General features: G+C 47.8%; 3 long non-coding RNA genes across 5 annotated transcripts; 1 reads left to right on the top strand and 2 right to left on the bottom strand.

The window, feature by feature from the left end:
• Positions 1 to 41,893: 41,893 nt before the first annotated feature.
• Positions 41,894 to 44,406, bottom strand: LOC122705488. The gene is made up of 3 exons (XR_006344112.1): positions 44,208 to 44,406; positions 43,820 to 43,893; positions 41,894 to 43,079 (listed from the first exon to the last, which is right to left on the bottom strand). It is a non-coding gene; the product is annotated as an uncharacterized LOC122705488 (long non-coding RNA).
• A 5,263-nt stretch (positions 44,407 to 49,669) lies between these two features.
• On the bottom strand, positions 49,670 to 53,449 carry LOC122705490. The gene is made up of 3 exons (XR_006344116.1): positions 53,389 to 53,449; positions 50,084 to 50,264; positions 49,670 to 49,828 (listed from the first exon to the last, which is right to left on the bottom strand). It is a non-coding gene; the product is annotated as an uncharacterized LOC122705490 (long non-coding RNA).
• Positions 53,450 to 64,815: 11,366 nt separating this feature from the next.
• Positions 64,816 to 67,537, top strand: LOC122705489. 3 transcript variants are annotated; one of them, XR_006344115.1, is made up of 3 exons: positions 64,816 to 65,004; positions 65,245 to 65,391; positions 66,549 to 67,537. It is a non-coding gene; the product is annotated as an uncharacterized LOC122705489 (long non-coding RNA). The 3 variants fall into 3 exon arrangements; XR_006344114.1 differs by having other exon boundaries at positions 65,242 to 65,391; XR_006344113.1 differs by lacking the exon at positions 64,816 to 65,004 and having other exon boundaries at positions 65,012 to 65,391.
• Positions 67,538 to 71,855: the final 4,318 nt, after the last annotated feature.

The following is a 71,855-nucleotide window of genomic DNA, read 5'->3' as shown; positions in this document are numbered from 1 at the left end:
CAGTTTGTTTTTTGAAAAGTCTCATAAATTTCCAAGAAACTTCTCCAGACAACTGTCACGAGGCTGCACCTGCCAAACAAACACAAACAGAGCTCTCCTCCACCAGATTAGTTACTTAATTAAGAAGAGAAAGAGACAAGGCACATAATGTGGAGATAATTACCCGTCTTGCCAAGTCTCCGAGTGTAGCGTGGCACACGCCGGCAAATTGCAGCACTGCCGCTAATGCATATTCATCCAAAGTTGTAACTGCTGTGAACATTTTCCACACAGACAGCAATATGTTCAACCAACAATCTGAGCTCCCTCTCGGATTCCAGCATCTTCCCACACCCTTCCCCTTCCTTCCCGGGCTCCTTCCTTGTCTCTCTGTGAAGGAATTTGCTAAACAAAGCAAATAGCAAACAAGTTACAAGCAAATGTGATCAAAACCCTCTCCAGGGATGCTGCTGGGAACAATCAATTCTGGACCCCAAAATGAAGTGTTTGGATTTTTTTCCCCTAACCTATTGACTCATTTAATTTAATCTCATGTAATTGAATGACAAGGATTTATTGAGGGTTTGTGTGCCCACCAAGTGCTATAGAGGCACAAAGATGAGTATGAGGAGGTCTCAGCCTAGGAGACTCACAGTCCATGGAGAGAGGAGCTCTCCTCTGTGAACTAGGAGGGTGGGTATTTTGTTAATCCTACTTGACAGATGAAAACACAAGACCAAAGAGATTAACCCTACTGCTAAAACAACATAGTAACTAAATAGGTGATATGGACCTTGAACCAATATTATATGGTTGTGTTTAGTCGCTCAATTGTGTTTGACTTTTTGCAACCCTTTGTACTGTAGCCCACCAGGTTCCTCTGTCCATGGGATTTTTCAGGCAAGAATACTGGAGTGGGTTGCCATTTCCTCCTCCAGGGGATCTTCCTAACCCAGGCTTTGGAGTTATGTCTCCTGAATTGCAGGAGGATTCTTTACCCATCTTATCTGTATTATCCGACTCCAAATCCTATGTACAAAGCAAACAAGGGGAAATTCTGCCTTGGAGACAAAGGAGGACAGAATAAAAATCAGAGCCGGGGAAGGCCCAGGAGATGGCAGGGGGAGGGGGTGTGTCTGCTCCCAGCTTTGTCACTTACTAATTCTACTACCTCTGTCAAATCACTGAACTGCAAAGTTACCAGTTTTCTCATAAATAAAATATAGATGGGACTTCCCTGGTGGTTCAGTGGTTAAGAATCTGCCTTGCAACGCAGAGAACTAAGATCCCACATTTTGGGGAGCAGCTAAGCCAGAAAGAAAGACAGTGAGATCAAAGAAATAGAAATACTGGTAAGACTAAGTAAAATCAGAATCCTAAAACTGCTCTCTGGGATAGTGCCTGGATAGTGCTTGAAAGGACAAGCAGAGCAAAATCGAAGAACATGAAGAGAGAGGCAGGAAGTGAGATGGGAGCCTCATGCAGGAGATGTTATTTGAGTGTGGCTTAATATATAGCAAGACGTTCTCAGAAAGAAACGGAAGCCAGGACATTTCAGGACATTCAGATAAATGCATGGAGAACATTCAGGAGAGAGAGTCAGAACCTGGGATGGGGTGAAGAAGGAGATCAGGAGGAAAGCTTAGGAAGCCCCAGGTGCTATGTGGCCTTGAATGCCAGGGTGAGACATACACACAAAGGCATTTGGAATATAGTTTGAAAAGTGGTGCTAAGTTTAACAATTGGCAGTCAGGCCTTTGAAGAAGAAAGTCCATGAGGAATCCAATACATCCAGAGAAGAAAGAATTTGGCCTGTTTCCAGAACATGCTCAAGTGGTAGGGAAATTGACAATGTTTGACAATGTCGTCAATTTTGTTTGAAAGTACATCCTTATCTGATATTCTGCTGTCTCTACTCAACCTTCTTCATCCTAGGCCACCCAAGAGAGCCCATGAGAAACCATATGCAATGTAGTTTTTAAAATGAATAGATTAACTCACTTCAAAGAAACTCTAAATTGCCTTTATCATTTCAGGTTAGGCCCTGAGGACCTCAAAGGATATTTAACGGAAGACTATAGTTGGCCTCTCTGGCATAATCTAAAAAGCTCAAGACATAATATTTACTAACCTTGCCTCTCTTTTACCCTATGGTATTACCTCTTTAAACCAAGGATAACAAACAGGCTTCAACTGGGATGCCAGATCCAATTCACGGGAGCTGCCTGGAGTACAGGGTGGTGAAGCACTGTGAGGACACTTCCGATTCAGAGGGAAACCGTGCCATGATTGATTAGTGATGCCTGTCAAGGACATGGTAGGGAGGCATGGCTACTTAGATATTTGCATCCCTGGCAGTTGTCCCTGGGCTTTGGGCTAGTTTAAGCCTTCATGGAGTCTTGGATTATTTCTCCCCGTTCTGAAAGGAGTAGAGAGCAGGCAAGAGCAACAGAAGCTACCAGATACTGAACTCTTAGAGTTTTAGAATGCAGGGGAAATGGTTTTCTTCTCTGATTGCCCTTCCATGTCTAAGGATGAGGAACAGTCTATTACAGCGGTTCTCAATCTGGGATGGGGTAAAGAGGGGGATCAGGAGGGAAGGTTAGGTTGGGGCCAGATGCTATGGAGCCTTGAATGCCAGATTATTCCCTATGCATCAGAATAACCCAAGAACTTTTGAAACAATGCAGTGGCCCCACAGAGATTTGGTTTCAGTTGGTCCAGGGTGGGTTCAGGTGTCAGCATTATTCAAAGCTCCCCAGGTGATTCTGATGTGCAGTCACGGTGGACACCTTTGTGCCAACTGTAAGCCCAACTGAGGAAGCAGCATGACTTAGGCCCTGACTTGGGCCCCACCAGGAATTTTCTGTTCCTTGGGACTTCCCTGGTGGTCCAGCGGTTAAGAATCTGCCCTGCAATGCAGGGAAAGTGAGGTCCATCCCTGTTTGGGGAACTAAGACCCCTCACGATGTAGAGCAACTAAGCCCCTGTGCTGTAACTACTGAGGCCACATACCACATCTCAAGAGTCACAGCACAAGATCCCGCCTGACACAATTAAGACTTGATGCAGACAAATAATAAATTTTTTTTTAAGTTCCTGTTCCTTGAAGACCTGGTGAAGGTTCCAGTCCTCTCCTGGGAGGTGCAGGAAGCTCAGTTGGTGACATGAGGCCAAGACACAAGGATATGAGACTTGTGGGGAGACAACTCATTCTGTCGGTATTAGATTCCACAGAGACGGGTTTGAGCCAGGCCTGGGGTCAATGGGCAGACTTTGGATAGATGGACTAACATGCACAGCATGAAGTATGGGGTCACAGAACATGGACAGCAACTGGAACAAGCTGGAGCAGAGGCTCTAGAGGGGAACAAGGGGGAGGAAACCACAGTTGTCCTGGGACCAGGGCCACGTGGCCTGAGAAGAGCTTGCTGAGAACTGAGGTCATGAACCTGCCAGGTCCTGCCAGGTGTGAGCGCTATCCAGACTTTTCTGCCTGCCAAGTCTTTCTTCTGGGAGCCCCACCTCTAGCCAGCTTCTGGCCCCAGGTACTGCTTTCTCCGTTTGTATTTCCTATTGAAACGAGTTACTCGAAACCAAATTTTCCTTCTGGCCACAATGTCTTTCAATATAGTCTAATTCCAAAACTAGACTTTCAGAGCGGACTTAAAGAGCCTGCCCGTGAGAGTTCACTGGGGCCTCCCTCCTTCCAGATGGAACAGTGGGCTCCCTCAGCTGGCGTCTCTCTGCCTGAGCCCCAAGAATCCTCCCCACCAGCGTGCACTCCAGGGACTGCCAAGAGCCTGTTGTTTCAACTTGGCACCTGCCCATGTTGCTTCTCTTGTCCCTTCCTGTCTCCCACCTGTTCACAGGGACTTCTAAATTAGTCATCTGTTGTCAAGGAAACGTTCTGCTTCCTCTGAGGTGTGAAGCCTGAGGGACTCAGTTATGGGGGAGGGAAAAGTGATTTACCGGGGCTGGCGTGCTGCCTACATTCATCAATACCTGGGTGGCAAAGGCTAGAATTCTCTGGAAAGGTGTGGTCCTCCTACTCCCAGCATTAGCATCAATGGAAAGGTTTGTTAAGACGCAGATTCCTGGCCCCACTCTGACTTCCTAAGTCACCACCTCTGACAGTGGGTCTCGGAACTGCTTATGGTGCCAAGAGACTCATGGTGGGAGCAGAGTCTGGAGGTCAGAAAAGAGCATCTCCGGCTTGGCCAGTGTGCAAAAAGCTTTGGGAGGACTGTGGCATTTCCTCGGACTTGACCACATTCGGCTGTTTCTAATAATTATGTCTTTATCACTTGATATTTGTAGAACTCTGTGTGTGTGTCCCAGAGCTGAACGCAGAGATGGAGAGGAAGAGACTCAAGGATTAAATAATAGAAAAAACCAGAACTGTGCTTAGGAATATTTCCTTTGTGCCCTGTTAAGCAACTTCCTAATTCCTAGCAAATCCTATGAGCTCTCCCAGCGAAAAGTGCATTCCCAACTTGTTCAAGAAAACTCAGCATTTAATTAGATCTCCATTTCTGATTGAAACAGAACTAAAAGAACAGCAAAGGTCAGAACCCTTTTGTGCTGGAATCAGAGACGCACAGCTTTGCCTGCTCCCCAGAGATCCATAGAAACGATTCCCCATGGTCAGAGAGGCCAGAGGCTCCCTCTCTATTTATGTATCTGGTGACCATTGCCACTCAGCCCTGTGACATACTAGAATCTGCTTTGAAAGCTGTAAAGCCCTATTCAAGTATGGGAGATGATTGTTACAGGTGTTTGCTCTCCCCACTAGCACTGCTCATGCATCTGCTCCAGGTCAGCAGCTTTGCCGTGCTGAAATAGGAGGGAAGCGGGTAGGGCACAACCTTTGAAAGAATGACATAGCCCAAGGACATGACATGAACTGGAACCAAACAGGTCCAAAATGGCCGACAAGTCCACTTCCCCTAGAACTTGAACTTCAGTATACACTCACTGTAACACATCAACAAGCTAAATGACACACCCAGAGGTGCCACAACAGTTTCAAGTGAAGTGAAATTGTTAGTCTCTCAGCTGTGTCCAACTCTTCTGTGACCCCATGGACTATAGCCTGCCAGGCTCCTCTGTGCATGGAATTCTCCAGAGAAGAATGCTGGAGTGAGTGGCCATTCCCTTCTCCAGGAGGTCTTCCTGACCCAGGGATCGAACCCGGGTCTCCCCACAGATACTTTATCGTCTGAGCCACCAGGGAAACCCTGTGGTCGCCCATAAAGACCGCAAAGTAGGTGGTGGCTCAATTCGCAGAAATCTCTACCCCTTCCCCAAAATAACTGGAAATAATTCTCCCACTCATTAGCCTATGAAATTACTCAGCCCATAAAAACTAACCACACCGTCATTTGGGACCTCTTACCTTCTGAGAGGGCCCACACTCTGTGGAGTATGTTTCTCTCTAAATAAATCCATTTCTTACCTATCACTCTGTCTCTCATTGAATTCTTTCTGTGATGAGACATCAAGAACCTGAGCTTAAGTCCTGAGACCAGGTATGTGATGTCAGCTGAAAGATCGTGGGTTCAATCCCAACCTGAGTTACACGCTTTCAGTACATCATCTCATCCCATATTCTCATCCCTATTTCACTGATGAGACAACGGAAACATAAATGACTTGCCCAAGTCATACAGTTAGTGAGAGACAGGGTTCTGCGTGCTTCTAAGAGAAACCCCCTTTCCATTACCCATCATCCATCCCTGCAGTCTTTTCTTTCTTTAATTGAAGCCAGGATCCTCTGCACTGATACTGACATTGAGTCTGACTCTCACAGCATCCAAGGGGGCAGCAACACTTTCAAACCAACTCATTTTAATTTCTTCTGATGAAAACCACTTGCTGGTATATACACTTGGAGACTGTTAGGAGGAAGAAGGCAACTATGGGAGAAGCAGAAAACTCTGGGATGTTGGGCAGTGATGCCTCATGCTGTAGGGACCGTCTGCCCATCTCCTTCCTCCAACACATGTTCACCAAACCCTTACTGCTCCACAAAGTTTCAGCAGTTGGGGGGTGCATGGGGGAGAAATAGAAAACACGCCCTGCTCCCCAAGAACTCAAATTCTGACAGCTTCAGTGTGTGCCTGATGCTGAAGCTCACCTGCTCTGTACACTGATACTGAATCAAATCTCAAAGACAGAATTTGGGGTAAAGTAGAAAAGGATAACTTTATTACTTTGCCAGGCAAAGGGGGCCCACAGCAGGTTAATGCCCTCCAAACGACGGTGTCCCCACTTGGAGACTTTATAGTAATTATTCAAAGAGGGTGTGATCAGCCGGTGGACATTCTTCTGATGGGTTGGTGATGAGGTAAGTAGGAGTCAGCATCATCAAACTTCAGGTCCAACTGGCCTGGGGTCTATATGCTTGTGGTCAGCCCTCCATTGTTAATTGTTAAGTATTCCCACCTGCAAAATAGCTCAAAGATATTGTTGTCTGTATCTGTTAATGGGGAACCAGGATCTTATCCCAAGGCTGATCTTAACTGTTTCTCCCTAGTCTCTCATTCCCTCCCTTCCCTAATTAAAAACTCCTTGAATTTGCCCACTGAAACTCAGAGAAGGTCATGGAGGTTGAATGAAGGCTATTTACCATAATCAAAGAAATGGAGGATACAAGAAGGCCCTGTACTAGGAGGCCCACAGGTATCATGCAGAACCCAGCCCTTCAGCCGTTCTTTACAAGGAGGTGAATGGAGAAGACTTTGCTGTTTTTAAGGAGGGGGTTATTGGCAGGAGGATGGGGGCATCTCAGTGACAACCGAGATGCTCTAGGGGGCACATCTAGGTGGACCTGGAGGCTCATTCTCCAGTCAGTGGACCAGCAGGGAGATTCAGCTCCTCTTCTTCACACAATTGATAAGCTTCCCTCTGAACCTCTTTCCCCTAACAAGGTAGAGCACTATGGAGACAGGCATCTTTGCCCAGCGCATCCAATCCTGTGAGCCTGGCCTGAATGTGCTCTGTGAGGGAGGTCATCCAGGCTCTGGGGCTGGGAGAACCCTGCTGCTTCTCTACTTGGAAGTTTTATCCCAGGGTGCCCCCCTTTACATGAGACCGTCTGGCACCAGATGTGTGGATGGGGCGGGGGGCTTGCTTTGCAGAACAATGGCTATAATAAAGGTATGAGTCACATGACATGATCTTTGTATTACTATAGAGTGGGATGAGAAGACAGGATGCAAAAACAATGAGACATTTTCTGCATCTGGGCTGGTTCTGATGGGTCAATGATTGCTGTGGAAAATCCTTTAGAGACAGCTGCCTGGGACAGAGAACATAGGTGGAGGGCTTGATAACAGGTCTCCAAAGGCCATGTATTTCCCAAGGGAGTTCTCAAAGGGCACCCTGAAGTGCTGCAGCGAGGCCTCCAACCCAGAGAACACTTGCCCAATCAAGGGCATCCTGACAAGGACCTACAGGTTCTGTCATGACTGTGGCAGGAAGGGCACCCCTTCCAGGACCTGAAAGTAGGCTCTTGTCTAACAGTGGGGAATGAATTGTCAGAGGAGATACATGTGCTGACAAAGCAAGAGACTTTATCGAGAAAGGGGTGCCTGGGCGGAGAGGAGGAGGGTAAGGGAAGCCAGGAGAATCGCTGTGCTATGCAGCTTGAAGTCTTGGGTTTTATGGTGATGGGATTAGTTTCTGAATTGTCTCTGGCCAATCATTCTGACTCAAGGTCCTTGCTGGTGGTGTGCGTGCAGTGCTCAGTCAAGATGGATTCCAACGAGAAGGATTCTGGGAGGTTGGCAGGACATATAGACCAAAGCCTCCTCACTCCTTTGACCTTTCTCAAATTGTTCTGGTTGATGGTAGCTTGTTAGTTCCATGTTCCTTACCAGGACCTCCTGTCATAAGATAACTCATGCAAGTGGTTGCTATGAGACCTGGACAGGGCAGGCAGTTTCCGTCAATGGTTTCCCTGACTTGACGATGGAGTGTTCTCTTCTCCAAGTGTCAGAAACAGACGCCGATTCCCCACCCTGGGAGGCAAACAGAGCTATGTCTGCTCCCTTCTGCTTTGGCTCTAGACGCTCAGTCTACCATTTCCCGATTTCTTTCTTTCCTGGATTCACCAGGAGACTGAAATGTCAGTGAGCAGAGCCCCATCCTCCTCCGGCCTCATCAGGGGTCTTCTCTTAGGGAGATGGGGCTCATGCTCTGTGAGCAGAGAGGCTGTGGCAGGCCTGAGCTGGTACCTTATTGTCTTATTTAATCCTCCTAACCACTCTAGTCTCCTACCATCCATGCCCCTGTCTGTGTCCTCTGTGGTCAGACTGCATTAATTCTTGCCTCTATCACTTTTTTCTTCCTTTTTTTAATGACATATCTTTTTGTTTTTGTGGCTTTTTTGTGTGTGTGGCTGTGCCAGGTCTTAGCTGTGGCCCACGGGATCTAGTTCCCTGCCTCTTTCATCGCGAGCATTGAGTCTTAGCCACTGAACCAGCAAGGAAGTCCCTCGACCACTCTTGAGCGGCATGAACTTGGCAACGATTCCTAACTCCTGAGCCCTCACCCCTGCCTCCATAAAATGGACCTCTTAAAAACACTGACCTCTTCCCATGTTCTTGTGAGGATTCAAAGGGATGATGCCAAATAAAGAACATGTCACCCCATCTGGCACAAGATGGACACATTTGCACATAATGATTCTGTGTGTTGTTGTTATGAGCCCAGGGAGTTATGAGTGACTTCCTAAAGGTCACACAGCTGATAAACAGCAGAACTAGATTTGAACTTAGTTTTGACTAATTCCAGAGTTCATTTACCAGAACACCTTATGGCTGTGGGTCTAAGATGTAGTCCAGGACCAGTAGCATCAGCATCACTGAAAATGCAAATTCTCTAGCCTCATTCCTAAGGAGTCAAAAACCAGGGATGCCCCCAGTGATCAGCCTACCCTCCAAAGGATTCTGAGAGGCCTTGGTGTGGGGAAATACAGTGGGACAGTCCCTCAACTTCCCTATGGCCTCAGCCCACCCCTCACTCAGACAAAACTTCAGAACTTTTTAAAGCTCCATGCAGGAAGTACCAAGCAAAGCAAATCCTTAAGAACTGAGAGGATGCGGCACAAAGGAGCAATTAGAATCAAGGAGGAAGTTAGCACTAACAGGAGGGTAGTTATTTTGAGTGAATTTTTTAAAAAATAACAACAACAACATAAGGTGAGTCATATCTTCATAAATTCACAAAATCCCTCTCCTTCTCCCATGCCTCCTTTCTCTGTGCATCCTCTCTCCATTCCTGGTCCTAAGAAGGGCCACAAGGTCCTGCATGGTTTATGAGGACTGCGTTTCTCCCCCTATGCAACCAGGCTCTTGAGAATGGGGGTGACTGGGCGTCAACAGCTGCCACAGTGAGATCTAGAAAAGAAAAGGGGAAAGAAAGACATGCCCCTTTTCCAAGGGAAACTGGGAGAAAAAGCCCAGGAGACCCCAGTGCTTGTCAATGGAGGGACCAGGCAAGCCAGGTGCTTAGAACATCAAATTTAAGGAGACACTTGCCAGACCCAAGAGTAAGTACCTCTTGAAAGTTTGCACCCTTGTCCTGGCCCTACGTGAACGTAAACCTATACTTTGACATTAAAATGTTGGTTTCTCCCAGATAAGTCACCTGAGTCAGGAGAATCATTTTATTCTTTGATTGGAAACAGCCACCTGCATCTGCACAATAGACAGGTGAGGGCCCAGAAACCTCAGCTAACACCTGCTTGTGACGATCGTGCATGCGGAGCGAGCCTGCCTCACCACACCAAGGTGGGACCCATGCTGATGGTACAGCACCCTAGGGACCCCCGTCTGGGCCCTCCCAGCTGCCAGGAGGTGGTGCCCGCCCATGCCAGCTGCCGGGCCAGCCTCTCTGTGCTCAGGAGCCCTGCAGAATCTGAACAGACAGCAGGTGGGAGCCCCACCGGGGAAGGCAATGAAACTCACAGCCATAAACGAGTTTATTATTGCTGTTAACTCAGGAAATAAACGTCTCGAGCACTAATAAAATGTTGTGTTTTCTGTCTTTATGTCTCAGAGCTGAGGTTTTTCCCATCACCACGGCTGCTTGGAGCTGGTGTGGCCCTCGGTGACAGGGCCAGGGCCTGCTGATGGGGGTCTCGGGCGGCCCCTCCTCTGTCACCCAAGCCCCACCTGGTTCTTTCAGGAGGTGTCAGGAGAGGTAGGCACAGTGGAGGGACTCAGCCAAGGAGGAAACTTCATATGGAGGAAACTCACACATACCTTGGGTACATAAAGAAGCATGATCAGGAACTTCCCTGGTGGTCTAGTGGTTAAGAATTTGCCTTCCAATGCAGGGAACATGGGTTTGATCCCTGGTCGAGGAACTAAGATCCCACATGCCACAGAGCAACTGAACCCGCATATTGCAACTGCTGAGCCCCTATGCTGCAATGAATATCCTGCGTGCTATACTAAAATGCAGCCAAAAAATAAATTCATTAAATTTCAAATAAAAAAGAAGCATGATAATTTCCTCTCGGTTCCAGTGCGGTGTGTGCTGCATGTGTCTGCAAGTGTGTATGCTGAATGCATATATTATGAACACTTACATTATGAACACTCAGCGTGGAATTGTGGTGACAGGCCAGTTCCAGCTTTCTCTGAGTCTCCATAGAGATTATGCAGAGACCCTCACGGGGCTGACATTCTATAAATTCATGACTGGATTTTTGAGGACAGAGTTCCCTTGACCAGGTAGGCCCTGGACAAATGCAAGTGAGGACAAATCCGTAGGGAATCTTGGGTTCTTTTCTGGCCATGGGTCATGTTTTGGTTGGGTCAAATGCTAGTTACTGTATCAAGTAAAATTGAAATCATTAGGGGCTTAACACAAAATAAATTTATCTCTTGCTCCACAAGACTGTTTCTGGTTAATGGGCAGCTCTCCTCCACATGGTGACTCTGGGATCCAGATTTTACTCATCTTGTGAGTCTGACCTTCTCCAGGAGTCTCTGAGTCCTCTGAGAGAAGGCAGGCTCCTACACCATTGGTAAGAACTAGTCTTATGGCCCAATGGTTTGAAAGGGAGCCTGGGAGATGTAGTCTCTGATTGAGCAATGGCCTTAATATGTGAAATTCTGGTAGACAGCTGGTGGCAGAGACCAGCCTGTTAGAGGGATGAGCAAAGAAGCCAAGGTCTCAGGCTCCCAGCATATAGGGTTGAACCTGGCTGCCCCAAGGCCTGGCAGCTACCCCACCAGAAGGCCTCATTGTCACCAGGGTCAGGGGAAATGGAAGGAAATTGATGAGTGACTCCACACAGATGCTCTCAGCTTCTCCAACTGCAAAATGGCATTTCTAAGAGTACTTATTAACACTTTCCTGGTTGGGTCAGCATTAAACGAGATGACACATGTGAGCACCCTCAGCCCATGATACCTGCACTGTGAATGTTAATTACTGAAAGGAGAATCTCCATTAGAGCCAGCGAAGCTGGGAAAGAGGCAGTTTCTGTGGCTGTGGGAAGGAGACAGTCTACTCTGCCCTCTGTCCTAACAAAAGTCCCCAAATCTGAGCCTGCGGTCCTTACATCTGAGCCTGGCCAAGGCTTTGTAAGTTAGAATCATGTGTGTGTTCTTGGCTTAAAACCACTCAAGCAAAATTGAACTGACACCAAACACCTTCCCTTAGACAATGACTGTGGACACAAAAATCACACAGAGAGAAGGAAACAAACTTTAAAAAAAAGAAAAAGATGCAGTTTTAGCTATAGATGCTATAAAGCTATATTTAGTGCCAGTTTAGCACAATCTTATACTGCCTTACATTATTTGAAGGTTTAAATGAGTCCACCAATCCAAAATAATCACCCTGCTAGGAGCTTAGAGAGAGAGAGAGAAATAAGAGATGTGATGTCCTATTCTCAAATTGCTGATGCCAGTGGAGATGTGGGAAAGGACAGCCATTCTTCGTTAAGTGAGAACCCCTGTCCTGATAATAAACAAGGGCACCACAGCTGGGATGGCCCCAAGGGAGGGCAGGGGTCAGGTTTCGGAGTTGCCTCTTCCTCTGTGGCCCCTCTGCTTGGTGATGGGCATGGGTGTGCACTGGTGGGGATGTGCAATGGGCCTGGCTTCCCCACAGGCAGGTTGGCTTTCCTATCTTCACTGAGTCCCTTGAAAACTGTCTGTCCTCGACAGATGTAAAGAATTAGCGTTGAGCTGTGTACACAGTGCATCCAAAGGTCTCCCCCGTGGTCAGCCCACGCACCACAAGTTGCATGAAACTTGCTTTAATGCAAAGGGAACAAGATGTTCTCTTCAGCTCTTGGGGGTGGCCCACATGTTCTACAGACTCTGCTGGGTGCATGATAAGGGCTCAGGACATCATCAAATGCAATCAGTGATGCTGCTGGTATTTCCCCCTCCCTGCTCCTTTGCCTTTTCTCCCCACTCTCTCCCTCTACCCAGGCAGCTGAGACAGTCTGCAAAGAATATTCTTGAGTTTACCAGATTCTCCTGCACTAATCTGAAGGCGCTAACCCAAAAGGAGGCGAATGGTGTGTGTGTGTATGTGTGTGTGGGGGGGGGGGCGTTCCCCTCCTTGGCCTGGTTGAATGGAAAAAACACAGATTTGGGGGTCACACTGGTCTGGGTTCCAATCCCAACCTTGCCACTTACTTGATGTAACTTTGGGCAAATTGTGCAACCTTCCAAAGCCACACATCCCTGTGTGCAAAATGGAGGACCTCCCCACTAGGACTTATGCAAGAGGTAAACAGGATGACTTAGCAGATACTAAAGAGCTGTTAGCTTCCTTTTCTTGTGCATGCATGTGTGTGTGTGCTAAGTCACTTCGGTCGTGTCTGACTCTTTGTGACCCTATGGACTGTAGCCCACCAGATTCCTCATGGGATTCTCCAGGCAAGAAAACTGGAGTGTGTTGCCATGCTTTCAAGGACCTGGGTAGCCACGCAGCCTCGCTTCTATACTCCACTCTGGAATTTCCACCATTAGAACTTCATCTCTTAAGCCTTTGATCCTTCTAAAAGTCCAGTATCCACTGGGAGAAAATCCGCATAGTAGAAAGATCACAGAGTGAGGGGGACTGGGAGACGCTGAAAGGGAACATGGAGACGTAGATTCTTACGCTGCATGGCAGGGAGATGCTAACTCTGGTTCTAATCTAACCAGTCGGCAGCAGGCACTGAGAGGGCTGTGTCAAGGCCGCTGTGTTGAGGATTCTGAGGTCACTTTTGGCTTGGGGGAAGGAGGAATGCCTGGTCAACTGGTGATGTCTGTGAATGAAGACAAGGAGGTCACTGGGTCTCGAAGGGTGTGGGAGAAAGGGTTGACAGCATCCTAGGTGTTTTTGTTCCTGGGTACTCAGCTGACTTGTTCCTCTGCCTGCCACAACCCAGATTATTCCTCTAGGAGTTCTTCCTGACTGGTCTTCCTAAGCTTTTCCTGCCCTTTGCTTTCCTTTCTCTGGACCAGTGCAGCCTGAGTGGCTACTGAGCATTGCTATGCTTTACTGTAAGCCCAGCTGCTTCCAGCCAGAGCTGGCTCTTGCCCACAGAGGAGAGCAGTTTTGAGCATGCAGCACCATGCCTCAGCATCCTTCTCCCCAAGCCTCATTACGATATTGTCGATATTCCCCTCGAAAGGGCATCTCTCCCGACGCCTTCGCTTTTTTATTAATGTGTGTGAAGGCAAGTCAAGCCTGATTATCATGAAGACAATTGCTAAATCCCTCCTGGAGAAGGCTCATCCAGACTGCGTAGGCGGTTTAATTTCAGAGACCCATTAATTGGCAAAATTGCTTAAGCAGCTGCTCTTGATGTCATTTCAGGACCACGTTGCGAGAAGCAAAGAGGAGGGGAGTGGGAAAGAAGGGAGGAAGAGGGCTTCCCAGTGGCCAGCCTGCTCAGCCTTGTGAAGCAGGCCATCAGCTCAGCATCTGCCAAGGTCCACTCTCCTCAGGTAAACAGATATCAACACGAGGAAGGCCATATCACAACCTGTGTCTGTGAGTGTGCTCAGCTGCTCAGTCATGTCCAACTCTTTGCAGTTCCATGGACTGCAACCCATCAGGTTCTTCTGCCCAAGGAATTTTTCAGGCAAGAATACTTGGATAGGGTGCTGCTGCCTCCTCCAGGGGATCTTCCTGACCCAGGGATCGAACCCACATCTCTTGCGTCTCCTGCATTGGCAGGTGGATTCTTTACCACTAGCGCCACCCGGGAAGCCCCTAGCACATAGAACCTGCCATAAATAAAGAGCTAAATAAAGTCTTGTTACAAGGAACATGCAAGGTTTATGTGCATGGATCATAAAGTTGTCCATTATTCAATAAACATGTGCCAGGCACGGTGCTGAGTAAAGAGTGTGGGCCTCATTTGAGAAAGTCTGACAAGCTATCAAGGGATGTAGACCTGGGGAGATTCTGAGGTGAGTGTAGCATTCCCAGCTCAGGAGACTGGGGAAATGTTTGCAGAGGAGAGACTCAGAGCTGGAACATGGGAAAGGGACATAGCAAAGCTTTTTGACACCAAAGCCTTCCAGAAAGCTACAAATACAAAAATAAATATCTACATGTTCTGGTTAATATTCAGAAGACAGACAAATCCTGGGATGAGCATGTTTTCTAAAAAATTACTGAAGCATAACACATGAAGAAAAGAAGATATATGTTAAGTAGATGCCTCACTAAATTCTTATATTATTATCCCCCTTATAACTGCCACCCAGATCAATAGCTAGAATATTTCTAGCTCCTGAGAAAGCTCCCCTCCCTAATGCCTCCTCCCAGTCACTGACACCCCAGGAGTAACTCCCCCACCCCGCCTTTTTTTTTAACTGTGATCACCACAGATTGGTTTTGCCTGGAATTGTAGAGAAATCTTTCAGGTCTGGCTTCATTCACTCAACCTTATAACTGTGAGACTCATCCATGTTGTACAGAGCTATTGGAACAAATAGGCTTTTAATGAACAGGCCCCTGTGAGCCCAATTCTGGCAAAGACTTCTCATTACCTATCACACATCCATTTCCCTTTCTTACTAGCTGAACTCCAATTTATATAGGGTGGTTACACACACACAACTATAAGACTACATTTCCCAGACTTCCCTGCAGCCCAGAGTAGCCAATGAGACGTCAGTGAAAACCACTCAGTAGGGCTTCTGGGAAGCTCTTTACAGGGGACTGAGTCAGCCAGGAGGCCTCCTCCACCTCCCTCCTCCTTATGCCTGGTGTGTCGACATGATTGGAGAACCAGCGGCCATCTCAGGCCCGGAAGAGACTTGCAGATAGGGCCTTGTGGTAAGGAATGCAGAGCAGAAAGCCGGCAGAGTCTGGATCCCTAATGACATCCTGGAGCCTCCATGTGAACCCTGGATTGCTTTCCTCCAGGCTGATACTTGGGTTTTCAGTTACAGGCAGGAGAACTGAATCCTAACAACTAGACCATATTGGTGCCTGAAACCTCCTGGCTTCCATATGGTGTGCATGGAATAAAATCCAGATTCTTGGCCATGTCCCCCATAGCCCTGTGTGATCTGGCTTACTTTCTGAGTTCTTCTTCCATTCCCTCCCTTGCTTTCCATTCACAGGAACCTTCTTTCTCCTCCTCCTCAAATACCCAGAGCTCTTTTTTGCCTCAGGGCCTTTGCACGTGGTATCCCTCTGGCAGGAGCTCTCTTTCCAACATCTCCCTGGTTTCTCCCATTGTTCAATAGCACCGTAAGCACCATCTCTTCAAAGGCCTTCCCTGAGTACCTGATCTAAACTCGATATCCCTGGTATTTTGCATTTGGGCACTTACCATACTTTTTAATTATACAGTCATTTGTTTATTTGTCCAAAGCCTGTTTACTCCCACTAGACCTCAGTTCCATGATGGCAAGGACTATGATTTTGACATATGGCAAGTACTTCAGAAATATTTTTGAGTTAATTTATTAATTTGAGGGAAATAGAAAAGAAGTTACAGTCCCTAGCTGAAAAATGAAGTAGACTACAGACCTCAGGTCTACAATAAAATGAAAGCAATAATATATAAGATACCAAGATGAGTCAAACAGAGAACCAAGAGACCAAGGCCAGATTGGTGGGGGGACGTCAGGGACTCATACAAACAGGCAGTGTTCTGAGAATCCGCAGAAGAGGACTTGAGTGTGATCAAGGAAGACTTTGTAAGATGAACACAACTATAAGAAAGAGAAAGAAAGTAAAAAACAATCAGTAGATGGAGGAAAGTCTATTCATTAGAATCGAGTTCAGTTGTGACAAAAGTATCAAATTAGCAATGGCTTAAAGAAGATACAAGTTTGTTTTACTCTCACATAAAAGGTCTTAAGTCACCAGGGACATCTGTGCTTTCAGCCTTGCTTCTCTGCCATCGTGAGCACATTACTGGATGGTCTGATATGGCTGCTCATGCTCCAGCCACTGCATCCAGAATCCATGAAGCAGGATGAAAGAAGAGAAAGGGACAAAAGATGTATGCCAGTTTCTCTTACCATCTCATTGGCCAGAATCTAGTTATATAGCCTGTCACAGCTTCAGGGAAGTCTGAGATAGGCAGCCATGATTCTGAGCCCAGATAAATGTCAGGATTCCATTATTAAGGAAGAAAGAGTGGTAAGCCATTGCAGTGTCTACCATAGGACAGGGAAGGCATTCATTTTGTCAAGGTGTGGTAGGTTGCAAAGGGGGCCATGATACACTGAGGCTCCTCCCATTGGGAGGTGGAGCCTGTTTTCCCATCCTTCATCCTTCCCATCCTTCATCCTTCCCATCCTGGACTGACTGATGACTTGCTTGGGCCAACAGCCTGTGGTGGAAGTGACAGTAGGAGGGAAGCCATTTCTAAGCCTAGGCCTAAAGGGACCTTGCAGCTTCAGCTCTTGCTGCCCTTCTAATACTGCTGCCCCAAGAACAAGCCTGGGCCAGCCTGCCAGAGGAGGAGACACCAAGAGAAGAAAGAGCAAGGCGTTCCTGCTGACAGCTAAGTGATCACCAGGCACACAGGCAAGGCCACCCAGGACCAGCCAGCCCTCAGCCCATACTCTTTCAGCAGAGTACACACATGTGAGCAAGCAGACTAGCAGGGCTAACCAACACATGCGTGAGCTGTATCAATCATTATTTTGAGTCACCAAGTTTTAGTGTGGTTCCTTACACAATCTTCTTTGGCAATAGACACCTGATCCAGGTGGAAAGGATGCAGGTAAGGAAGTGTGGGAGGCTGAGTGGAGAGGAGACTTCTTGGGAGGCTGAAGTCAAGTCTGCTTCTCCCAAATGGTCCCGGTGATGTTTATTTATTCCAAATTAAGAGTCTTCCTGAGAACCAAAGTGCTTTCAAGGTGCTTTGGCTGGAAGAGGGAGTCAGGAGTCCCAGACTCCAAAATTCCACCATCTGTAGCATCTGTGTGGCAAGAAGTTAAGTCCCACCCCCTCTCCTGTCCCCAGGCTCATCTGCCAGTGATGCTGTGCACTTAAGCCTCAAGGCACCTTCAATGTTTATAAGGACAAAGTTAGCTAATGAGGAAACAAAGAAGAAGAAGCTGGGATGTGGAGAAACGGGTCGTGGCGAAATGGGTCGTGGGACGTGAATTGTTGGAGGAACTGCAGTGATCTGGAACAGAAACATTGACTCAAGGTAGAAAGAAGGGGCTCAGTGCCGCCCCCAAGTGGCCATGGCCTTCCTCTGAGGGTCTTTCAGGTTCCTAAACGGGCTCTTTGCAACCACTCCTTGTTCTTCCCTGGCAGAATCACAAAGACCCCAAAGCAAAAAGTAACTTTGATCTGCCTAAGCTCTCTCAGTGAAGAGGTGACAGCTGGAATTTCAGCCCAGATCTCTGGGTTTTGGTCCATTGCACTTGCTACACTGATTGCCTTGACACCATATAAGTCAGAGGGGCCATGGGTGTGAGACCTTGTGGCCCCAGATCTTGGATGTCACCAGGTCCTTCTCTCCATCCAGTTGTGACTGGCCCCTGGACCTCTACACCTCCTCCACATCAGAGGAGCAAAGAACTAATGGATGCCCCAGGTTGCACTGAGCTAAGACTGCTCTGGCATGTCTTTATGGTCACACAGCTCCCCTCCCAAAAGTGGGCAATGGTCAATCCCCATCTCCCCCAGTGCCACTCTGAGTAAGAAATATAGGCCCCAGAATGCAATTGTACTGCCTTCCCACACCCAGAAGGTGGGTGGGCACCTCTGCTGTTCTAGTGCCCAGCAATCTACTGGTAAACTTGGCCCCCGGGGACCACGTGGGTTTCAGATGCTCCCCACCCCCAATCCCCACTTAGAAGCCTCATCTGCTTTCCTGGCTTCTGCCCAAATCACTGGTTCCTGCTGGGACTGGCCACCTGTTCAAAACCCCAGCTCAGCTGAACCCAGTGACCAGTAGTGCCCCCAAGTAAAAAGGAGCAGATGTTCTGAGTTCAATATCTGCTCTGCTGTTTGCTGGCTGTGTGATCCTGGGCATTTTAGTTAACCTCTCTGAGCTTCATACCTGAAATAGACATGATAACCCTCCCCCCGTCCCAAAAGGTGGTTGAAAGAATCCAGAGTAAACTTTTATTTGGTTTTTTTTTTTCAGAGTAAACTTTTAAATCAAATCATGTATCCATCCATCCATCTATCCGATTGCCTGTGGTCATTCTGAAACATAGCGGGTACATGTGGTCTCTCAGAGCCCCACTCTACAGTCTCCAATCCCCCCCATCCCTGAAAACTACATTTCCCAAGCTCCCTTGCCTGCTGGCTTCGCATTACGTTCAGCCAATAGGAAATACCGGAGGGAGATTGAAAGGCAGGAAAGAGGAAGAGGTGGCTGTGGCCCTGGGGGCTACGCAGCAGCAGAAACAGTTTCAGGAGCATCTGCAGACTGGTGGCTCAGACGGTTAAGAACCCACCTGCAGTGCAGGAGACCTAGGTTTGATCCCTGGGTTGGGAAGAGCCCCTGGATGAGGGCATGGCAACACACTCCAGTATGCTTGCCTGGAGAATCCCCACAGACAGAGGAGTCTGGCAGGCCACCGTCCGTGGGCTCTCAAAGAGCCAGACTCGACTGAATGAGTAAGCACAGCACAGCTGCAGAAGAGCAGACCCTCGGGCTCCCACTGGGTGGCCGCACCCAAACGTGGCAGCGGGGCTGCACAAGGGCTGTGGGCCAAAGGTCCCAGGGCAGGAGCGGCTTCTTGGTGCAGGGTCAAGAAGCCTCATTTCTATTTGCCCTCTGACCTTTTAGCCCCTTATAACCAATTCCTTGCATTATATCCTTGAAACATTTAGAGCAGTTCTGGTCTCCTGCCTGGGTCCTGGCAGATGCCATGGCCAGCAGGTGACCCCCATCTGGAGAATTTCTCACTTTGTGCATCCTTCGCTGAACTCTAGCCCAGGCTCTTTGGGTGGACTAGACCACCTAGGTACTCCCACCACCACATACATACTAACACACACAGCCTGACCCTCAGACCAGTCCCAGACTTGGGGCTCAGTTGCTGTACCCCTCAGGTCAATGAATTGAAACCTTGCTTCTCCAGTCTGTATCTAGCCCCTCCATTTTATTTAACTCCCCCACCTCTCCCTGCCCCAGGCCTTGTCTTGGCCCCGTCAGTCCTCAGCTCACTCGTTACCCACCCCTGCCAGGGGAGCCCAGCCACCCCAGTAAGAAAGAACCCTCAAGTGTGTGTCCTATCCACCCCTGGACAAAGCACAGGAACAAATGGTTTCTGCTGCCAGCACAGCTCAGAGGTGGCTCTGGGGCTGGAGCAGCCCCATAAACATCTTCCAGTCTGACCTCTGCTCTTCAGAATTACAAGATACGATTATGCCCATTGTACGGATGAAAACAGTGTGTCTCAAAGAGTTGCAGTGACTCACACATGGCTTTCTTCTGAGAAAGGCTTCCATCTGACATCAACACTCAACTTTTCCCACTGATGGTTTTTCCAACTCCTCTGCCCTGTCTTAGGTGCTCACGGGGTCAATGCCCCTCACTCCCATTACACAGAGCCCTCAACTCAGGCTGAGTCCCTGGTCCTGGACTTTCTTGTCCTAAGACCCCAGATAAAACACGTCTCAGATTCCATGTCTGTTGTTATTTTCTGCCAGAAAGGGGGAAAAAATTAATCTATCCTGAAGTGTCAGTGAGCTGAAGGGTCTTCTATTGCTTAGAAACACATTTCTTCTGATTCGAGGTCTTCAGCCCATGGAGACCTGTGCAGGATATGTGGTCTCCTCCCTGGTGGGCGCTAGCTGAGTGACGAGCCGTCCACCCACCACCACCTGGAGTCATGCGGTACACATTTAGACAGTGGCCCGGCCTTTCCAGAGACCATGCTTAATCCAAGGAGCACCCTGTTAGAAAGAACTCATGACCACGGGTCAGGAGACCTGGATCTGATCTGGAATCCTCCATGAGCCCCTGACTCTCTCACTATTGAATTCTGTCTTCTCTCCAGAAAAATCAGGGCATGTGTTTGTGCAAAACTGAACACCTATATATGCACTATCTCATCCAATCACATGAGAGGCAAGGCGGGCCTCCCCTGTTGCAGAAATGAGGGTATGGAGGGCAGAGAGTTAAGGACTTGCTCAGTATCTCATGGTTTAAGAGAGCCAGAGTCTAAAGGACTTCCCTGGCGGCTGAGTGGTTAAAACTCCACGCTCCCAGAGCAGGGGGCATGGGTTCAATCCTGGTGGTGAAACTAAGATCCCACATGCTGTAGGGTGTGGCCTATAAAAATAAATGAATAAAATCTGGGGACTTCCCTGGCTGTCCAGTGATTAAGACTTAGCCTCCCAGTGCAGGGGGTGCTGGGGTCAGAGAGCTAAGATCCCACATGGCAAAAAAACAAAGCATGAAACAGAAGCAGTATTGTAACAAATTCAATAGGCTTAGAAAGAAAGAGAGAGAGCCAGAGCCTGACCTTGGACCCTGTTCTCAGGCTCTGCCTCTGGTCCTTCCGTAGTCACTTGGGAGCAGGAAACTTTGTAATCTGTAAAGGCTCTTGAGGGTTTGTACCTGCGCACCCATGAGATGGCATCCTGGGCAGCGTGGGCGGGGGGGGGGGCTGTCACAGGGCTGCTGAGGTCCGCGAGCTCTGTCCACCTGGGTGGACCCTTCTCCAGCTGAAGCTCTGAGCTGGCTCCTCAAGGTGCCGGGTGGAATCCCAGTGTTTCCCCGCCTGCCTGGGCCTGGCAAGCGGAGCCTGAGAACAGATGCCGGGCACCTTGTTCTTGGCGAGAATGACGGATTTGTGGGTCCCCTTCCAGGAGCTGCACTCACTCCCCCGGTGCACGCTGTGTCAGCCCATCCCCAGCTAGTGAAAACAAACAGAGCCATTATCCCTCCGCTGACTGCCACGTAGTCTATTTATACCACTTAAGACGCGGGATAAATGGCTTCTCAGTTTCATAATGAAAGGAATATTTCATTTCGCAGAGCTGAGGAACTGTTTATTGAGTATAAAAACAACATTTATACTGTGTTTTGATAATAAACTGATCTGGAAGTTGGTTCATTTAGGCGATGGCTTGCATCTGAATTGGTTGTCTCTGCTGAGATTGGTGTGGGTAGTGGGGATGGGGGTGTGTGGATGGGGGCAACAGGGGTTCAAAGTGCCTGTGGTCAAGGGAGGCTCAGGGCCCTGAAATGCCCTTTCCATTGATCACATCAACTCACCAGTCCTCGCAGCACTCTTTTTGGTGGCTACCGTTACTATCCCCATTACACAGGTGAGGAAACTGAGGCACAGAGAAGCTCAGAAGCTTCCCCAGGTAACAGAGCCAGTATTAAACTGTATTAAGTGGTACAGTTTGAATTAAATGCAAGCAGACCAGTTCCAGAGCCCACCCTCTTAACCACCATGCCAAAGCTTTGTTTTCAGTCTGAGAAAGGTTTAGAAGGTGACTTCTCTGGTGGGCCAGTGGTTAAGAATCTGTCTTCCAATGCAGGGGATGCAGGTTCGAGCCCTAGCCAGGGAACTAAGATCCCAGATGTCACTGAACAACTAAGCCTGCACTGCAACTAAAGAAACCCACATGCTGTAAACTACAGTCCGTAGGGTCGCAGAGAGTCATGATTGAGCCATTTCACTTTACCACAGAGGATTCTAGGCCTGTGTTACAAGGATAAAGAGGACCTTATTCTGAGTTTGCATCATCATTCACTTTCCAGCTGCGGAGTTTTTTGATGAGGAAGAGACAGCAGTAAATATTCACCCAAACCAGTTCACATTCCTCCTGGATATGACCCCTGCCTCTAGGCAGAGCCATGTGGCTAGCTCTAATGAATGGAATGTGGTAGAAATGAGACTTGCCACTTGTAGGCCTGGCTCCTAGAGCCTCCACCAACTCCTCTTTTTATGTCTACCTTGCTCATTTGCTGGCTGGATGCAGAAGATCCTGAGGAGGACTTTGAGGGCACTAGTGTTAGTTGCTCAGTCATGTCCGACTCTTCGCAACCCTATGGACTGCACTCCACCAGGCTCCTCTGTCCATGGAATTCTCCAGGCAAGAATACTGGAGTGGGTTGCCATTCCCTTCTCCAGGGGATCTCCCCAACCCAGGGGTCAAGCTCAGGTCTCCTGAGCATTGCAGACAGATTCTTTACCATCTGAGCCACTAAGGAAGTCTCTGAGGACACTAAGGTACCCTCTTAAGCTAAACAAAAAGGAGCAGATACTTGAGTCACCTCTTGGAAGAGAAGTGCCCAGCAGAGCCGTCTGATGGCAGTACCCACACTGGGCATCCCATCAGTGATAAGAACAGTGAACTCTCATTGGGTTAAACCACTGAGAACTGTGTGCTTGTTACTGCAGCATAACCTAGCCCATCCTGACTAACACAACTGAAAAGAGGGTATCTGATGCCTCTCATGTTTTCAACAAAAATAATTATTGGGAGGGCTCTTAGAAAGGAACCATTTCTCTGCATAAATATCAGATGAGGTCTATGAAATAAATACCCATATATCATTCATCTAACTATATCCTTCTAGCTCCACCTAATAAATTCTCAAAAAGACTGAGAGTTAATAATCAAGAGTAGCTGCAACATTCAGAGGAAAATAGCTTAGCAACTTTTCCACCAAATGGTAATTTCTTACCAAACTTACCATTGCTTTGTACCACTTGCCTTTAGCCACTGCTCCATCTGGGAGAGTCTAAGACCAGGATTGAGGTTCCTTGGTCTTAGCTTGAGTCTTTCCTGGTGGGATTTTCCTGCCCACTGCTCTTGAGGGTTTCTAGTAAAGATAAGTGATTATTGGAGAGAGGCTCAGGCCCTAGGAGAACTGATGTGGCCCAGGAAGGAGACAGGGGAAGAGAATAGCAGGACTCCACCTCTAGATCAAGAAAAAACAGCAGGGTCTGTCCAGGCAAAGTGAGGCATCAGGCTGAGAATTCCCTTCACCTCCACCTATTCGCTTCTTTAAGAGATGCCATCTGAGACTTTGGGAAGTAGACCCAAGCCCAGCTAGGTCTAGAGGACAAGTGGCCAACGAACATAGAAAAGTATGGCCACCCTCCCAAGGAACCTGAGAAATAAGAATTAGAACCACAATATATTATGGGAAGATTTAAACTGCTGCCTTTTGTCAATTATAAAACATGTTTCGTTTCACATTTTGGAACTCAGAATGTGTCTTCTAGCCCACAGCATATCACAGTATAATTAGGAGCATAGATGAACAGTGCTTTTTCTTTTTCATGCTACATAACATAACAGTGTCTTAGATTAGATGAAATATAGTAGAGATGTGGTCAGAATCATTCATTAAAAGTGCACTCCTTTGTTCAACTAGAAATTTTAGTGCCGTGTTTAAGTCTTGAGGTACAGGTTAAGATAGCAGGAGATAAATCCCTGAGTTACCAGCTAGAGGAGAGGTGCCCAGCAAAGCAAATATCAGATTTTAAAAAATACCTCCTTGAAGGTGCTTCATCACCCAAAATACCAAGATTACAGGATTTCAGAATAGAATGACATGTGTAGTCCTAGAGTACTGACCATGGGAATTGCTGTCTTTATACTGAAGTTAGCTTCGGGTGAATGTGGAAGACGGTCCTACCGGGATGCGTCTGACACATTGTTGTTTGGTCCCTCAGTCCTGTCCAACTCTTTGCAGCCCCATGGACGGCAGCACACCAGGCTTCCCTGTCCTTAACTATCTCCAGGAGTTTTCTCAAACTCATGTCCATTTAGTCGATGATGCCATCCAACCATCTCAACATCTGTCACCCCCTTCTCTCACTGCCCTCAACCTATGCCAGCACCAAGGTCTTTTCCAGTAAGCTGACTCTTTGCATCAGGTGGCCAAAGTATTGGTGCTTTAGCATCAGTCCTTCCAATAAATATTCAGGGTTGATTTCCTTTAGAATTGACTGGTTTGATTTCCTTGCTGTTCAAGGGACTCTCAAGAATTTTCTCCAGCACCACAGTTTAAAAGTATCAATTATTTGGTGCTCAGCCTTTTTTATGGTCCAACTCTCACATCTATACATGACTATCGGAAAAACCATAGCTTTGACTAGACAGACTTTTGTCGGCAAAGTGATGTCTCTGCTAGACACTTAACTAGTTGTTGAATTAATTAGAGTCTAGGACTAAGGAGTGACCTTTCTTTAATTCTCTTTCTCTTACATTTTGTTTCTCACCCTAGCCTCCCCATTCCTCTCTACTTTCTATTATAGGGATTCATGGGAGTAATTCTCAAAATTATAAAACATTCACAGGAAGTCAGCCCTTCTTTCAAGTCTATTCCCTTCCTGTGCCCCAGCCCTTCTTTAAAACATACAAGTAATGTTAATAACTGTTACCAAACTCAGTATTTTTAATGTGTCAGGTCTGACACTCAATACTTTTCATGCACTGTAACATTTTGTTAATATTTTCTTATGGTTTTTAACTCACCAATCTTTGGAATGTAGTTGTCTGCCTCTTGTAAATCTCTTTTCAAAAAACTACGAAAAGATTCAGAAAACAAAGATCATGGCATCCAGTCCCATCACTTCATGGCAAATAGGTGGGGAAACAATGGAAACAGTGACAGACTTTATTTTCTTGGGCTCCAAAACCACTGTAGATGCTGACTGCAGCCATGAAATTAAAAGACGCTTGCCCCTTGGGAGAAAAGCTGTGACCAATCTAGATAGCATATTAAAAAGCAGAGACGTTACTTTGCCAGCAAAGGTCCATCTAGTCAAAGCTATGGTTTTTCCAGTAGTCATGTATGGATGTGAGAGTTGGACTAAAAAGAAAGCTGAGCACCGAAGAACTGATGCTTTTGAACTGTGGTGTTGGAGACTCTTGAGAGTTCCTTGGACTGCAAGGAGATCCAACCAGTCCATCCTAAAGGAAATCAGTCCTGAATATTCATTGGAAGGGCTGATACTGAAGCTGAAACTCCGGCATTTTGGCCACGTGATGTGAAGAGCTGACTGGTTGGAAAAGACTCTGATGCTGAGAAAGATTGAAGGTGGGAGGAGAAGGAGATGACAGAGGATGAGATGGTTAGATGGCATCACCGACTCGATGGACATGAGTTTGAGTAAGCTCTGGGAGTTGGTGATGGACAGGGAAGCCTGGCATGCTGCAGTCCATGGGGTCACAAAGAGTCAGACACGACTGAACTGAACTGTAAATCTCTTAAGAGGGGGATTAGGTCTTTAACTCTTTGTCAGCCCCTGTCTCCCTCACCTGGGAACTAACATTTAGCAAATATTCACATGATGGAGTAGATGAAAGGATGTATGGATGGACATACAGATGGACAGTTGGATACAATTATTTACATATTTTTTACTCTTGTGCCATTGAGAAATAGGCCAAAAGAGAGGTTCCCTACAACAACAGAGAGTACGAGGTCACCGAGGCAGGGATAGATTTCACAAAGCACAGCTGATTTATTCAACACTGCAAATGAGTAAAAATGATAAAGTTCCCCCAAAGTCCAGAAAACCAGATGTGTGTCTGTGCCTGGTCAAATACACATGATATATTCTTATTAATAAAGCCAGACTAGTGTCCGAAAATTATCCAAGGAAAACGTTCGCCCACCCACAGCGATGGGGGAAGCGATTACTTATTAATAAAGCAATAGCTAAATCTAATTATATCCCCATCAGAGGCAGTTGGTAATAAAACCGGGCTGGTCTTCCAGAGCTCTGTGACCTCACTGACCTCAAATCAAAGTTTAAACCATCCGTCAGCTTCCAATACATTCCCAGCACACCTACCTATTATCAGCACCCTGGTGCCGCTGTCTGCCAGGGGTCAGAGGTCACCGCGTGCACCAGAGAGCTGGGAGCTGGAATGGGGCTTTAGAAATCTCATTATCCTGTTAACCATACATTTATCTGACAAGATAAAAGAGACTAGGTGACCAAGCTATCATTAAAGATTAATAGAAAATATAAAAAATTCAGCTGCAACCAGCATTGCTGTTTAGAGCTTGTGATCGGCATGACAGGGTTATTAATCAGAGCGCCAAAAAGATTTAAGCCTTTGCTCTTGATATTTTCTATTTTTGTTTTTAGTTTAGTTTTTTTTTTTTTTCTCCTTCCCTCTGTCTCAAGTCATTACTTCGTCTCTTACCACCCCAAACCAGAGGTCAAAGGAGACTTCTGCTAATTGGCTCTTCTGGTTTCAAATCATAACCCATTGGGCCAATTATAAAATTGCCAGGACTCAGAGGTGACAAGGGATGCAGCAGAGGGATGCTGGTGAGCTAGGGCAGCGATTCAAGCTGCCTACGGGTCTGCCGCCCTTTCTCACGTGCCAGGCCTGTTAATCAGTGGGGAAAATCAATAAATTTTTAAATTAATTCAGCCCTAGAAGGCACACCCAAGCCCCAAGATGATTTCCCCTCATTTGTGATTCCATTTCAGTTTTACACAGAAGATTTTCAGACCACACCTACCCAGGAATCAGAGGGCAGGTTCTGTAGTAAGGCTTAGGGATTCTTAGTCTCTGAAGGTCTCTTCCTATCACCCACCCACCCCACCAACCTGCTTCTTCCCTGGCATCGCCCTTCCCTGTTTTGGATCATAAATCAATGTCCTTTTCCTATTAGCTCTGGATGGCATGCACTCCGATGACCACTCCACAGGCTCCCCTTTGGCCTGGGGCTGAGGCCACAGAGCTAGGAAGATTGTATAGGGAGAGAAGGAAGCGGTGTCCAAAGCAAAGGAGAGGTTCCAGTCTGCCCCGTGGAAGGGATTTGTGCCTCACAGTCCCCACAAGCCTGTCCAGCAGAAGCCTTGGTGTTGGCGCAAGCTCAGTGGCACGCACAGGACGTCCGCCAGGCCTGCCTGGACTCCTGTCCGCAGGCTCTCCACCACTCACTGGCTGACCTCAGGAAAGTCACCCAGCCTCTCTAAGTCTGCTTCCCAGGCTGGGAAACGGGAACAACCCCCTCCTACTCAGGGTTGTTTGAAGATCAAAGGGAATCCTTGAGTCCAATCTCTTCTGCTGTAATCACTTCCTGACTTGCTCCAGCTTCCTCTGGGTTCCATTAAAGCTAATCTGATAAATCAATTAAGAATAAAATTCTATTGACCAGCCTCTGGCGAGTTGCCAGAGTTCAAGGACAGCATTTTATTCCTCTTCAGCTTCACTCTCCCTACCCACTCAACACTCCCCGCCAACACACACAGTAAGTGAGTTGTCTGACGACCTCCCCTTGCAGATCACAGCACTATTCATGTCTCGTGAGCACAGCCCAGCATACGCCACCAAGACTGCTCCATAGAGTTTGATGAAGGAAGGAAGGAATGCCCGATCAGATGGAAAATCCAAATCACCTGCTAGGAGGGACATCCGGGTCAAAGACAAGCCCATGGGGCTGAGGATTCAGCTCAAGGATCCTAGGAAGGCGAAACAGAAAGAAAAATCAGGAAGAGAAGAGACTGCTGAGGGAAGAAGAGAGAATGGTGTTCAGAGAGAGTGGCTTGGGATTGAAGTCAGGCACACACTTGGCCTTTAGAATGTTAAGACTCCAGCTCTGTGGCTTAGGCCTGGATCAGACAGTTTCTAGAATCAGGCAGCTCTGAAAAGGATGGAAATGTCACTGGCAGCTGCATTCTGGGAGACACACATCCAAAGATTGCCTCGTTTTTCTGGGAAGTCAAGCAGGAAGGCGGGAAGGAGGGACATCTTCCAGCAGGAAAGTGACATTTCAAGGGACAAACTTGTCATGATGTTACACAGAGCAGAGGAGGAAAGAATGGAATTGGGAACTGAGAGAGAAAACTAAAGGAATCGTTCAGGGACGACTCCACGAAGGTCCCCATTGGTATGGAGATGCTTAGACATGTTGGAAGACCAACCAGCAGCCCACCTCTCATGTTCCTGCTCCTTGCATCCAGGCACAGCCTATCTGGTAGGTCCCTGTCAGACCCACATTCCGGGGCCAGGCTGAGTTCCACCAGAAATAGAAAGGAAGTTAATGGTTACTTCCTTCATTTCTCTCTCCTGACTCCCTCTGATTGCCCAAATCATTGTCTGATCTGCAAAAATGTGGTGTTTTATACTCAAAGCATTAAATGTCTAATTGTGTACTAGATTATTTACTAGCTGTGCATCTAATACAAAATTTCATCTTAAAGTGTCTTTTCCCCCAGAAAATAGTTTTCCTTTAAGAATCAATGCCCATTGTTTAAAGATCCTACACTTGGAAAACAAATCCAGTGAAAGATAAAGAACTCACAACAGTAATCAGATGAACAGGCTGGCTTTGCAGACAGACAGGGGGACAGATTCCTTAAAGCCACACCCTCATAAAAATCTCCTGAGAGATTCTGGAGCTAAGAAAGGTGTGTGTGTGTGTGTGTGTGTGTGTGTGTGTGTGTGTGTGTGTATTTGTCTAGGTGTATTTGGATGTATGTGAGTCTGGGTGTATCTGTACTCACGTATATGTGAGTACTTATCTGTGTGTTGGAGGAAAAAGAAAGAAGGAAACTAGTATTAATTAGCAGTCTACCATGTTCAAGTGTTTTGGGCATTAACTTTATTTAACCATCTTGTAATGTACCCATTTTACAGTTAAGGAAAGTGATACCAAGGGCAATAAAGAAACTTGCTCATCTGCCCGTGTCAGAGCTATTACCCCTCAATCATAGTCAAACCTATCTTCGCTGAAAGTACTGAGGGAATCAAAGTAAAATGTTTTTTTTCCACTCAGTGGCATCTCCATACTTTCTCAGATCTATTTGTATAATTTTTAAGCATTTCATGAGTGCCTGCTTCCTAAGCATAGAGGTAGAAACTTTACATATGTTGTCTAATGCCATGCTCACAACATTTCTGCAAACAAGTTTACTATTCCAATTTCAGAGATGAGAAAACTTGAAGCACTGAGAGATTGATTCCTCTACGTGTTGCTATTGTTTGTCCCTAAATTGTGTCTCAATCTTTTGCACCCCAAGGACTGTAGCCCGTCCGACTCCTCTGTCCCTGGGATTTCCCAGGCGAGAATACTGGAGTGGGTTGCCATTTCCTTCTCCAGGGGATCTTTCTGACCCAGGATCGAATTCGCATCTCTTGCGTCTCCTACATTGGCATGCAGATTCTTTACCACTGAGCCGCCCCAGAAGCCCAGTTCCTCCATGGTTGGTGGTGGTTTAGTCACCATGTCATGTCCGACTCTTGTAACCCCATGAACTGTATGTAGCCTGCCAGGCTCCTCTGTCCATGGGATTCTCCAGGCAAGAATATTGGAGTGGGTTTCCATTTCCTTCTCCAGTCAGTTCCTCCATAAGGAAAACAGTTTTGTTTGACTCCAAAGCCTGAGCCCTTGACACTCGATCACACTGACTTGCTTCTTTACAGCCAAGTTTTAAGGCTTGAAAATTCAGAATATAGGTAGAGAGGAAAATCATACACATATCAAAACCAGAGTTCTCTCGTGATGATCTACATGTAAAAGACAGCAGCTACCCTACATCATCAAAACCCATATTCTCCTCATCTTCCCACTTTGTTACCACCCTCAGTGTATTGGCTGCCGTGGGCCAGCTTTCCTCATGGTCACAGGATGGCTGCCACAGTGCCACACTTGGTACACCGTCCTGACAACGAGCAGGAGAAGAAAAGGGACCAGTTAGTCCCTTCGTTCTCTCTTTTATACCTTTATTTTCATTTCTATTATGTTGTGTCCACTCTTCTAATCTTTCTTCTGTGCATATGTATGGAGATACGTTGGGAAGACATTCACCTAATGTTCCAAAAAGTCTTTTTGTACTTTGATGCATTACTTGAATTGTTTTTATAATAAACAGACATATTTTTTTTTTTAGAAATAAAATGGTGAAGTCAAGATTTATAAAAACACAAACAAACAGAACTTATGATGTCAGTCACCTGCTTAAGATATACCATTGTCTGCCCCACTGCTGACAAGATAAAGGCCCAACTCCTCAGCAGAGGACACAAGGCCTGCTGTGATCTATGGTCCCCATGGTCTTGCCATGGGACACAGGTCCTCAGACATGTCAGACACTTCTCTGGCTCTGGCTGCTCCCTCTGGCTGGAGGACCTCTGCTCCCCTGCTCTTAGTAAAAGCCGTTCTTTCCTCAAAACCCAAGCCAAATGATTGCTCCTTGGAGCCTCCCCTGAAAGCTCCGTCAGAGGGTATTTCTCCCCAGTCCAAGGGTCATAGAATGGTATTGAGAAATATCTTACTTTTTAAGTATGCCCCATGGTTAGTTTGGGACAGTGGTATGCTGGAGTTGGCTTCCACTCAGTCTCAAGACCTGATTCTCTGCATCTCTGCCAAAGATGCCACACTGGCACCTTGAAAGTGGTTATGGTGAAAACATTCATACCGTGGGAACTGGCAAATGCTGTGATAGGGTATCATGTTTTCCTGTGGAAAGCTAATTATTAGACATTCACCAGCACACCCCAGTTTGGGTAGGCATCCTTTTATCTTCCATCCCAAATACAACTCACTGAGGTCAGCCTTACTTCCTCCAGCACGGTGCTTTGTTCAGGGCAGGAAGTTAACATCTAAATGATCTAGTTTCTGGAAATATGGTGTAAGCAGAAGGGCAATCCAGAAATATACTCGTCCCCCAGCTGTGGGCGTAGCCCGCCCTCAGCCTCCCTGCGGGCTGCGCAATGCAGATTTCTGTATTCTTCCCGGAGAAACCCGTCTCCACCTGCTGAGAAGGAACAGGCAGGGCTTCAGGGGAACAGGTGATGTCAAATTGCCCCAGGCCTCCCCAGATCCCTACATCTTACACAACAGAGAGACTTAAGTGACTGGAAATGTGGAAATGAGCCAGATGGTTCACAGGTCTTGGAAAATGCAAGAAGAAAGTGAAGTCACTCAGTAGTGTCCAACTCTTTGCAGCCCCATGGACTGTAGCCTACCAGGTTCCTCCATCCACAGGATTTTCCAGGCAAGAGTACTGGAGTGGGTTGTCATTTCCTTCTCCAGGGGACCTTCCCGACCCAGGGATCGAACCCAGGTCTTCTGCATTGCAGGCAGACGCTTCACCATCTGAGCTACCAGGGAAGCCCAATGGTTAATCTGGCCCAAATAGCATTGATCATGTGCTTACTGGGGGGTGTCCAAGGGGTCTATCCAGTTACCCAAAGCACTGTCTGTGCTTTCCAAGGGAGATTGTGAGGGACAGGTGAGCAAGAAGCGGGCCTGGGTGACGTCTCATGGGGACCCTAAACCCCCAGGTGTGCAGCCGTGGCCCGCCACACACCCAAGTCTATGTGGGGCACTGGGGGCTGCGGGGGTCCTCAGAGAACTCACAGGCTCAGCCCTGAGACCAAGTCACTCACACCACAAGACTGTACAGCCATCCAAACTCATACCCGCGGGTGCCCTGGAAGCCTGTACAAGAGGCAGGGCCTGGGTTCCCGTCCCCATCATGGTGCCCAGTCTGCAAGTCATTCTGAATCATCTTTGTTGAAGAAATCAGACTGAGTTCTGGTCCTTTGCACTGAGTTTCCCCACACCGACAATGAGGTGTCTGGGCTTCGTGGGCTCCCACATCAACTTTGCCACATTCTGTTTCTAGGTTTGAGCCAGCCCAGGGCTCAGGAAAGACTGAGTGCTCAGTGAGTTGTCCCTGTGACCGACCCGCCCCTCCTCCCTGGCTCAGCCCCTGTGCAAACCAGTGTCTGCTGCCTGGAGCCCGCCCCGCTGGCTGGGCGCCCCTCCCGTGCCTGCCTTTGGGAGCCGATGATGAGCTTGAGATGAGAGGGAGGCTCGGCACATGTCGGCAACACTATCACTCGCCTTCCTCGAGGGGAAGGTCATCAGAGGCACATCAACACCCTGGCGGCTGCTGTTCCTGGCAGACGAGACGGGGGAGGACTTGGGGACGCCTGGACCCTGCAGAGCCAGCCTGTGGTGGGTGAGAGCCGAACCACAGGAGGGGAGCAAGCGGGCCTGCACCCCACCCCAACAGGCTTCTGGAGTCTGGGGAGAAAGGGAACAGAGAAATATTTCTTCCTGCATTTTCTGTCTAACTAGATGCTTTACAATTTGTGTCCTTTCCTCTCTAACATGACTCCATGGAGAGATGCTCTTGCCCCATTCTTCAGCTGAAGCTCAGTTAAGGTGGCTTGTCTTGCCCAAGGTCACTCTGGCCTCCAAGGCCAAGATCGTTACGGATGACAGCTAAAAGGGACTGAGCACCACACTTTGAACAAACCTAGAAGTAGGAACCAGCCATACAAGTGTTCACCACACGGATTTTTACATGTGAGTCCACCCCTCCTACTCCAACTAGGGGTACATTGGGGCCAGGTGTTCCCTGGCTGACTGGCATCTAAAGCATCTTGCAGGGAGGTGTTCACTTGTTGACAGCCGAGCTCTTTAGTCCAGGAAGCCTCGAAGGGGTGTGGGTGGGGTTTCCATTCATAGGAAGCTGGGGGCAGGTCAGGGTAGGCAGGATGATATGACCACTCCTGGGTCGGGGGGGAACCAGCCTGGGACCCAGACTCCGGCCAGCCTTTCTGGGGGCACAGCCCCACCAGAGACCCAGCCTGTCTTTGATTCTCCCACCCTCTGCCCCTTCTTCAGTCCCTCTGCTGGTCTTTCTCCAGGCCTCCACTCTTACCCACTTTGACCCTCCCACAGAAGAAGGCCCCAGTCTCTTTCTTTCTCCCATCAGGTTCCAAGAGTTCATATGGAATTGCTAGAAGGTGCATTAGATGGTAACTCCAGGGTTAGTAAACACAACCTCTGCTTCCCTGAAAACCAGAGCCTAGATACTCCACCCGCACACCCTACACACGGCCCACGCCACCCCCTCCGACGACTTTTCTAGAAGGGAGGGGGACAGGAGACACAAATGAACTAACACAGTTTCAGTTTTCCTATCGCTACTCCCAGGAAACTCAGAGAGGCCGACTAACTTACCCGAAGGCACCGGGAGGAGTTGCAGGTGTCGCTATCTGATCCAGGTCAGCACCAAGCCTGTGTGTGCACCAGACCCTGCCCACCTGGATCTCCTGTCTACGTTAGACAGCCCTTGCACTTCTGTGCATCATCTCCTCTCCCAGCCTCTCACAACCCCATCCTTTTCCACAGTTAGCATCAGCCTGGGGCACAAACCTGGGACCTTCTCAGCCCAGGTGCAGCCTCCCGTCACATCTCTCTCCTTCTTGTAATCCCCACCCTCCACTTGTCAGGGCTCCTGGCTGCCTCTCCCTCCACTTCCATTTTCAGAACATATTTATCTCAAGCCTAGGACAAGCCAGGGACTCTGCTGGGCACTGGAGAGACAGAAGTGAGTGAGCAGGACAATGGGAGGGCTCCCTGCTCTTGGAGTAGACGTTCCTCTTAACAGAGGCAAGTAGATGAGCCTCAGATAAGAGACATGTGCTAAAAAGGCTCACTGGGAAGGCAAGCTCACCCAGCCTGTCCCTCGGTGGTCCTCCACTGCGTTTGGCCTAACTGGTCCCCTCACTTGACCTTGGGGAGCAGACGGGGGGCAGGAAGACCTACAGGAAAAGACCAGCCAAGCCCTTTTGAGTGTGGCATTGTAGATTTTCTCACTCACCCTGGAAGGTTGAGATTACCCTCAGGATTGTCCCCGGGTACAGATGACAAAACTGAGGCTTTGAGAGGTGGCTCAGAGACCCGGAAGCCAGTATAGACCCGTGTTGGAACGCAGCTCTCGTGACCTCCAGCCCAGCACTATTTCCAAATTACACTGCCTCCCAGGTCAGATATGAGATGTAGCTTCCCCTCATTGTCCTCCCCATATGCTCCCTAACCTGCCTCAGCCTCCCCTCCACCCCACCCACCTCAGCTCCTGCCAAGAGCACAAACCAAGGAGTTCCAGAGACAATCCCACTAGAAGGCATTCAGGAGTGGTCATTCATGACAGACTGGTTGCTAAATTGATTTCAGATGAGAGCTTTTGGGGCTTACTAGGTGGCTCAGTCATAAGGAATCTGCCTGTCAATGCAGGAGACACAGAAGATTCAGGTTTGATCCCTGGGTAGGGAAGATCCCCTGGAGTAGGAAATGGCAATGCTCTCCAGTATTCTTGCCTGGAAAATTCCATGAACAGAGGAGCCTGGCAGGCTATAGACCATGGCGTTGCAAAGAGTTGGACACAACTTAGCGACTGAGCATGCAACGGAGACACAGACATAGAGAAGAGACTTATGGACAAGGGTATGAGGGGAGGAAGGAGAGGGTGAGATGAATGGAGAGAGCAGTATGGAAGAATCTACACCACCACATGTAAAATCGATAGCTGATGGAAATTTGCTATAGGACTCAGGGAACTCAAACTGGGGCTCTGTAACACCCTAGAGGGATAGGAATGGCGGGAGGTAGGAGGGAGATTCAAGAGGGAGCGGACATACGTACACCTATGGCTAATTCATATTGATGTCCGGCAGAAATCAAACCAATATTCTTTCAATTAAAAATAAACGATTTTTTTAAAAAAGCTAACCACATCACATTTCAATGCTGCTCTCACCTTTTGCAATAGCCCACACTCTGTGGAGTGTGATTCTCCCGAGGCCACACTCACCCTCTGAGATGGCCCACTTCTTTCCTATCACTTTGTCTCTCACTGAATTCTTTCTGCAATGAGACCTCAAGAACCTGAGCTTCACTGGGTCCTGAAACCAAGTCTGTGAACTGGGTTGGGAGACCGTGGGTTTTGGCCGGGGTCAAGAGCCAGCCATGTGGGTTCAAGTCCTCATCTGAGGTGAATGGTTTCATGGTGAGCTCCAGAACACTGGTGAGCTTCCTCCTCTTTCATGGAGGAAGCCAGCGTGGCTAGTGCGACTCTGAAGCAGAAAGAGCAGGCTTACCAGGGCTGTTGGCAGGACCATACCAGGTGGTGAGTCATGGGATGCAATAAGGCACTTGCCCTTGATCTGAGGCAGTGAGGAGGCTTTAGGGCTTTCAAACATGTCTGTACAGTGAGGAAGGGGCCAGCAAGTCGGGGTATACCTTGGCAGAGGTGGTGGTGGGAGACCCACTGGAGACTGTAGCAGGGTCCACATGAGCGACACTGATGCTTTAGAGGCAGGTGGTAACGTAAGAAAAAGAGAAGCAGGTACACTCCATGATACATCAACAGCAAGGCTGAGCAAGGCACTGCAGGTGGGGATGAGACATGGAAGTCGAGGATGGTCCAGTTCCCGCTCTATGGAGACCTGGGTGAAGAAAACCTGAGCTTGGGATCTGTTTGATAAGACTGAAAGACACACCCAAGACCTTCCAGCCAGCCTCGATCTGGGACTCCTAGTCAGTTTCTGAACGTGCAGCTCGTGCTGAGCAAAGCAGGGTCCAGGTGAGAAGTGGGGAGTTGGGGCGCTGCTTTCTCTTGGTTCCCTAGTGAGATCCTAGAGACAGACCTGGGTCATCGTAGTGTGCCCCCACACCCATTCCACAGCTTCTCACACAGCCTGTGATGCATGGGGCTCAGAGGGTTAGCCAGGGGTACTGAGAACATTACACCTCCTGGAAACTCAGATTCTATCTCCGTTTAAAGTAGTCTTGCTGACGATAAAATGCAATCAGGTATGCAAAAGCTCTTTGGATAGTACCAAGCATAAGTGAAAGCAAAGTATTTTTATGACAAAGTTTGGGGTGGGGTTAAGATATGAAGATGAGAAGGAAGAGGGTCACAGGTGAGGGTTGGCACAGCCCAAGCACAGGCCTGGGGATGGGAGAGGGCAAGGCCATCCAAAGGGGAAGGTGGGGAGACGAGCTAAGTGCTGTCATACACGTTATCTCGCTATGCAGTCATCACAGCATTCTTATTAAGGTAAATATCATGTTGGCATTTTTCAGATAAGGAAACACAGTGGGACAAGTTGTCCTAAGTGGCCAAGCCAGCTCATCTCACTCCCAAGCAGCCTGGCCCTTAATAGATGAAAAAATCGCTTTCCAGGTTAAAAATTAAAAGTGACTTTTAGAGGATGACGACCTCCCCAGGAACACGTTGAGAGGAGAAACTTTTAGTGGCCAGGACCTCTGAAGGTCAAGTTTAACAACCCAGGGCAATTCTGAGAAAGAAATTGGCCTTTCTCAAAATGGGCCCTCGCAAATAAACGTGCTCTCATTTCAAGAGTCCGAGGGTCATGGAGGCAGTAGGCAGGCCAGAGAGGTGAGGCTCTGACCACATGACTCTCTCCTGCAGCTGCTCCAGAGGAGCTGGAGACATGGAAGACACTGTCTGCTGATCAGCAACTTGGGCAAAACTTAATTGCTTCCCCAAACCTGAAACATATCAAACTGCATAAATAAATGTGCTTTAAATTATTAATAAAGGCATTTACATCTGAAGCCTGAAAATTAATTTAATTTCTTATGCTAAACTGGCTGGCGTGGCATGTGATTTGAAGATTCAAAGACACAAAGAGCAGGGAAGAAAAAAATGGGAGCGGTTATCTTGGGCATTTTGCATTTATGATCCTGGGGGATAAATAAAAAAGAAGGAAGGAGTAGAAAGAAAAGGTGGGAGGAAATTCTCCTGCAGACCCAGATGAAAACCACTTCATCACAAGAAGGAAAACAGACAGGCTACCTTTCTTCAGGGCTCTTGCATATTGAAATGCACTGGAAAACTCAGGGAGTCTGAGTTTCCAGGGAGGCTGAATTGCTTGGCTTTCTCAAGGGCAGACATAATTAGAGCCAAGGTTGGGAAGGATGTATTAGATGAGCCTGGAAAGTAGGCTAGGAAGCATCAGCTAATGCCTGTGTGACTGGGGAGAAAGAAGCCAGAAACCCCTGCCACCCAACCACAGCCCAACCTAACACTGTCAGAGGGTCATCCCTTCAGCTTCCAGAAGCAAGGTGGTACCAAACATTCCTGGATCAGAACCCCAGCTCAGCCAATTACTAGTTGAACATCCTTACCCAACCTCTTTCCTCTGAGCTTCAGCATCTTCATCTGCAAAGTGGGTTAATAGTATCTATCTCACAGCGTTTTGGTAAAGATGCTGCACGGCATTGGGAAATGCTTGAATCCAGACACTATTTGGACAAGCGATAGTGCTACTGTACTCTCTACTATTTTTGATATCCACTGATAATGCCCAGATACTTTTATTTTTTAGGAGAGAGAGTAAAGGAGATGTTGGATTGGGTACTTGGTCTAGGGAGACAGCAGAAAAAGCGAGGTGATATGGGACCTCTTCTCATCCAGCCACTGGGACAGGGTTGAGCTCTAAGATCTAGACGATGGAGAGTCAGAAGTCAAAATGGGACTTCCCTGGTGGTCCAGTGGTTAAGAATCCGCCTTGCAATATAAGGGACATTGGCTCGATCCCTGGTCCAGGAAGATCACATCTACTGTGGGGCAACTAAACCCATGTGCCACAACTACTGAGCCCAAGCTCAAGAGCCCACAAGCCTCAACTGCCGAAGCCCGCAAACTCTAGAGCCGGTGCTCTGCAGCAAGAAAGGCCACAGCCACGAGAAGCTTGTGCACCACAGCTAGATGGCCACGCGACTAGGGAAAGCCTGCCTGCAGCAACAAAGACCTAGCACAACCCCCCCAAGAGTTTTTTAATAAAATAAAATTACTTCTTAAAAAGTCAAAAGGTTTTGTAAGGTTACTGGAAGCAGAGCTGCCCTGCAGCCCATGGAGGTGGAGATGGGCACCATCCTCTGTCTGCCTGGAAGGGTCTGTGTGCCAGTGTTCCATGCCCTGGTGGAAGAGGGTGGGTGGCCCCCTCACAGAGCAAGGGTCATGTTTGGATGGGGGAGTGGGCACAGACATGGGGATTCAAGCAGGAGAGGAAGGGTGTGGTGGATTTCATGAGTAACGAGGCCCTGAAATATCCAGAGAACACTCAGATCTGGCACTAGGGGACAGTGAAAGCAAATGAGCCAAGATTTTCTAGTTACAGGCTTGGGGGCTGGAACACCTGGAGTACATCTCTGAAATGCCCATCATTAGGCAGGCATACAGTAGGCATCAATACAAAGTCAGCTCCCTTCCCACTCCCCTCCGTTCCTATCTTGTGCATTTATTAGGTATTGATCTTTTCCCTTATTTGGTCTCCAGGAGAGTCACGGGTTAGGATTCTATACTTTAAATCCCAAGACTCTGATGCTGGGAAAGATTGAAGGCAAAAGGAGAAGGGAGCAGTAGAAGATGAGATGGTCAGATAGAATCACTGATTCAATGGACATGAATTCGAGCAAACTCCAAGAATTAGTGAAGGGTGGAGGAGCCTGGCGTGCTACACTCCATGAGGTTGCTAAGAGTCAGGCATGACTTAGCAACTGAACACCAACTTGAAACCCCAAAGAGAACCAGGACAAATCGAACACACTGACCAACACTTGATAAAACATCAGCTAAACGCATTTTACTTTTAGCAGTTGAGTCAATGTTTTTATTTCAAATTCCCTTGAGCTACAACCACCACCTTATAAAATAGTATCCCCACTCTACAGTAAAAGCAACTGAGTCCTCAGGAAAGTGACCTGTCTAAGGTCATGCAACTAGTAAACAAACCACAGAGCAGGGATTTAGCACGTGGTGCCCGGGCAGTATGGAGAGAGGCTGAGCTGGGACTAAAGCCGGCCCTTCCTCCTCACAGCGACTCTCGCTGGCATAGCATCAGCCCTTCCTGGGCGCTGTGCACTGCGCCAAGAGCTTTGCAAGCATCACCCGTACATCTTCACCAAGGCCCAATCACTGAGACACTCCTATTATCCACTCCTGTTATCCCCGCGTGTAGAGAGTACACTGCTCTTTCGAGAAGCTAAGTTTCATTTGCTCTAGTCTAGTGAGTAGAAAGTCAGGATTCCAGCAGCTCAGGCCAGAGGCCGTGCCTCTAACTATGAGCCCTACTGCCTCTCACCTAACAAATTCCGCTTCCTACCCATCCAACAGACCTGATGACTCGGAACGGGCAGAGCTACTATGCAGATGGAAGCGGGCCACGGCATGCCCCAGCACAGAGTGAGCTCTCAAAGGACACGTGTTCCCTTCCCCAGGCCACACGGCTCCCCAGACCCAAGCTGGGCCCAGAGGGCAGGAGTGAAAAGACAGACCTGAAACGGGTGACTGGGCAAGGAAGCCTCTCTCTGGCTGCCTGGTGAGACAGGTGCTGGCCTCACAGTCTGACACCCACCAGGGACGTGGGCATCTGCCTCAGCCCTGCCCTGGATCTCTCAGCCTAGCAGGGGGGAAGAAAGCACAGCTGGTCCTCTGTTCAACAATTCCCACTTTTGTTGCAATTAATTAATGCCCGAGCAGCCCTATGCTGTTCACTTCACTATTTCTACCAGTAAAGGACACAGCTTAGTTGAAAGAATGGTGGCTCTAGCGTGACCTGGGCTTGCATTTGAATCCTGGGGGGGGGCCTTGAGCAGGTCACCGTGCTTCTGGGCATGTCAGGTTCCCAGCTTACAATGAAGGGGTCCCTACCCAAGGTCACGGCCAGGTGCAGGTCAGGGCTGTGCTGTCCCTAAGAGGGCATCACTACTTCTCCAGTGACCACACTGGATGCAGCCTCAAAGGCAGCACCATGCAACAGAAAGGTCCTGTTTGCCATGAGAATTTGTCTTTAAAAAAGGGGGATACCTGCTCCAGCTTCTTTTAGTCATTTTTGTTTCTCAGGTATTAACCTTCCTAATTGCCTTTGAAAATAGTTCCGAATTGCAACACAATAAAAAAATGTTTCTTCAATAATGCTTATGAAAGAGAGTATATTAGTTTTAGGTTGAATTTACAACACAGGTGGACATTATTGTATCTTTAGATTTTAGAGCAAATGAGGGCTCTTCTTGCAATCACAGTATGAAGTCAACAAGTATGTGCATTGTACAGGACCTGGACAGTAGCTTTCTATGTTACGTCACAATAGAAGTTTACAGGTGTTACCTCTTTTTCCCATGCTGTTGGTCACGGCTTTAGTTGATTTAGTTTGATTTAGTTGTCACTGGGACATTTGCTGGGGATATCATTGTCAATGACTACATGCCACAGCATAGCTGCTACGAACAAGAGCAGGGTACTCCTGAATTCCACGTGTTTTGTGTTGGGCTTGAGAGGAAAATTCCCATTTATTCAGAATTGTTTCGCCCTACTTTCTTTTTTTAAAAATTTTTATTGGAGCATAATTGCTTTACAATATTGTGTTCGTTTTTGCTGTACAGTAAAGTGAATCAGCTATGTGAATACACATATTCTCTCCTTTTTGGATTTCCTTCCCATTTAGGTCACCACAAAGCATTGAGTAGAATTCCCTACACCGTAGATTCTCATTAGTTATCTATTTTATATTCAGAAATTGCTTTCACCCTGAGTGAAGAATTACACTTGGAGGACAAGAATAGCTGAGCTACCCACTGGCTTCAATACCATCCTTTCTTCCTTTCTGGCTCCCATCTCTGTCCCATGCGAGCACCTCTGAGATTTCTGAAATTGTATATTAACCTACATGTGCCATTTTCTGGGAACATATAAATAGCAAGAACCAGATCCCTGCTCCTGCTGGCTGTGGCTGTCCTCAACCCCAAATTCCTATGTCATGATCCCACCCTCAACCTCCTGGCCCCCTTCCTCCTCTTCCTCTGCCCAAGAGCTCAGAGCGTGGTCAGGTTGGGAATCTGGCCAGACCTGATCCTCATACCATGTGGCCCTAAGCAAGTCTCCTTTTTTCCTAATCTGTAAGACAGGAATGAAATAGTTATCTGCTCCACGGGTTTGATGGGACACCCATATATGATCTTGGAGATGACAATATTCATCAACTGTAAAGAGCCATTGGTCATTATCATTACTCTGTCTCGGCTAGGCGATCAGCAGACACTCATTGAATTGGATTCATTTCTCCTAAAATAGCAGTGGTCCAAATGGAAGGAGGAGCCCTTGGGTTTCAACAGATGAAATTGTAGGAGAAGGAACTTCTCCCCTCCTCCCCAGCCCCACCCGCTCACAGAAAATGGGATGCTGCTCCTCCCCCACTTAGAAGTGAGCTGGGGAGGCGACTTCCCAAGGAGCTGCTGCTCTGAGTGGTGAGCCCACCCATCCTGGGCTGGATCTCAGCTGGGCAGGGGCAGAGCAGCCATGAGCCATCCCCTGCCTTTTGCTTCCTGCGTTCAGGCGTGGGGGACACCACACTCCCTTCCCCAAGGATGCTGGGTGCTCAGCTGGCCTGCGATGTACTGAGACTGGGCCTTCTTGGAACTGTGGCTCAGGTAGGTAAGCCTCACAGGTTGGACCTAGAGGGAAGAAGGGGTAAAGGGTTCCTGAATCCCTAACATGCTTCTTGCTGGGCCTACTATAGCTTCAAGTAGTAAAATGTCAGACCCTGGTTGATTTCTTTGTTCAATGCATGCATGCATGCTCAGTCCCTTTAGTCATGTCTGACTCTTTGCAACCCCGTGAACTGCAGCCCACCAGTCTCCTCTGTCCACGGGATTCTCCAGGCAAGAATACTGGAGTGATCGCTGTGGCTTCCTCGAGGAGATCTTCCCCACACAGGGATCAAACTCGCATCTCTTATGTCTCCAGCACTGGCAGACATGTTCTTTACCACTAGCATCACCTGAGAAGCCCTATTTGCTCAATTAACTTGTCCTAAGCAGTTACTGGGCTTCCCAGGTGGTGCTAGTGGTAAAGAACCCGCCTGCCAAGGCAGGAGACATGAGACGCAGGTTCAATCCCTGTGTCAGAAAAATCCCGCAGAGGAGGACACGACAACCCATTCCAATATTCTTGCCTGGAGAATCCCATGGACAGAGGAGCCTGGTGGGCTATGGCCCATAGGGTCACAAAGAATCAGACACAACTGAAGCAACTGAGCGCACACGCAAGCAGTTACTATCAAGCAGTTTCTATGACAGTCACTGGGAAGAAGATCAGAGGAGGAGGAGAAAAACCTAGGCTAATGGTCACATCTTCTCTCTCATATAAATTCTTCTGTGTCATACGGGCTTTCTCTCCTCAGCGCACATATACTTTCTCTCTCTACACACAAGCACGCACACACACCTCAGCCTCTGCCCTCCTGAGAGGCCCCTTGGTTAAAGCTTTTTCTGGAAGCCAGAGGGGGAGCTCCGTGGGAAGAACAGGTTGATTCAGTGGGCAGCCGGTCCTGTCCCCTCCCCCACCCGGGGGCCTGCTCAGCGCTCCTCCCCACGTCGGATCAGCCGCAGTGGCTCACCAGGACTTGTCTGGCTTCACTTCAGTTTCTTAGATTCAGAAGACATGACAGAAAGGGAAGCGTGGGGAGAGCCCAGCTGGAGGCCGAGGGGGAGCAGAGGGGAAGGGCCATGCCGCACCCCGCCACCACCCGCCCCCCTCGCCCGCCCAGGCTGGGCCCAGAGCAGAAGTCACTGATGCACTGCGGTCGCCTTGCGGTTCAGGCCCCGGGGCTCAGGCAGTCGGTTGTGGGAAGCGTGATAACCGGCGAGCCGATTCGCAGAACTTCCAAGGTTTTGTAACAAAAGGTGACAGAACAAAGCCGGAGATAACAGGGCGCCATGGCCCTGGGCCAGAAGCTGGGCAGTGGGAGGGCCGGCACGAAAGCCGCTCTTCTCTGGCCAGGGCGGGCGAGCGGGCCACTTCCGAGCTGAGACCATGGAGCTCCTTGGAAGAACTCACTTGTTCGTGGCTGGGGCGGGGCTGTGACAAGAAGAACGATGAGCTCAGGCCATCCCTTCCGGCCGAGCCGGGAGCCCACGCGTGTCTCAGACCACAGGCCTCCTGCCATGGGGGTCTCCTCAAGAGCTTGCCGTCTCAGTGTAGATGTGACCCTGGCCTGAGCGGCAGCCAGACTGATAAACTCACAGGGAACTGACGCCTGGGAGGGAGAGCCGGAGAGAAAGCAGGGGCCGATGCCTCAGACACTCTGAGTGCAGACGGAGCCACTGTAGAAGGGACCCGCTGACGCCCTGTGGTCACAGGACCATGTCCTCCCTCCTCACGGTGGCATTCAAGGCGGCCTCACTCTGGGCCAGCCTACTTTTCCAGCACCACCTCCTACTCCTTGCCCCACTGATGGAGTCATCTCCCCAGACCATTTGCCAGGCACATCAGACACTCAGCTCTCTGAGGCCTGAGTGCCTGTGCCCCTGCCAGCTCCTTTGCCTTTAATGCTTTCCCCTCTCCTTTCTCCCTGGATGAAACTGCTCAAATATTTTCTCTCCTGGGAAGACCTCCTTTGCCCCTCAGGGGAGAATTCAACCCTGATAGACCCAGCCCCTCCACCAGGCTTGCCTACATGGCCATCTGCTTTTCACACCCCTCGACCTAGACCATTTGTTTTCCCGTTGGTCTCTCTTCCAGACTGGGAGGAGAGGGACCGTGTCTTAATTTACTTTCACTCCCAAACTCTAGGTCAGAGTCTGGCATTTAGCACTCACCTGATGCTGATAGGTGGAGGGTCAGAGGGTTAGATGCATGGGAAGGAGGAGGGAAGCATCCAGGCAGGCACACCCTGGTGGGGCAAATACTTCAGAACCCACCACCTCAGCTGAGGGCTATCCTAGAACCTGTACTTCCTCCCAGGCTAGAGGCCTGGGGTCCTCTTCCTACCTGAAAGCCCCCGCTTCTTCAGCCCTCACACTCTCATACCTTGGATCCCAAGTAAGTGCTTGAGCCCTGCAAAGTGGTTTGAACCCCAAAGCCTTAGAGGGGGTCATGGGAAGCAAGTTTTCCCCTTAGGAATTCCCCAGGGCAAGTCCTAGCCTGCTCTGTGCAGAGAAGGAGGGCAGGAGGGTTGATCAGCCGTAGGTCAGTGCCATTACTCACCCCTCACTCAGGCCTGGCTACACACTGCTGGGTTCTTGCTCCCACACCCCATGGTGTCCTCTGGGCCAGGACTGGAATCCCCAGCACCCCTCCCATGCCTTGGGGTGACATCAGTGCCCAGCCCCAGGAGGAGGCTTCACCCCCAGAGGCATAGACATGAGCCTCTCAGAACAGACACCAGCCTTGCCTGGGGGCCAGGAGGTGGGTAAAGGCTGACTGAAACTGGTGTAAACCAGACTTAGCCGGTTTTGCTCTGAGCGGTAGAGGAAGTGAGTGGTTCACACCTAGTGAGATGGAGCAGCCAGGGCTATCTGGAAGCATTTTCTACAGCCAGATCCCGTGCGGAACACACAAGAGACACGGCCCCAGCCTGCGACTCCTCACGGGACAGGGCCCAACACCAGCCCACAAGGGACAGTGCAAAACAAGGCTATGACCCTGTCTCCTCAGCCCAGACCTGGCCCAACCCTGTTTGGTGGAGACCCTTCAGAGAAGGGTGTGCATGTGTGCTAAGTCGCTTTAGCTGTGTCTGATTCTTTGCGACCCCATGGACTGTAGCCCACCAGGCTCCTCTGTCCATGGGATTCTCCAGGCAAGAATACTGGAGTGGGTTGCCATGGCCTCCTCCAGGGGGTCTTCCCCACCCAGGGATCCAATCCGCGTTTCTTACGTCTCCTTCACTGGCAGGCAGATTCTTTTCCATTAGTGCCACCTGGGAAGCCCTTCACAGAAGTAGGGGGAGTTCTATTAACTCTCCTGCCCTGAACTCACAAGGGTTTCCAGAGAACTCTGTCCATCTCTGTGTCCTTTCTCTAGAGTCCTTCAGAGAACTATTTATGCTCCTGGTTTGTGGTAGGGGTCCTCCCTTCTGGAAACTTCCATCTCCACCATCCTCCATGGAGCACCAAAGCCAGGTTGCTATACCTCCAAGGAGGCAGTGCCCACAGCAGCTGGGGTCCTCAACTCCTTGCCCGGTTTGCCCTGGGAGACTCAACCTTGCAGAGATCCAGCCAGGTCTCTGCTGGGCTGCCCACACAGGCCACCAACCAGCCCTGCCTCTTTTCCTGGACAGAAACAAGCCTTTTCTGCTCCTGTTACCCGTGAAGCTGAAATGCTCTTCAGAGAAGCCAGTGGAAGGGGAAACCCAAACCAAAGACACCAACAGGGACTCTCAGCGCCGAGAAGAAAGCGCTCAGCAGTGGGACCCCTAGCAGAGCTCTCTGGAGTCCTGACCCCCTGTTTCCGGGCTGTGCTGTGTCTAGGCAAGCCCCTTCTCTGAGCTCAGTTCCCTCCTCTGTAAGACGGTCCTGAGCATAGACTGCCTGTGCATGTGGTCACATGGGAGCATTTGGTGAGATTTGGATTCTGAAGTCAGGAAGCATGGCACATAGGAGGTGTTCAACAGACAACAATCCCCTTCCTGCTCGTTCACTGCCCGTGTGGGTTTAGGGTCTCCACCTGGAGTGCTCAGACATTGGGAGCCCACCCGGTGGATCTGAATCTGGCTGGTTATGCCTGGGGAACTAACCTAGCCTGTGTGACCCACCCTCTCCTTTTAGTGACATGGGCTTGGCCATGGTTGTTATGTGAGAGGGCCGTTAGGGGCTGTATGACAGGATGGGAGCAAAGTGTTTAGTGCAGTGACTGGCATGGAGTTGGTGCTCAGAAAACGCTGGTGGCTCAGTGGTTAATTTTTATCCCATACACCCGCACACCAGCACACAGCTCTCCTCCTTAATGCTAGAGCCAGAGACACTGTGACCCCAGGGAGAGTCAGGTGGGGGTACAGCTTCAGCCCAAACCCTCAGAAGCTGCTTCATCAACCACATCTCCCCGCTGAATCAACATCACCTGTGGGACTTTTGGCACCACAGTGACACCCACAAACCCTGCTCTGGGGGGATGGGGTCAGGTCAGGAAAGGTGCCTCAGAGTTCCCAAGGCAAGAGATCAGGTTCCTACAAGCTCACCCCCCGGGCCCCAGTGCCCTGGGAGGTGTGCGGAGAGGCTGGCCCACTCCATGTGGCCAACCTGTGGCCAGCGTACCCTGTGGGAAAGCAAAGACTTGGAGCTGCAGCGGTGGGACCTGGGGAAAACCCAGAGACTATTTCACAGCGAAAAACCCAGGTTCAAGAGGGGAAGTGAATGCACCAGGTCACCTGACCGCCAATGCCAGGTCGCATCACCTAGTGATTCTCGTCACTGCTTTCACCACCTGACCATGGGCCAAGACTTTGAGAGATCATCCTTCATATACAGACATGTACAGTTGTAATCACTCTTGAAAAGGCATTGTTTCTATACCCGACTGCATTTTTAAAAGTCTTTATTGAATTTGTTACAATATTGTTTCTGTTTTATGTTTTGGTTTTTTGGCCACAGGGCATGTGGGATCTTAGCCACCGGGCCAGGGATCAAACCCACTTTCCCTGCGAGTCCTAACCACCAAACCACCAGAAAAGTCCCTATACCTGACTTCTGACTATTCTGCTCCTCAACTATTTGTTGTGATCAACTCTTCTGAGGTGAAATTCATATAACATACCATTAACCACTCCAGAGTGTACAATTCAGTGGTGTTAAGTGCATTCACAATGCTGGGCAACCACCAGCTCTCTCTACTTTCAAAACTTTTTATCAACCAATAAAAAGTCCCACACATGTGAGATAATCCCTCATCCTCCCCTGGGAACCTCTGGTCTGCTTTCTGTCTCTATGGGCCTTCTGGAGGCATCATATAAAAGGAATCATACAACGTGTGGCCTTTGGTGTCTGACTTCTTGCTTTTAGTATAATGTTTTGCAGGTTCATCTACTTATAATATGCATCAGTGCTTCACTCCTTTTATGGCTAAATCCTATTCTACCGTATAGATATGCTATTCATCCTGGATGGACATTTGGACTGGTTTGTCATTTCTAAACATACAGGAAGACTGAAAGAATAATGTAATGAGCACTCCTTTTCCCATACCCCTGACTCAGCAACAGAGCCTGGACTACAGCGAGGCCAGTGAGGTGTTTTGCTGGGACACTAAAGGAAGGGCTTGCTTCCAGCGTCTGCAGGGACAGGTGGAACTTGAGAGGCATGACTCCCTCAAGGCTGCCCCTGAGGCATCTTGCCAGCCTCATCCTGGTCCTGGCCCTGTTGGACCATTTTAATCTGTTGCCATGCTTGCATTGGCTGTCAGATGACCTGGTACATACTTGAAGATGGATTATGGACCACATGACATTTTACTCTTCAGTTGCTCAGCTCCCAAGGATGATGTGCATAGTAAAAAATCCACTCCCCACCATGATTTCATGTCACCTCCACCTTCCAACCATAGTCACATTTCCCAACTGCCCCAAGTATTTCTCTCATAGATCTTTTGTTTGATTGGTTGGTTTGTTTTCACAACCAACCAAGCAAATGATCTATGAAAGATGTTGTTTGGTTTGTTTTGGGGGCTTCCCCATTGGTTCAGACAGTAAAAAATCTCCCTGCAATACACAAGACCCAGGTTCAATCCGTGGATCAGGAAGATCCCCTGGAGAAGGGAATGGCTTCCCATTCCAGTATTCTTGCCATGGGGTCGCAAAGAGTCAGGTATGACTGAGTGACTTTCACTTTCACTTTTTCTTTTGGTTTGTTTTTAGCAGGACCTAATCCATCCTAAAGGAGATCAGTCCTGGGTGTTCATTGGAAGGACTGACACTGAAGCTGAAACTCCTGTACTTTGGCCACCTTGTGCGAAGTGTTGACTCATTGGAAAAGATCCTGATGCTGGGAGGGATTGGGGGCAGGAGGAGAAGGGGACGACAGAGGATGAGATGGCTGGATGGCATCACCGACTCGATGGACATGAGTTTGAGTAAACTCTAGGAGTTGGTGATGGACAGAGAGGCCTGGTGTGCTGCGATTCATGGGGTCACAGAGAGTCGGACATGACTGAGCAGCTGAATTGAACTGAACTGAATGGAGCTTCCCACATCACACGTGGATATTGTGTCTCTTTCACATTAAAATGGCCTGGGTTTCCCCCTTTGCTTCATGGCATAGGCCTTTTAAAGAGTCCAAACCTTATTATACAGAGTGAAGTAAGTTAGAAAAAAAAAACACCAATAGAGTATATAAATACATATATATGGAATTTAGAAAAATGGTAATGGCGATCCTATATGCAAGACAACAAAAGAGACACAGATATAAAGAATAGACTTTTGGACTCTGTGGGAGAATGTGAGGATGGGACGATTTGAGAGAATAACATTAAAACATGCATATTACCATGTGTGAAATAGATGACCAGTCTAAGTTTGATGCATGGAACAGGGCACTCAAAGCCGGCGCACTGGGACGATTCAGAGGGAAGGGATGGGGAAGGAGGCGGGAAGGGGTTCAGGATGAGGGACACATGTACACCCATGGCTGATTCATGTCAATGTTTGGCAAAAATCACCACAATATTGTAAAGTAATTAGCCTCCAATTAAAATTAATTAATTAACTTTTTTAAAAAAACAGTCCAAACCTTATAGTCTTTCAGGACAGCCCACACCATGGATATGCCTGATTGTTTTCTCTTGATGTCATTTAACTTGTTCTTCTGTCCCCTATTGATCCCATGATCTGGCATTTGGGGCTGGAGATTAAACATGTTGGCAAGAATACTGCATAGGTAAGGTGTGTTCTGCACATCACCTCACATTAGGAAGCCTGTGATGCCAGGTGGCCCTACTATGAATAGATGATGCTAAATTTGACCAGTTGGATAAATGCATGGCCACCATAGTTGCCTGTTGTAATGGTCATTTTTCCTTTTTTTAATCAGTAAGTAAGCTGGGGAGACTCTTTGCAGCTGCACAAATATCCTGTTGCCCAACAACCCTTCACTCATTGGCCTTTAGAACCCATAAATGATCCCTGCCCAAATCAAGAATTACACTGGAGGTTGTGAAATGGTGACTTTCTAGCTTTATCCTTCCTTCTACAGTTCTCAGCTGGCATTCTTTTGAAAAGAAGAGCTCCCCTCTCCCAGCTCACCCTCTCTCTTTCTCTTACACATACACACACACTGAATTCATGGATTTTCTATTTGTTTCATGTGAAGTTTCAAGCAAGTTTTCTAGTTGTTTCATTGATGATAGTCATTTTTCTTCCTGATGCTCAGAAGCCTCAAATTTTGCCAAAGGGATCCCTTCAAGTCTACTTCTGCACCTTTCTGACATGACTTCATTTTTAGGCACGTCTTCACTTCTTGGGAAAGATTGAAGGCAGGAGGAGAAGGGGACGACAGAAGATAAGATGGTTGGATGGCATCATTGACTCAATGGACATGAGTTTGAACAAGCTCTGGGAGCTGGTGATGGACAGGGAAGCCTGGCAAGCTGCAGTCCATGGGATGGTAAGAGCTGGACACAACTGAGCAACTGAACTGAACTTGCTTCTTGGAACCATAAGATGTCCTCAACTTACCTTGTACTTTCCTTTCCTCGAATCTGGAATCAACTGCTTCTCCAGAAAGATTTAGTTCCTTTAGGTGGTTAGTGGTCTTAGAAATCAAGACCGGACACTGGGTGGTCTCATTGCTCCTGGAGTTCTTGCTTCTAAGCTCTTTCAGTGGACAAAGGTGCAGAAACTGAAATCAGTTTATAATATTATCAGTTCAAATTTAACCATCCACTTCTTCTCTTAACTCTTTTGCTGTTGCTAGTTTAATATTTGAATCTCTTTTCTCTCACACAGACTTAGTTTCTAGCAGCATTAATAAACATACTTATTTACTTGATTTTATGATATGCATAACATATTTCCCAAATTACTGTATCATCATCACCACTAATTATAAATGTACTAAGTAAACTAAAGACTTCTTTAGTGAACTATATCTCACCTCAGATGTATGGTCAAGGTATTTTTTTCAAGTTTCTTGAAATTATTCTTTTTGTTGTACAGTTAGGCTCTTAAATTAATTTACAGTCAGGTTTATTTGTTTGCATTTGTGAACAATTTTGGAGTTTTCTCTCTTTTCTTCCTATTTTTGATTTAACTTTATGAACATACAAATCATGTACCTGGTTAAAAACACAAAACTATATTAAAAACCATATTTGGAGCAATTTTACTCCCACATCAATCTTCTCCACCCTGTTTCCATGCCCCTCTATTAGCTTCTGGTTTTTTATTTTGTGTCTTTTTATATATATATGTGCATATGTGTTCATGTATATGCATTATTACTTCCCCTTCTTTTCTACAGAATTTATGTTAGGGTGCAGATGAAAGTCTAGAGTTCTGTGAGATGAAACAAATTTAAAGGAGACACATTTGCTTCTAAATCTCAGACCTACTGCCTGCTAGCTGTGTGGCTTGAGCTAGTCACATAATCCCTCCGAGTCTCTGTCTCCTCATCTGTAAAATGGGATAATAATCCCTGCCTTGTATGATTTGGGCTAGAATAAAGATATTTCTCTCATATCATATTAAAATATTAAATTCTAGATAGAATACAGAGCAAAAGGTAAAGAACAAACTAAAGAACTTTAATATATATATATATATTTAATATTATGCCTTCCTGTATAAGACGCAAGCCCCAAAATACATAAAAGACTGAGGTTGTTTTATAGAAATGCAAAACAACTCTATGACAAAGGACACCCTAATCAATGTTAAAACACAAGCAGCAGACATGGCAAAAGTGTTTGCAATATATTTAAAACACATCAGGTACAATCACTTTGAAAAACTGTTTGGCAGTTTCTAGTAGAGCTTAAATATACACTCACCCTGTGACCCAGTTATTCCACTCCAGGGTATTTACCCAAGAGAAATGAGAACACATGTCCACACAAAGACCTGTGTATAAATGTTCACAGTAGCTTTATTCTTTGTAGTCCTAAACCAGAAATGACCCGTATGTTTATTACCCAGGACAATGGGCGACCCATGGGACAATGGCCTACCACTCAGCAATTAACAGGAACCAACTACAGATAACATGGGTGAACTTCAAAAATAGTTTGTTAAGCAAAGGGAGACAGGCATGAAAGTGTCTGCTCGTATTGGATTGGCCAAAAAGTTTGTCCAGGTTTTCTGTAACATCTTACAGAAAAATACAAACAAACTTTTTGGCCAGCTAATATGATCTATTTACAGGAAACTCAGGTAGAGTCAAATCTAATGACTCGTGATAGGAATCAGTAAGACAGTTGCTCTTGAGGGGTCCTGACCAGAAAGGGACCTCAGGGAAACTTTTTCGGGAGCAGGGAGATGTTTGTGCCATGACTTAAGTGATGATTATGTGTGTGTGTGTACATTTGTCAACAATCTTCAAACCCTCCCCTTAAGATCTACATGTTTCACTGTATGTAAAATACACCTCAATTAAAAAGACAGGGGGGACTTCCCTGGTGGTGCAGTGGATAAGAACTGGCCTACCAACACAGGGGTCACAAGTTCGAGCCCTGGTCTGGGAAGATCCTACATGCTTCAGGACAACTAAGTCTATGCTCCACACCTACTGGGCCCACATGCCGCAACAAGCGAAGCCTCTGCTCTCTGAAACCAGAGAAGTCCATGCACGGCAACAAAGACCCAGAACAACCAAAAATAAACAAAAAGTAAATGGAGTCTTTTTTAAAAACGACAGTAGATTAAATAAAGGATATATAAAGAGTTCTTAGAAGTCACTAAGAAAAGGTTGTGTGGGCTAAGTCACTTCAGTCGTGTCTGACTCTTTGTAACTCTTTGGTCTATAGCCTGCCAGGTTCCTCTGTTCGTGGAATTCTCCAGGCAAGAATTCTGGAGTGGGTTGCCATGCCCTGTTCCAGGGCATCTTCCTGACCCAAAGATCGAACCCTCATTTCCTTCGGTTCCTGCATTGTAGGTGGCTTCTTTACTACTGAGCCACCAGGGAAGTCAAAAAAGGGGTAAATGCTTTTTTTTTTAAATGGGCAAAGACTGTAGACAAACAACTTATTTTTAAAGATATATTCATGTTCAGCCAACAAATGGAGAAGAGATGCTCAGATTCACAAGGAAGTTGGGAAATACAGGATTGTATTTTTGCGCATCAGGTTGGCAGAAGTTAAAAAGATTAATAACATCAAATGTTGGTAAGAAAAGACATCAGAGAAACAATCACTCTTATGAACTATAAATTAGTGAAGGTTATTAAAAGACAAATGGTTAGTTCCTATCAAAATTTGAAATGTACATATCCTTTGACTTAGCCTTACAACTTCTGGAAATCTATCCAAAACAGGAATTACTTTAAATCACAATATTTCTATACCAGGGAGTAAAGTAGTTCTATGAGTACCAATATGAAAGGACGTATAACTAAATGAACAAAAGCACAATTCAGAACAATATACAGTATAGCACAACCCCACTTATACAAAAAACAGCTCAGTGAGTAATTATATGCATGCATGCATGCTTAGTCATATCTGACTCTTTGAGACCCCGTGGACTGCACCCCGCCAGGCTCCTCTGTCCATGGAATTTTCCCGGCAAGAATACTGAAGTGGGCATTTCCTCCTCCAGGGGATCTTCCCAACCCAGGGATCGAACCCAGGTCTCCCGCATTGCAGGTGGATTCTTTACTGCTGAGCCACTGGGGAAGCCAGTGCATATAATTACACATATATATTTAGGCATCCCCGGTAGCTCAGCTGATAAAGAATCTGCCTGCAATGTAGGAGACCTGGGTTCGATTCCTGGCTTAGGGAGATCCCCTGGAGGAGGAGGGCATGGCCACCCACTCCAGTTTTGTTGCCTGGAGAATCCCATGGACAGAGGAGCCTGGTAGGCTACAGTCCATGGGGTCTCAAAGAGTCGGACATGAATGAGCGACTAAGCACAGTCCAGAAAGGGAACAGGAAATATTTGCTTTAAGTGCTGACAGGGTTATTTCCTGGGAAGGGTATCAGGGGTGTTTGGTAAAGGAGAAGTTTCCTATATTACACTGTATGTTTTGAGTACTATTTTTATAATAAAAGTATATTTCTGCACTCTTGCTGCCAATGTAAAAACAAACATAAAAGGTTTCTTGACAAACTCTTTGACACTAACTAAGGATTTATGAAGGAGACATTGAATATTTATATTTTGTCCTCTTTACAGGTCCAGCATTGTCCAAGAGGTAAAAGAACCCCAAAGAAACATATCCCACTCAAATCCCTGTACACTCACCTTGTGATGATTGTGCAATGCTAATCATGGAAATACAGTCTTTACTGTCATCCGACGGGCACTGGAAAACATTGAACAATTGTGTGCTCAAATGTATCCTCACAGGTGTGGTGGTTGCGAGAGGAGGGGTTGAGGGAATCCTTTCCTTGAAACTTAATCACATAGCATACCAACCCTTACAGGACCCTGGAAGCCATGTGTGTTTTGGAAATCAGAAATTTTATGATTTTAGTTGGTGCTAACGGACAGAGTCTGTATCTCATATAGCGCATGCATGTATGCTAAGTCGCTTCAGTCATATCTGACTCTTTGCAAGCCCATGGACTGTAGTCCACCAGGCTCCTCTGTCCATGGGACTCTGCAGGCAAGAATACTAGACTGGGTTGCAGGCCCTCCTCCAGGGGATCTTCCCAACCCAGGGATCGAACCCGCATCTTCTGTGGCTCCTGTATTCCAGGCAGATTCTTTACCACTAAGCCACCGGGGAATGTAGGAGATCTAGCAGAATCTGGGGCAGTACCTTATGTTCAGGCACATACCCAATATTTCTGTAGCAAAATGCATGAATGTTCATATAGAATATGAAGACTAGTTAGCCACAGGTCAGTTCAAGTCAGATTCTGCAGTCAAATGAGCTTGTGCTAATCTGACAAAATCAGCTTTTGATGTTTGAGATCTCTCTGGATTGTGGAACTATGGGTAAGGGACTGTATTGCAAGATGATCTCTAAACCTTACCTTATTTTTTTTTTATTGAAGCATAGATGACTTGGGGTCCCCCAGGTGGCTCTAGTGGTAAAAAGTCCGCCTGCCAATGCAGGAGACATAAGATGCTTCACTACAGCTGAAGCGACATAGCACACACATAGATGATTTACTAAGCTTCACTTTGAAAAGAGATTTCTGACAACACAACGCCAGCGTGATGTGCCTGTATTTAATATCATTCCTCCTCTCATCATTGAGCACACAGTGGATGCCATCAAGTTAAGGGAAGTGTTGGTGTCCCTGAGGCTGGCCTTAGTCATGCCAAATAATCTCCATTAAGATTAGGGAACCTACTGTTCCTACGCTAGGTTTTGAATTTTTTTTTTAATTTTCTACTTACTTCTAAGATACGATGTAGGACAAAATACTACAGCATAGTCACATCCACGCACACATGACGGAGGGTGGACTGAACGCAAGTATTACTCAAGCCACATTTGTTAAGTCCAGGCTCAGATCTTCACTCATTAGTTGATGTGGAGAAATCCAAAGTCAGCAAATGAATGTCAGCTCCAGATCATCCAAGTCTAACACACAAAATTTCATGTTGCCAGTTCTCATGGAAGTCTGGGGTTTGAATCTACGCTACCTATGTGATGCAGAACCCCCAAGCCAGAATAGTGAATCGGTCCCAGGTTGGCAGTGCCCCCTGGTGGTTAGAAGAAGCAAATACACATCCTCTAGAGTAAAGTGTTCCCACTTTGATTTGCCAAACTACAAAAAACAAAAAAAAAGCCCTGCACTCAAAGCAATGAGTCACCATGAACTAGAGTCAGCAGAGACAACAAGCCACAGATTTCAACCAGGATTTCTCAGCCTCAGAGCCATTGACATTTGGGACCAGTTAATTCTTTTCTATGAGGGCCATCCTGTGCATGTTTAGTAGAATACCTGGCCTCCACCCACTAAAGGCCAGAAGTGTGTGTGCACACTCACACACACACCCCACACACACACAGATACCACCAGCTTTGACAACCAAAATGTCTCCAGACATTTCCAAATGTCTTGAAGGAGAAAAATTGCCCTCACTTGAAAAACATAGATTTAGATCTTCAAAGACTTAAAATATTAGAATAATAAGATAGATCATAAAATAGCTGTGTATAAAATACTTAAAGGCTTAAAAGACAGAACAAAGACAAATGGTAAAGGAATAAGAAACTACCAAAATTTACAGGCAGGTGTTTACAAAGGCTCAAATAGAACTTCTGGAAATGAGAAAAATACAATCTATGAAACTAAAAATTCAATGGATATACAAGACAAGATAAAGAACCAATGAATTAGAGGTGAGATTTAAAGAAATTGCCCAGCTATATGGGAAGAGCAAAACAAAACAAAACAGAAAATGGAACAGAGAGGACAAAAAATAAAAAACAAGGAGAATATGATACAGAGGATAAGCTACAACCAAACTGGAGCCCCAGAAGGAAAGAATAAGGAGAGTGAGAGACAGGCAATATTTGCAGAGATAATGCCTGAGGCTTTTCTGGATCCCTATACACAGGAACTCCTGAAAATATCAAGCTGAGTGAAAGTGCAAGTTGTCATGCGGTGGATGGAGGAAAGCTGAAGACTAAGCCTCAAGGGCTTATCATTGAAACTGGGGCACCAATCCAATCCAGGGGTCCACACGAGGGCCATGCTGGCATCAATGGCACGGATCTGGGAGCCCTGCCAAGGGAGTGATACTGTGGACGGTGACCTTGAAGGTTGTTGAGGGATGTTCACCCAATGTGACTTAAGAGACCTTGATTTGAGCCCTTTATTTTATAGGACAACCTGTAAGATTGATTGGAGGTGGAATGTAGAAGGGCAGAGAGGAAATGGGAAAACAGGGGAAAGAGCATAAGCAAAGTTTTGGAGGGAAGCCTAACCCTTCATGAGCAAAAGACCAAAAGGAGTCCTGTTCAGTGGATTGCGGAAGATTTGAGAGAGGAATTACAAAACTTATTGAATGGACAAAGTGAAACGAGCCTGGGGGAGTTCCTTGGGAGATAAGCTGGTGTGTTTAGACTTGAAACTGTAGGCCAAGGGTTGGTCAGCCGCAGCCTATGGGCAAGTCTGGCCCACAGCCTGTTTTTGCAAATAAAGTTTTATTGGAGCACAGGCACACCAGTTCATTTACAAACCACCTCTGGCTGTTTTTGCACTGCAATAGCAGAGAGGAGTAGCTGCCATAGACACCACACCATGTGGACTGCAAAGCCTGAAATATTTACTCTATGGCCCTTAACAGAGCAAGTCTGCTGATCCCTCATCTAGGCAGAGGCAGCCAGGCAATGGGGCCTTTCAGCCAATAACCAAGATTAAGAGGATACACCTAGAAGTGGCTGAAGGACTGTGTGTTTTGTAAGAGGAGGAAGAAGAGTGCTTAACCTTTACTGAGCTCCTACTGTATGCCATCCCTCCTCCCACGTTATCATTATTTTTCACAATGACCCTGACTAGAAACTCTTACTGTTTTATTTTTTTCAGAGATGAGTAAAATGGGATCCAGAGAAGTTAAGCGATTCACCCAAGGTCAGCCAGTGTTTCAGGCAGAGCTGAGACCTAATTTCAGGTTGGTCAGATTCCAAAGCTGCTGTTCATCCTACCACACCTCGCTGCCTTTCCAGGCACTGTGCATCCCAGACGGGAGGTGACAGCCTCAGGCTGATGAGCTGGCTACTGTGTGTCACAGCCAGCAACAGTTTAAATGGGGATGGTGGTGCTGGTGGTCAGTGTTTACCTCTTCTCTTGAAAACAGATCCAGAGGCCTACTCTGACCCGAGGTGAGGGGGACCTCTGGCTCAGGGCTCCTCCAACCATTGCTTCCAACTTGTCTAAACACTGGCTGCATCTTGGCCCCCTCCACCCCTCCCCGCCAGAGCCATTGGCTGGGCCAAGAATGCCTATCATACAACTTCCCTCCAGCCTCATCTCACAACACCGATGCTAAAGGCGGTTGGGCCATGTGATAGCATCTCCATATGTATGAAAAAAAAACACAAGGGTTGGCAGCAATGCACAGTGCTACCCACAAGAGATGGCCCAGTTGATTTGCAGTGAAATTGCAACACAGCCTCTGCTCCTGCCCCAGCTGGATCCCAGGCCCTGGAGTAGAGCCCATCGGGGCTTGCTTCCACCCCCAGCCTGGCTCCTGTTCCTCCCATGACTAATTTGGATCCCCATCTGACAGCTACCATGACCACTCTGTCCAGATAGGGCCTAACAGACCTGCTTCTCGGTTTTGTGGTCAAACTGGTTCTTGAAACTTCCCCAGAGTTCCAGCAGGGTTGGGTCTGTCTGTGGGGAACTGTAACTGGCTGCCCCTTGGGGTTGAGCTGGTTGAGGGTTTTGAGAAACCAAAAGAAAGAGATTAGGAAAATATGAATTCTACCTAAGGCCTTGGTTATCTATATGGTTGTGGGAGGTAATGGAAGTCTCCCCAGCAGATCCCAGTGGCTGGGTCAGCTCTCCCCTTTACAGTCAGATGCCACGCCACGTGACCTCTAACCTCCAGCGCGTCCGTGAGGAAATGGATATAAACAGAGGCAGACAACCTTCCCAGAGCACGTGGGAGGAACCCTGTGACCCCAGGCCTACTGACAGCCTCCCATGGACAATTGCTACACCCTCCTACTCTCCTGGAAGCAGAGATGTGTGTCAGCTCCAGGGACACTGGGCCCGTGCCTGCTGCTGGGCTGAACTGCTTGCTGGCCGTCCCCGATGCAGAGGGACAGCGGGAAGTGAGAGACCTCGGCTCAGGCTTCTCCCACCAGCCTGCCTCAGACACAGCCTGCTGGCCCCTTTGCTGTAGCCTCAATGTGTCCACATGGGGGGCAAGAAAGAAAGGGGTGGGGGAGCCAGAAGTGGACGAAGAAAGCAAGGAGGACAAGGAAGGTTTAAAGAGCATCTATTATATGCCAAGCTCAGCACAGGGCACATACAAGCATCATTACCTTTATTCCTTATGTGGGAAAAGAGACATAATTTATTAGACAAACATGTGCCTCCCTGAGACACAGCACCCCTATAAGGACTGTAGATCTGACTCCTCCTGTATCCCACCTCTGCCATAACTGCTTGTGTGATCTCACCTCACTCGTCTAAAATACAGGGGCTAAAAAATATGAATGATTTCACATGGTTGTTACAGTGATTTAATGAGAGAATGTATGTAACGTCCTTAGAATAATGCCTGATCTGAAATCCTGCGTTATATAGCAGCTTCCCGCTACCTACCTGTTTTACACATGGTAGTGTATACACATCAATTCTACTTTCTCAATTCGTCTCAACCGCTCTGTTCCCCTCTGTGTCCATTCTCTATCTCTGCATCTCTATTCCTGCCCTGCAAATAGGTTCATCAGTACCATTTTTCTAGATTCCATATATATGCATTAATATACAATGTTTGTTTTTCTCTTTCTGACTTACTTCACTCTCTGTGACAGACTCTAGATGCTCTCTGATGACCTAGATGGGTGGAAGAGGGGGTGGGGGGGGTGTAGGAGGAAGGCTCAAGAGGGTGGGGATATATATATACAAACGGTTGATTCATGTTGTTCCACAGCAGAAACTCACGCAACATTGTAAAGCAATTATATTCCAATTTTTAAAAGTGCTAAAGGAAAAAATACAGACCTAGAAAATATAGCCAGCATATTCTCCAAAACCTAAGGACAAACAAAGATTGTTTTTTCAGAGAAAAAATATATAATACCTGATACACAGACAGTAAAATCATAGTGTTAACTAATTCTGATTTTTTTAGTCTTTATTCTTGTTTTCCTGTTGAAGAAATTGAGGCCCAGAGAGGAGCAGTGACCTGCCCAAGATCACACAACTAAAGAAGGACAGATGGTGGCGTTCACCCCTGGGTCTGTCTGAGGCCACTACCCCCCATTTGAAGATTCTGAGTCCACAAGAGGATTGAGATAGAAAGAGAAACCTGAGCACCCTTGGGCAAGATAACTGCTGCAAAGGCAGCAGCTGGGGCTGTGGCTGGCCTCAGGAAGGGAGTGAGTCAACCTCACAAGGTCATGGGGTGAGGTCCCCCGGGAGGGGCTCAGGGCTTCTTGGCCCCCTCAGGCCCTGAAGGGAACCCAGGTGGGGAAATGGCTCTGGGTGACAGGAGTCTGCCCATCCCTGAAGAAACCAGAGAATGATTATGCAGAAAGAATTGAGAAGAACGCTCGGCCTCCAGGAGGGCAGGCTTAATGGTGGTGAAAGAGCCCCTGGTGACAGATAAACAGGAAGTCCTGTTGCCCAATACCAGACAGACACGCAAGCAGTCCCCACACACGAACGGTGGTACCGAAGCCGGGCGCAGCAGCCCAAGAGGAAAGCAGCAAAAGCCCCCAGGGGTGGAGCACCCTGCCTCAGCCAGCCCACACACAGCCACAAAGTGGGCCAGGCCTCTGGAAACCGGGGAAGGTACACAGCCTCCCTGGGCACCCGTTTTTCCAGCCATGAAATGCAGGTGATGAGACCCAACTCCCAGGGCGGTTGTAAGGATTGAGGTTAGATTATGGGGTGGGATGCAGTGTGAGTGCCCTTTCTCATACAGAGTTCATGACCCCCTGCACCCCGAATGCTATGCCCAAACTGTCTCCCGTTTCCTCAAAGAGCTGGACCCAAGACAGGTTTCTACTGAGCTGCTCGGGTTCCTGGAGGGCAGAACTGAGCTTTTCATATTTACAGCAACCCCACCCCTCTCCCCAGGACTGCCTGCTGGCCCACCCCTGATGGAGAATAATAGTGCTACTTCAATATCCCTGGGGACTTCCTTGGCTGTCCAGTGCTTAAGAATCTGCCATGCAGTGCAGGGGATGGGGGTTCGATCCCTGGTCAGGAAACTAAGATCCCACACGCTGCAAGGCAACTAAGCCTGAGCGCCACAACTTCCAAGCATGTGCACCTCAACTAGAGTCTGCGCGCCGGAACAAAGATCCTGCTTGCCACAATTAAGACCTGATGCAGCCAGTAAATAAATAAATATTTCTAAAAAATATCCCTGGACAGGTGCAGCTTCTGGCCTCGTCCCCATGTCCCTGGAGCCAACCAACCAATCCGAGCTACCTCGACAGATAATCACTGGCTGCTTCTGAAGGTCCTGAGTTCTGCATCACTCGCCGTTAGAGAGGGCAGCACCACTTGGAGAGGAGGTTGCAAAGGGGATTCAATCACTGGCTAGGAGTCAGATCTGCAGCCTTTGAAACCCTCACGGGCCAGCCAAAGCCTCTGTTCCTGTGTTGTTGGACTTCGGGGCTGTTTTACAGACAGAGCCCAAAGCCTTCTTGATAAGAAGTGCTATCTACCTAATGAATGTATTTCTAGGGCCTTTAAGTTCAAAGCCAGTAGAATACTGGCAGGAAGGAAAGACGAAAGAATGGAAAAAACAGGATGGGAGCTGGGGACCCCTCAGAAAAGAGCCTCCTCACTTCCTGGGATCCCTGAGACCGAGCCCTACGGTCTAAGCAGGCAGGTCTGTGATCCCATCCAGCCCGACCTGTCCCAAGGCCTGAGGCACACCATGCATCTGAGCAGAGGCTACATCACACGCACTCGTTGGATTCCCTAATTGTTGCTCTGAAAATCTGTCAGAAGCTCCAAGGGGCACCAAGGCAGTTCTTTGGAAAACAAGCAGACAGCAGTGAAGGGAACCAAAGCCTCAATTACGCCTTTCAAAAGAGGTGGTTTAATGAAAAGGTGCTGTCAGGAGCTAACTGTGTGGAAAGCAGCCTGTCCTCGGCTTCCTTTCTCCCTGTCCCCACCCTCCCCCACCTCGTCAGGAGCCAGCACTGCAGGCCCAGGACTTCAGTATCTGAGGATTAAGCCCGGCAGGGCTGGGAAGGAGCTGCCAGGCCCTGTGCAGAGGTCAGCTCGCTCAGGTCCTGTTCCCTTACCCAGCCTGTGACCTGGGTTCTGGACCCATGGTTCCCACTGATCAGACTGCGTGGTGACCCAAGCTCGGAGAAGACAATGCAGCCACAGTATTTTTCTACAGCCTACTCATTGTTTGATGAGAGGGACTTTCACCATAGATTTAGTCTTTATTGAATAGTTACCTTGACAAGTAATTTCTAATCTAGCCTTCAAACAATCCTTTGAGTTGCTTACTCCATGATTCCCATTTTACAGATGGAGCAACTGAGGCACAGGGGAGCAGGGGAAGCAACTTGCTCTTGGTCACATAGCTAGAAAGCAACAGAGCAAGTATTTAAACTAGGCAGTCCGGGTTTACAGCCACCCTTTCACAACTTTCCTCCTAGTCTTGCCCTTGCTAGTGTTGATATGCTGTCTTGATTAGCCTTCCAGACTGATCCCAGGCTCCACCTGTAATCCCCAGGTGCTTCCAAGTCAAGCCTGCTTCCAGGCTCAACCCCTCTCCCCCACACAGATTATCTTCTTGGGTCCGGGAGCTGCTGCCACCTACAGGCCTCATGTGCAAAGACGCTTGAGCTCTTCGAGGTTCCCTGGGCAGAAGGGTGGCCTGGGGACCCACCACCCACGGTGCTGCTGTGTTCCGCCATATGGCTAAGCGATGGCAGAGGGTGGGGAGCTTAAGCTCTGGAGAGCTCTGCATCTGGCCCCTTCTGCAATGACAATCTGGACCCCACGAAGGAGAAAAAGGGTGGTGGGCTCTACAGGGAGGCAGACACAGTGGTGGGAGATGAGCCCCCACAGAAGCCTCACCACCTGGGATGAGTCAGCCTCCTGGTGCAATCCCGCCTAAAGACGGGAATTAATGGAGCTCAGAAAGAATAGTTATCATTTCCGCACTGCCTTTCTTTTGTCGCTTGCTAAAGATTTTAATGCCTGCACCATAATCCAGCCGGAAGAAACCCATGAAGCTCCGAATGTCCCTGTTTCAGAACTACGCTGGACTCTTCTCCGCCAAGTAATTGGTAGGTATACACGGATTGAGGAGGGATTCAGAGAGCCAAGACCACTGGGGACAAACAGATTTAGCTGAAATGCAATCAAAATGTAGACCGAGCAACAGAGATGGGCATTTTCTGCCAACCCAGTCTAGTCTGAGGCTTTATTTCTAGCCTGATCACCGGCTTGCTGTGACAGCCACAGAAATCACCTCCCTGGGCCTCGGGGCTGGTGATACATGTGAATGGGGGAAGAGGAGAGGGGGAAAGAGAATGGTGATTAACTTTGCACCTACTGAGAGGTGGGCACAGTGCAACGTGTGCATGTGTGCAAAGTTGCTTCAGTTGCTAACTCTGTGCAGCCCTATGGACTGTAGCCCACCAGACTTCTCTGTCCATGGGGTTCTCCAGGCAAGAACACTGGAGTGGGTTGCCATGCCCTCCTCCAGGGGACCTTCCCAACCCAAGGATCAAACCCAGGTCTCTCTTATGTCTCCTGCATTAGCAGGCAGGTTCTTTACCACTAGCGTTACCTGGGAAACCCACTGAGCAAGGTGCTTTATGTGAAACACCTCCCAAGACCCCAAGTGGCAATTTTTATATCCCTGTTTTAAAAAGGAGGAAATGGACTCAGAAAGGTAAACCCAAAGTCACGTAGCTAGGATGGAAAGCAATGACAACAATGGTAACCAAGACGACAATCATAGTCACCATTTATATAGTGCTTTGCTGTGGTCTGGGAAATACACTGACATGTTTAACCCTCACTGAAAACCACTGGGGCTTCTCCAGTGGCTCGCCAGCAATGCAGGAGGTGTAGGAGATGCGGGTTTGATCCCTGGGACAGGAACATCCCCTGGAGGAGGGCATGGCAACCCATTCATAGGGTTCATAGGGTCGTACAGCATCAGACATAACTGAAGCGACTGAGCTCAAGTTCAAAACATTAGGCTGGTGTTGGTATCCCCATTTTGCAGATGAGGAAACTGAGCCGAGATCTGTAACTCCCCCCTAGGGCCAGCAGTAGCACCCTCCTTCCTGTTCATGTCACAGAACTGTTGTGAGGACCAGCAGTATTGGGGAGCAGAAACAATGTTCTTACAGAAGAAAGTCACCCCTGGACCTGCCTTTACTTTCCTCCTGGAAAGGGTCCCTCTCTGGCAGTAGCAGTCACTGAACCTCTGATGATGAGTTGAAAGCCCCAGGATTCATACATGATTGTTAACGATTTTTCCTGTGTCCCCAGAAATCTGGAGTGGGTGGCTTCAGAGGTGCAGAGCACAGTTGGGCAGAATCGTGGAAGAGGGACTGGAGAATAGGCTTAGTCATGAATGAGGAATGGATAAGTAAGTGGGAGAATAAATCTAAGATGGGCAGTTGAGAATAGAAAGGTTAAAAAAAGGAGTGAAAGACTCCTTAGCCAGGACCCAGGAGCAGGTCATGGAGCTCCCCAGAGCCCGAACACCTGTGCCTACCACCCCAGGCCCTGACCCTTCTCTTTGATCCCCGAGGAACAAGAATGCACAGGGCCAAGGGTTAGGCTGGGCACAGGAGAGACCTGAGAGGAAGTCAGATAGACTGAATATTGAGACCCACCTCTTCCACTTAACTCACTGGGTGGCCCTGGATAGGTTACTTAACCTCTCTGAGACTTAGCCTCTTTCCTCACCTGTAAAAGGGAGGAATGTGTGGATGATGTGTGGATTAACCATGGTGATGTCCAGACAGTTCTAAGCACAGAAGTGAGTGGCCTCCAGCAGAGCTTGGTAAATTTTGGCTACAATTATAAGCTGTTTTAAAAGCACTTGGCATGGAGTAAATACTCCACAAATAAGCACCATACAAGTGTAAATAATTATTAATTATTATGATGACTAATCATCATTATTGTTGATGATAAACGTGAGAACTGCTACCCAAATACCAGCTCCCCCACTCAATCTGTCTGCAGTTTTCACTCCTCAGCAACAAAGAAATATTCTGAGACCCAGAGCAATTGCCGGTTCCATGTAGGCAGACAGGGAGCACAGACTCTGCCTCAGTCCCACCCCCCCCAACTCCCCCTCCCCTCCCCCCCCCCCCCCCCCCCCCCCCAGCAGCACAGCAGGGTCTGGTCTCACCCAGGCAGGTGATGTTCAACCAAAGGCATCCATCTGGTTGTGCATCTACTTAGCTCCTCTGCCACTGCATTGTTAAATATTTTGGATAGCACCTAAACAGAGTACCTCTTTGCAATTCCTTGAGCCCTGACTCATGTGCAACAAGGCAGACCTGCATACAGAAAGTGAACGGAGGAAATCCTGGTCCAGTTCCCGAAACCTGTGCTTCTGAGATGAGGCTGGTAGGCAAGGAACAGACTCTCCTGAGCATGCAGATCTCAGCCGCGTACTGAAGAATCGGAGCAAGGCCTACAGAGGTGCCTAAGTCAGCACCCCGCATAGCAGAAACTCAATAAACACATGGATGACTGGATAGTCGGATGGATGGATGGATGGATGGATAAGTGAGAGTGAGTATATTAATCACGTCTTTTTCCCCCCCTGACTTTCTGATGCTTTGACATCTGGGGCTTTGCTGACCCTGAAGAGTCTGCAGCTCCCAAGGCTAGTAAACTCTGAGATGGTAAACACACCCTTCATATGCAAACCAACTAGTCCTCATTCCACCCATCCCCTTACCCTGCCCCCCAACTACCTCTTTTATCAGGCTTTCAGTCTTTAGGTCACTACCCACTTTCCCTCCTCACCCCAGGGGCCAGGTACTGGGTTATTAGGGTCAGTCCCTGCACCCCAGAGCACTGCTGAAATCATTCTAACTAGCAAATCCTAAACCTGCTTAGCTTGCCTCATCTCTTCCTTCCCTTGGAAACCGCAGTAAAGACTCTCGCCCACATTTTCCCCTGCCTCCTGCCTCCTGATCTACCCTGGTACTTCCCCACATAGCCCCTTGTGGCATGGCCTGCCCTCCTCTGGGGAACTGTGAGTAATAAACTATCTTTTCAGCAGCAGTCATCTTCTGATCTGCTGGCTTTACCATACCTGAATAATAATAAAACCTACATTTTAAAACAGGAGGGGGAAGGATAGAGGGAAGGAAGGGAGGAGAGAAGGAAGGATGGAAGGAGGAAGGGAGGAAGGGGAGGAAGAAATTAACCTGTTAATTTCAAGTTTCTGTAGGAATGATCTGATCCAAAACTTTGCTCTATGCTTTGAAAGAAGCAGCTTCCTCCTAGCAGATTCTGGATGTGTTTGAAAGAATGATCCTCCACAGTGCCATAGGCCAGCAGTTACAACACTCTACCTTTGGGGACACACAGGCTTGGCTTTGAATCATGACACTGCCTTTCACTGGCTATGAGACCTCAGGTAACTGACTTGACCTCTCTTGATTCATTTCCCCAACTATTATATATATATTATATACATATATATGAAATAACCATGCACCATCTCACTGCAGCATCAAAAAACTTGGAAGGTAGGTACCTTCCGGTACCTTCCAGTAGATAGCTACCTTCCAGTACCCAGTATCCAGCTTAGAGTACACATTCCACAAATGATGACTATTATTACTTGGCCATTCTACAGTCCCGCACCCCGAGTGCTATCTGGTAGCAAGACTGTTATCGAAATGTCATCTTCACCCAGAAATTCCTATTTGGGTCTCTCAGTTTTGGCGTCCCAGAGAGGTGTCTTAAACTCCCTGCCCAGTCCCTGGCCCGGAGTTTGGGTTCAGCAGACAGAAGGCTTGCTGCGCTTAGTCAAGGAACTAGAGGGGCCCTGCATCCCACCCTGTGCTTCCATTTTCTCAGCCCTGGGGTCACACTGACCCCCTTCCTGTAGAGACGCTGTTTGGCTTCCCCTGCTGATTTCAAAGTGAGGAGCAGGAGGACCTTTAAACTGGAATAGCATTTCCACTTTCCCATCTCCCCCGCACACCATCACTCAGTAAAAATAGCTAATTTTAAAATGGCTGCTCTTATGATGGACGAGATTAATGGATCTTGAAGAGCAGCCAGTATACCAACTGCTCCTGCAGCCATGATGAAAGCTAATAATGTAGAAAATTCTGCCAATTCCTTTAATTCATGAATATTTAAGCCTGTGAAAAATCTGTCAGATTATATCATTTTTTTCTGGTGATTTTCCGCCTAAGTACATTCGTGGCGGCCTGCCAGTTGCTCAAGAAACTTCAGCGGGAGCAAAATTGTTCTTGTTGTTGTTGTTGTTACCACGGGTTGTCGTCTTCCTGCTGAAATGGTCCCCCCTCCCCATCCCAGGATGGAATCAGGTTCACTGACAAAGCCAAAGGCAACCCCTAGGACTTTACCTCAACAGGCATAGATTCTTCTAACCCAACCTTTGAGATCAGAGCCCACGGTTTTCAAACTGTGTTCCACGGTACCCAGGGGTTCCTCCATGGTCCCCAAGGGATGCCTGGGAGGGGTTGGGCCAGAGATGTTAGGTGGATGGAGTTGTGGGATGCAAGCTCCACCTCCATCCAGCAGTTCTGCTTTCTGCAGCAAGGTTCCACCTAACATTTCCCTGGGAAGACATTTAAACGGAGTTTGGAAGCCACCTTGGAGCCCATCCCCCACCTCGCGAAATAACAGATGGAGAAAGTGAGGCCCCACAAGGGTAAGCAGTTTGTCCATGTCACCACGTACATGAACGGCGGCCTCTGAACTGCCGCCAGGGTCCCCAGTTCCAAGCCAGCTCGCGCTCCTTTCCAGCACATTCTGGCCGACCTCTCGATGGCCCAGCACAGCCTGGGTGGGGGAAGCAGGAAGCCGCCGGGCTCAGATGGGACGGCCGCCGCTCCCCGGCCAGGGTGGACAGGCCTCTCTCGGAAGCCAAGCTGTTTCCTCGCAGAGACAAGAGACAGACAATGAGCGTGGTTAGCAGCTTGGGAGGGAGGGGCGGCCCACTTCAGAGATGATTATCATGTGGGGACTTGGCTGGAGGAAGGAGCGAGCTGCTTTTTATAGGAACTCCAGTTCCTCGTTTTGTTCCCCTCGGGTGATTCTCCAAAGAAAGCCGACTCGAGTCAGCTGGCAGCGGCAGGGCGAGGCCGAGGCGGCCCGGCTGCGATGGCCCTGGTTCAGCACTTGCCCCAGCTGGTCACGTCCTCACCGGGGCGGCCCGCACTCTGCCAGGAGCCCAGGTCAGCCCCCATCCAAAATCAACAAGTCTTTTGTGCTTCTCCTTTAGACACGGTGTAATTACAGCAAACATGCATTGGCGGTGAGCAGCAATCATGAGACAACTGTTGAGGATTTCAGATGCGCTTGGCGGCGGCTCCTGGAGCGCAGTGCGAGGAACCGCAGCTCCAGTTGGCCCGTGCTGGCCCGAAAACAAGGGATTTGCAGAAGTCGGGAGCGGTGTGTTGGCACGGTGTCCACGCCATGTCGTTCATCAACTATTTCCTTGATAGCGGGTTGCGTCTTACCACCAAGCCAACCGACTGACTCATGAGTCAGTGACTTAAAAAATAAATAAATACTTGAGGCCAGCTGTGCCCGCCGCGCAAAACCCGTCAGGCTGCAGACAAAGTGGGCCCCTGCCACTTTCCCGGGTGGTTTTGTTTTTCCTCTTTTTGTCTTCTTGTTTGAAAACTGTGAAAGTGAAACCGCACACCTCCCCCTGAAAGCTGCTGTGTTCCCACGGCTGGAGGAGGTGGGTGGGGGCGAGGTCTCCCGGTAGCATCGCATTGCCCTTCTGCAGGCCCCAGGGTCCAGCCACCCGGCTGGCTCTGAGCAAAGCCCTGCACAGGGAAGTGGCCAAAACCCATTGTTAGGTGCTACCACACATGGCCAAGAACCCACCCAGGTGTGACTAGATTCATCCTCTCAACAGATGATGAGGAAAATAGTGATATGTGTGGAACGTGTGTTAGTCACTCAGCCACGTCTGACTCTTTATGACTCTTTATGAGCCCTCCAGGCTCCTCTTTCTGTGGGATTTTCCTGGCAAAAATACTGGAGTGGGTAGCCATTCCCTTCTCCAGGGGATCTTGCCGACCCAGGGATCGAACCCGGTTCTCCTGCTTTGCAGGCAGATTCTTTACCGTCTGAGCCATCAGGGAAGCCCCAAATAGTGATCAGTATCCTCAATTTATAGATGAGGGAATAAAGACTTAGTTTAAGATTCATGCTCTGATCCCACACTTAGTAAGTGGCAGAATTGGGTTTAAAACCCAGATTTATCTGATTCCAGTGTTCTTCTTATCTCAGATGCATCATACCATGAACATGTAACATTATAGGGTTATTAACACTGACATGGCCCACTCACGCCTCTCCCCCCAACCCCAAGGCTGACATTTGAGCTTGGGAGGCTCGAGGTCAAGGATGGATTAGACAGTTGATGGTTTCGCTGTGACTGCGGTAACACCCTCAAGGAAGAGGTGAGTGCGGCTGTTCTCATCAGGGGTCAGAGGGCCGGGCCTGGCCTGAGAGGCTTGAGAGGGATGAGGAGGAACTAAGTGGGCAAACATTCCTGGCAGAGGGAAGGGCAGGAACAAAGACCCTGAGACCAGGAAGACTGTGTGCTGGAAGCTGATGGAAGGGCAGGGAGCTTGGAATGAAGGGGGCCTTAAGGGTGGAGAACTTGGTGAGGCACTGAAGGCCAAGGAAATAATTAGGGGCTTTATCCTAACAACATGGGGTAGCCATTGATGGGTTTTAAGTAGCGGCATACACAAATCTGAGATGTTTTTAAAGGATCCCCCTGGCTGTTTTATAAACAATTGGCTGAGGGACAGGAGAAGGTGCAGGGAGAGTTACCGATTGGCCAGCAATGCTGGTGGCTCACAAGTTTCCAGACTGGCTGAGGGCACAGGCTCTCTCCATCACCCCTCCTCACTGTGCCTCAAAGATGCTCCAAAGGCTCTATCAGCTAACAAAATAATCTCATAATCAGGGACTAACTTTACAGATGTGGAAGCCAGAAGGACTACTGCAGCCTGGCAGCATGGTTCCGGGGATCTTGTCCTCCTCCCCCAAGCCCTCCAGCTAAGGCCAGGGTTGGGGTGACCGCAAAAGCAACACCCCTTTTCTCCTCTCCCTCCTGGTTCCACACTGTCCTAAGTCATTCTTTTGAGCAGTCCCAGGTATTCCCTGGACCAGTCCCAGGACCTTTCAAAGGAGGCTGCCATTAACTTCGTTACCTCCACCATAGTTTGGCCTCATGTCAAACAAAAGAGAGGGAACACAACCCTGCCCACCAACAGAAAATTGGATTAAATATTTACTGAACATGGGCCCACCCATCAGAACAAGACCCAGTTTTCCCCTCAGTCAGTCTCTCCCATCAGGAAGCTTCCATAATCCTCTTATCCTTCTCCATCAGAGGGCAGACAGAATGAAAACCACAATCACAGAAAACTAACCAATCTGATCACATGTACTGTCTAACTCAATGAAACTATGAGCCATGCCATGTAGGGCTACCCAAGATGGATGGGTCATGGTGAAGAGTTCTGAAAAAATGTGGTCCACTGGAGAAGGGAATGGCAAACCACTTCAGTATTCTTGCCTTGAGAACCCCATGGACAGAATGCAAAGGCAAAAAGATAGGACACTGAAAGATGAACTCCCCAGGTTAGTAGGTGCCCAATATGCTACTGGAGATCAGTGGAGAACTAACTCCAGAAAGAATGAAGAGACAGAGCCACAGCAAAAACATCACCCAGTTGTGCATGTGACTGGTGATGGAAGTAAAGTCTGATACCATAAAAACAAATACTGCATAGGAACCTGGAACGTTAGGTCCATGAATCAAGAAAAATTGGAAGTGGTCAAACAGGAGATGGTAAGTGTGAACATTGACATTTTAGGAATCAGTAAACTAAAATGGACTGGAATGGGTGAATTTAACTCAGATTACCATTATATCTACTACTGTGGGCAAGAATCCCTTAGAAGTAATGGAGTAGCCCTCATAGTCAAACAAAAAAGTCCAAAATGCAGTACTTGAATGCAGTCTCAAAAATGACAGAATGATCTCTGTTCGTTTCCAAGGCAAACCATTCAATATCACAGTAATCCAAGTCTATGCCCCAACCAGTAGTGCTAGAGAAGCTGAAGTTGAACGGCTCTATGAAGACCTACAAGACTTTCTAGAACTAACACCCAAAAAAAGATGTCCTTTTCATTATAGAGGACTGGAATGCAAAAGTAGGAAGTCAAGAAATACTTGGAGTAACAGCCAAATGTGGCCTTGGAGTACAAAATGAACCAGGGCAAAGGCTAACAGAGTTTTGCCAAAAGAACACACTGGTCATAGCAAACATCCTCTTCCAACAACACAAGAGAAGACTCTGCACATGGACATCACCAGATAGTCAACACCAAAATCAGATTGATTATATTCTTTGCAGCCAAAGGTGGAGAAGCTCTATACCGTGAGCAAAAACAAGACTGGGAGCTGACTGTGGTTCAGATCATGAACTCCTTATTGCCAAATTCAGACTTAAATTGAAGAAAGTGGGGAAAACCACTAGAACATTCAGGTATGACCTAAATCAAATCCCTTATGATTAAACAGTGGAAGTGAGAAATAGATTCAAGGGATTAGATCTGGTAGACAGAATGCCTGAAGAACTATGGATTGAGGTTCATGACATTGTATAGGAGATAATGATCAAAACCCTCCCCAAGAAAAACAAATGTAAAAAGGCAAAATGGTTGTCTGAGGAGGCCTCACAAATAGCTGAGAAAAGAAGATAAGCAAAAGGCAAAGGAGAAAAGAAAAGATACACCCATTTTAATGCAGAGTTCCAAAGAATAACCAGGAGAGATAAGAAAACCATCCTCAGTGATCAATGCAAATAGAGGAAAACAATAAAATGGGGAAAACTAGAGATCTCTTCAAGAAAATAAGAGATACCAAGGGAACATTTCATGCAAAGATGGGCACAATAAAGGACAGAAATGGTATGGACCTAACAGAAGCAGAAGATATTAAGAAGAGGTGGCAAGAATACCCAGAAGAACTATACAAAAGAGATCTTCCAGATAACCATGATGCTGTGATCACACCTAGAGCCAGACATCCTGGAATGTGAAGTCAAATGGGCCTTAGGAAGCATCACTGAACAAAGCTAGTGGAAGGGATGGAATTCCAGTTGAGTTATTTCAAATCATAAAAGATGATACTGTAAAGGTGCTTAAGTCAATATGCCAGCAAATTTGGAAAACTCAGCAGTGGCCACAGGACTGGAAAAGGTCAGTTTTCATTCCAATCCCAAAGAAAGGCAATGCCAAAGAATGTTCAAACTACTGCACAATTGCACTCATCTCACACGCTTGCAAGGTAATGCTCAAAATTCTCCAAGCTAGGCTTCAACTGTACGTGAACCATGAACTTCCAAATGTTCAAGCTGGACTTAGAAAAGACAGAGGAACCAAAGATCAAATTGCCAACATCCGTTGGATCATCAAAAAAGCAAGAGAGTTCCAGAAAAACATCTATTTCTGCTTTATTGACTATGCCAAAGCCTTTGACTGTGTGGATCACAACAAACTGTGGAAAATTCTTCAAGAGATAGGAATATCAGACCACCTGACCTGCCTCCTAGGAAATCTGTATGTAGGTCAAGAAGCAACAGTTAGAACTGGACACGAAACTACAGACTGGTTCCAAATCAGGAAAGGAGCACGTCAGGGCTGTATATTGTCACCCTGCTTGTTTAACTTATATGCAGAGTACGTCATGACAAATGCTGGGCTGGATGAAGCACAAGCTGGAATCAAGATTGTCAGGGGAAATATCAATAACCTCAGATATGCAGATAACACCACCCTTATAGCAGAAAGCGAAGAAGAACT

Source organism: Cervus elaphus, chromosome 12, assembly GCF_910594005.1.
Source record: "Cervus elaphus chromosome 12, mCerEla1.1, whole genome shotgun sequence".
Classification (NCBI taxonomy): domain Eukaryota; kingdom Metazoa; phylum Chordata; class Mammalia; order Artiodactyla; family Cervidae; genus Cervus; species Cervus elaphus.
Note: the sequence above shows the minus strand (reverse complement) of the source record. Positions and strands in the feature narration are given on the sequence as shown.